The 72,089-nt window shown below is 34.6% G+C and overlaps 2 pseudogenes across 1 annotated transcript; both read right to left on the bottom strand.

The window, feature by feature from the left end:
• Positions 1–6,850: 6,850 nt before the first annotated feature.
• On the bottom strand, positions 6,851–12,682 carry LOC143560128 (two pore calcium channel protein 1B-like; annotated as a pseudogene). The gene is made up of 23 exons (XR_013140060.1): positions 12,602–12,682; positions 12,405–12,548; positions 12,216–12,322; positions 12,022–12,117; positions 11,651–11,781; positions 11,463–11,523; positions 11,219–11,385; positions 10,903–11,011; positions 10,615–10,692; positions 10,472–10,533; positions 10,336–10,408; positions 10,152–10,217; positions 9,934–10,071; positions 9,773–9,830; positions 9,587–9,694; positions 8,708–8,771; positions 8,468–8,636; positions 8,310–8,374; positions 8,144–8,234; positions 7,978–8,064; positions 7,339–7,395; positions 7,218–7,249; positions 6,851–7,125 (listed from the first exon to the last, which is right to left on the bottom strand). The product of XR_013140060.1 is annotated as a two pore calcium channel protein 1B-like (transcript).
• A 6,910-nt stretch (positions 12,683–19,592) lies between these two features.
• Positions 19,593–20,713, bottom strand: LOC143560517 (protein RETICULATA-RELATED 3, chloroplastic pseudogene; annotated as a pseudogene).
• Positions 20,714–72,089: the final 51,376 nt, after the last annotated feature.

Here is a 72,089-nt window from a genome sequence, read left to right on the forward strand (position 1 = left end):
CTTCTTGGAAACCTACCTTCGGCTATAAATACTCCAACACCTTGGAATGGTAAGGACATTATCTGATATCTCATTATCTTATCTTCTCTAGCAATCTCTTAATATACATTTATGTTAAGAGCAATCTTGTCTGATTCTCACGCCGGAGGGTGGTCACAAGGAGGAACCCCCCCCCCCTTCTCAGTGACGAGCTTACGGTGTCTTTTTTGAAGGTCACCTGAAGAACAACTTTCTTTGCTGGACCTCATCCTCGTGGGAAACATCTATCTAACCCCCAGATTATCCGTAATCTGCCCGGGGTCGATTAGTGTTTCTTCAGTGAGTGACAACTGACAAGCAATCAATCCATTCCAATAATGGATGGACTACTCCTACCCTTCACTCTCTTTTTTAAGAAACTTGTTTATGGAATCAAACATCTCCTCGTTCTAATTTGCTGGGAAATTGTTTCTAAATGTTCGTTTGTTTTTTTGCTTAATTGTAAACGAGCAAATGTATGTTTGGCTTAAATATTTTTAATTTGTTTTATATATAATTATATATGAACAAATATATAGGTAACACATAGAATATAAGTATACAATTTTTTAAACATTTTTAAATTTTTTATATTCTGTCAATTTTATAGTGTCATTAGTTCGATTCAAGTTTTCATAATATTAAAAGTTTGTTTACATGCGTGTTATATCTTACTTTAAACTTCTTTCATCAAAAATATTAAAATCTATTACACATTTGTTTAAAAACTACTAATTTGTTTACAAAATATATTATTTATAGCCTTCAAACTTGTTTCTTATTGAATTTTTAGAGTGAAAAATAAATAAATAAATAAATAATGCTCGAAAGTTTTAGTTTAGAGTATAAATTTAATCCATTGTTTAAAACTTTTAATATTGTTGGTAAATGGGTCAAATAAGTAGTTTTTGAGTTTACTAGAATTTGTGTTAATGTAAGTTAGGGTTGAAGTATTTGACACAAATAATAATTATATGGGTCGGGTTCGGGCTAATTTGCCTACCCGACATGATTGATACCCTAGGAAGAACTATGATCCACCGTTAAATTTGTGTCTAGTCTAGCGGGTATATGAGTCGACTCACCGGTATATCTGAAGCCACAACCATAAGTGTAAGGTGAGTTTATCATTGCATTAGCTGTCTTTGATTTTCGAATTTCAGTCAAACCACTTCTACGGATGTATGCACAGTTTGTCTTCTTCAATTTAATATTCGTCAATTTAACAACCTATATTGGCAGGCACATAATTTCATTTAGTTGAATCAATTGTTGGCCTATTTGCATATAATGTGCACAATGTTTGGTGATCTATTTAAATTTAGGTTTGCTAATCGATTATAGCGTATGTATATTGCAATTTGGTAAGACACTGTTGGGTTTCAGTGGTGATAGGTCAAAAATATTTATTAAAATCCGGTTCAATAAATATGACAAATACAATTATTCCAATTAATTAATATATACTCAGTGGAATAAAAATGAGTAATCAACACTTTAACGAATCTGACAGGATCCGGTTACAAAACCATATGAGCACGGTAAATAATAAACTTTATGCCAAATAGAAAAGGGCCCCTTACTATGTCAAATAAGTATTATCATACGCTCCCCTTACTATTTAGACTTTATGTTAAATAGAAAATAGCCTCATTGATATTTTTACATATTCATTACTTGCTTATTTAATATGTGTGTTCATGGAATTGTATGGTTTTGCCTCATATTATATTATATAAAAACTTGTGGGAAATTCATCAACTATTTTTAGTTGACCTTTATTTTATATATATGCTACAGATATGAATGTGTGAAGAAATTATCAAGATCGAAGACACTAGATTGTCTTAGGTTATTTCAAATAAATTGATGTAATAGTTAGTTTGCTTTATTATGATATATTATTTCTATTTGAACTTGTGTACTTGGAAATTTAATATGGTAATGATAATATTGTCACCTTAATAGTATCACATGTGTTTTGAGCAATCTATACGTTATGCCCCGACGTAAATTTCATCGTCAGTCGGGGTGTGACACAATGGAAGAATCTTAGGTAGCGTTTGGTATGCAGGAATGACAGTAGGAATGGAATGATTCATTACGTGGGAATGAAAAGAGTGGTGTTTGGTTGCTCAATGGCATGAAATCATCCATTACACATGGAAACTCGTTCCATCAAAACCATTCCTTCCCACCCCCCCTTCTTTTTTTTCACTCCATTATTCCTTCGACCTACTTTCTCAACAACACTACCACCTAACAACCACCACCACCACTACCATTGGCATCGCCACCAACTCCACCGACACCACCACCATCGCCACCGCCGCCACCATTTTCGTCGTCGGAGCTACCACCGTCGCCATTGTAGGGGTTTTTTTTGGCTTAAAGTATTTTGAAATATGAGTGTTTTTATTATTTCTATTTCATTTCTACAATTTTTTTTTTGATCCAAACAATAAAAAATAATAATTCATTTCATTCCTATAGGTTAACCAAACAAGACAAAAGAATGGTAATGATCCATTTCATTCCCTTGTCTATTCCATTCTTTCTCCTATTCCATCCCCCCCTTCATTCCATTACCTCCAACCAAAAATACCCTTAGGGTCTGTTTGGCATGGGGCAATGGAATGAATAAGGGAATGGAATGAACATAGTAATGAAATGGACAAAGGAATTAAATGGATCATTACATTCCATTGTTATGTTAGGTTATCATGTAGATAATTATTATTAGTAAATATTATTATTTTTAGTAATAATAATAATATTTACTAATAATAATAAACGGATAATAATAATAATAATTATTATTATTATTATTTACTAATTAATAATAATAATAATTAATATGAATATTCATAATAACTAGTTTTTAAAATTCGTGCGTTACAACGAGATTATTTAATCAAATAAAAATAATCATAAAAACGTTGGATCACGCATGCGCGTTGTTAAATGTTAACTCACCAAATTTAAATATAATAATAATTATAAAATAAAATAATAATTATATTATAATATGCAAATAAATAATGATATTAATAATGGTAATATACCAAAACAATAATAATATTCGCAATATAACAATACTTATAATATAATAATAACATTATTATTTTTTATTATTGTTATTTTTATTGTTGTTGTTATTATCAATGTTTTAAAAACCGGTATTTTACACGTACCGGATTTGGTTCAAAAATTGTACAACCGGTTGAACCGGAATGTGCCGGGAGTTTCAACCGCGTTAAATAATTTACCTTGTAATTCCATATAAATACACTTTCAACTCACAAAAAAAACCCAAAAGTACATTAATAAACATCACACTTGAACCAAATATCACCCGTGAACAATGGTCGAGTCAGATAGAAAGTTTGTATATTTTGTATATGAAATTAGTCGATTACAAAATATGTAAATAAACCAACATGGATTTGCACGATACAAAATTGGTTGATTAACTAATCGTCGTTCATCGTGTTTACTCGTTTCAAGTTTATCCGCTATGTAAAAGCCCTTTTTAAAAATATGGGCCGCAAAAAATATCAAAAATCTTTTGGATTTAAAACCGGTTTGCCGGTTTAAACCGGTATTTTTTTAAAAACCGGCGGTACGATACTTTAGCAAACCGTCCAAAAATACCGTGCTCTAAATACCGGTGACCTTACGAAAATCCGGTATAACCGGTTCAACCGGCCGGTACGTACCGGTTTTTAAAACACTGATTATTATTATTAGGTCATTTTCATTCCTTGAAGAAATGAAAAAAAAACACCCCGTCTTAAAGGAATGAAAATCCTATAATTGGAAGGAGTTTCATTCCTTAAGGAATAACCCATTCCATTACCACATGACAACCAAACATGTTTTAATTCATTTCATTCCACCCTCCATTCTTTCATACCAAACACTACCTTACACTGCATTCTCAGGTTTAAAATACAAGGAAAAGAATTATAAGATTGGATAAAGGAAGAAAGGAAAAGAAATTATATATTTAAAATACATTCTCGAGCTAAAATAAAATAAAAGAAAAGAAAGTGTTCATTACATTTTTGAGTTAGATAGGAAGGAAAAGATAGGAAAAAAATTTGTAACTTTACAATCATGTCCTCATTATTGAGTTAGATAGGTAGGAAAAGATAGGGTAAATTAGTAATATTGTACATGACCATAAACTTTCCTTCCGAATCAAGCCATATTTACCTAGAAAGTTTTGGAGGAAAAAAACCCTAATTTTTCTTTCTATTCTCTTTCTTTTCTTTTAATGAAAAAACTCAAGAATGAAAAAAGAAAAATTTTCCTATCTTTTCTTTTCCAAACCCTTAAATAAAAAACTCAAGAATGCAGTGTTAGGTCCTGTTCGTTTCAAGGATTTGGAAGGAATTCTAGGGGATGATATTTTAAATCCCATGAATTGATATGTTTGTTTTATTAAATGAAAGAATGGGAATGGAAACTAAATCCCATCAAATCCCATATTTCATGGGATTTTAAAATCCCACCTATTTTATAAGGATTGTTATTGAAAATAAAGGATTGTTTTACTAACTCTAATCTAGGGGTGGCAAATGGGTTGGGTTGGGTCGAAATGGGTCATGGGTCAGAACGGGTTAGGGTCGGAATGGGTCAACTAAAAAAGGGTTGTTTTGGTTCGGTCGGAACGGGTTAGGGTCAAAAGGTTCGGGTCAGAACGGGTCCTGGTCGGAATGGGTCAAGGTCGGAACGGGTCAAAACGGGTTTCGGATCTTTTTTTTAAGAACGAGGGCAAAGGAGGAAATGTTTTAGTTTTTTTTTACATTTTTCGTTTTTGATTTATATGTTGAGTCATGATTTTTTTATTTATTTTTTTGAATTTTTTTCGGTGGGGTTTTTATTGTAATAAAAAACCCTTCAAAAAAAATCCAAAAAAATAAATAAAAAAATCACAACTCAAAATATAATTCAAAAACGAAAAATGTAAAAAAACTAAAACGTTTCCTTCGTTGTCCTCGTTCTTCAAAAAAAAAACCCCGAGAATGAAGAAGATTCCAATTCCAATACATATTAACCAACCAAACACATGATAGGGATTCTCAAACATTCCATTCCAATTCCAAATCCTTTAAAAAATGTCCGTTAAACGGACGCGCCCCTAATCTTAACTCTTGAGGGAATGCTTAGACAAGTTAAGTTGTAGTAACTACTCAATTTGAGAGGAAGTGTTACAAAGGAAAGTCAATCATGGAGGGATTTAGGGATCAAAATTCTCATCATATCCCTTAGGCGAAAATAGAAGATTAATAGCCAGCGACAGCTTAAATCTTTTGAGTTATTTCCTTTATTTGGCATTGTAAATGTAAATCAGTATAAATGTAGCGATCAATACAACAATCTCTTGCCCAATATCTTATTACCAATTACTAAATTGATAGCCCAAGTTGTTTATCACATTTGCTTATGTTAAATGTTAATCAAAGTATCATAGTTGCCATTGGCATGATCATGTTTACCATTGATAATCTGAATATGAGCTTGCATGTATCTTTCCATAAACCAGCAAGCCCCCACTAATGACTTTGGCCCTTGACCCTAAGGACCTTGCCAGGGACCAGAGGCGGATTTAGAAACTTTCGCTACAGGGGGCATAAAATTGATTGCATTAAAAATGGGTTGGGTCAAAGAGAAAAAGGCCATCCAACCATTTTGAAGGCACAGAGCGAAATAAACTTTTGGGACACATGATGATAAATTTGGTCTTTTTACACACCATCTTTAAAAGTTAAAACACATTTTATATTTTATATAATATAACATTATAACATATAATAATTAAGTTGTAATTTGGACTCATCTCTTATGACCTTCAGTGACGGAACTGAAGACTTTTAATCGGAATACCACATTATACCTTTTTGTTTATATATGTTTCGTGAACTTACTGAAAATAGTTGATAATAATAGAAGGGCCATAAATTATATTTTCAAAAAAAACTTTTTACATATAATGTTTTTACATATTATAATATTATTTCTTTTTTTGACAAAATAAATAATATAATTGTTACGTAAAACATAACAGTAGAGAGTTCTATTAATATATAAAAAAATTAATAGAATGACAAAAATAAACTATTAAGTCACAATGATGAAGACATTAAATTAAAAGAAAAAACAATATTAGGCTTTTTAATTAAATAATACGTGGTTATAATTCATATATGGCTGGCCTCAAAACAAACAAAAGGCATTTAAGTCTGCATCTTTCTCATTCTCTTTCTTATCTTCACATTCTTCAACAACATTCTTCAACGGTGGGCACCGACCCACCCTAGTTATAAGCTGGATTCGCCCCTGCCTGGGACACTTTCCCCCTTAAGCATTGCCAAGGGGGTGCTTTCCCTATGTCCATTAGTAATTTAAATCATAATAGTTTTCAACAGGCATAGCATGCACTCTATTTATTCATATTTCGCTTAGAAAGCCGAACTAAATTACTAATGACACCAAAACCATTAACAACATCAACAAGGTAATGTGTATTCCCTTCATGAACTCAAAATCACTAAGAGCATGTATTTAGGGTAGAATCTAGCCGATTATACTGTTTTGCAAAGCAAAAAATTGCAAACACAGCTTTATCTTTTACCCTAAACCCTATGTTTTACCGGTATTGTGATCCATAATCATGCATCTTAGGTGTGTATCATGTGTGAGGAGCCTAAAAATATATATGAAAAAAAGTATAGACATAACCATTATATATTTCTAAAGCAGTTTATCTTTTTCGAGCAGTGATTTGGTATAAAAATATTGAGATCGAGATTGTCATATCAACATATCCAAATATGTCATTTGAAGGCTAGAATCTTAACTAAATGTGATGAATGAAAAATCTTTTGTTCTTCTCCATAGTACGGAATCATAACTGCATTGCTACCTGTCTGTGGTCTCGACGTGTATGCGAAACGAGAGAAACAAAATTCTTTCTTTTCTCAATAGTAGAGACAGATGTAAGACTTGCATCTTCATGGAGAAGAAGGTGGAGAATGATGCAACTGTGAACTCAGAATGCGGTGAAGCAGCATATCAACCCTCAGATTGTGAGTCTTTGAGCTAACATGTCACAAAAATTATCCAAAATGTAAGCAGTTGCACGATTAAAAGGTAGCCCAAGTCGGACTATGAAGTTAGTTTGTGATACTAACCCCGTGTTAAGCTGTCCCCATACTTCCATTTGCTGGATTTTCATACACAAAAAACACAATAAATACACATGAAAAAATGTGATGGAAATTTTAACAAAGGATTTGAATGAAGGCTGCTAACCGTCCCTTCTTCAATTTCTAACTCCGCAAAAAATGCCTCCAATACAAATGCTACAATCTGCAAAAAGAATATAAAATATTTTTTGACATTCACAAACACACACGTGCGAGAACATAATTAACAAAATAAATAACTCAATTTCTCAATTTTGAAATACAAGAACATGGTTGAAATGCAATGTTTATTCATCTCTTCTGACATTCTAATATATATAAAAGTATGAGCAAATTAGTTTAATGGTTTTTTATGTACATGATAGAGACATTTTTGTGCAAGAGGTAAAAGTTTCTAAAATATGAACCATTGAAAGGAAAAATTAAACAATTTGGGTTTGTTCTTGTTCTCTTAGGTAAGTTAGCCTAAGTGAACGTGTAATTCATTCTTTAACATATTGATCAAATCTCCATGCAACAATTTAGTTTTTTTGTAATGAACCTCTCCTTCCCACAGACCCTCGAGTAGTTTCATCCAATGAAAACACATCAGGGGCAAAAGGGCGCGCCTCATGTAGTTCTTACTCAAAATTGGTCAAAACCAGGGTCTGTAGGAGGTTTATATGTAATAAAAAACAAAGGGATGAAGATATTTTGAAAAGTTTAAACATATATTTGACACTCAAATTGAATCAAGGGGACACACCAAGTTGAGGAAAAGCAAAACTGTTATTAGATAGAAGCTGATGAAGTAAGCATAGGTCCAAGAAGTTCCAGTCAGTGTTGCATAATCCTGAAATAGTTTTGACTCGAAAAAATGAAGCACTACTAAGTGAATATGTGAAACGTGCAAATATATAGGTCATACATACATGCATCCAGATATGCCAGCTTCCCATCACAAGCAAATTAAAGAGTGTCACCATACCATTAGGGTAGTCATTAAAGTTAAATAACAAGTAACTGATTATTGTTAAGTCAAGTGATAATAAGATTTTAGATCAAAGTCGTTGGTAAATAATGTAGATTGTAGGATACTTGCTCTCAGCAAGATCTGTAGCTGGTAAATCTGGATTCCCAGCATTAACTATCCCACAAAAAATCTAGCACCCAAAAGGTAAGTTGATACATATTAAGATTAAGAATACATGCAAGTTAAAGTATTCAAGTGTGATACATAAAAGAACATGAAGTACCTGTATACCCAATGTACAGTAAATGCACATGACACAAAACACGTTACCCAAGTATGGCATTAAACTTGGTATGAGTGTCAAAAATGTAGCAACAAAGGCTCGGTAACTTTGAGCAAGCATCAACAGCCTGATCAATCTTAACATTCTTGCAATAAGAAGATAACGAATACTGGAAAGAACATCTTATATGTGTATCAGATTCTTATAATCTCATAAACTGAAAATTTATTACATCCTTACCACTGCCCTTTTGAAATAAAAGTTAGCTCCTGTGGAGATATGAATGTTGCTGTTTCTCCTATAACTGATGACATCCATGAAAAGTAACAAAATATAAGTAACCGCCCATGTCTCACACTTAAAGCAACATGTGGTTCTCACAACTCTTTACTTAAAAGTTGGTTATGTATTGAATGATCCTATATGTTAAAAATGACACAATACCAACTTGAAGGACTCAGAAGGTTAGTACGGATAGTACAAGGGTGGTTTGGTAAATCTTATGGGGTGACTTGGAGGAGATTTGATATAATAATAATTCGTTTATTATTATAATTAAGTTAGTCTTATCTGATAAGCTAGTTTTATCTTGATAGTTCTGTTTGATTTGGATTCAAATTATGTATTTGATGTGAGTAGGACTAGGACCAGGGTGTTATATAAACCTTTGGTTATTTGTTTGTTTTATTAAGTTTTTCTTGTTTGTTGTTTTTTAAATAAAAGAGTCGTAGAGAGTTTTACAAATCTCGTGTTCGTGTGTTTGATTTACTTGCTTAAAGTTTAACACTATATACATACATGCATACACACACAGAGAATGGATCATTTCACAACTCCCCAATTTTGTCAGAATTGAAGAACTCATGGACATAATCAAATGTTTTGATCAATAGTTCAATACCATATTTTTCCAAGATAAATCTTAAAGATATTGAAATCTAGTCAATTTATATAATAAATAGTACAAGGGTTAAAGCGATTGTTGTAGTTCTAAACATATTATTGGTTTTGAAATGAACGCTCATATATATAAACTGAAATATGAGAGACTTTTTTTTGTTTGAATGGAGCGTATATAGGAATAATCACTTATGTTGCTATTGGGATTGTGAAATTTACCTATGACCCATGTGATGATAAAATCAAATTGGTTTTGTCCATCCTTCCAAAAGTTTTCAAATCCATATGTATACACTTTCAAAGCCATTTCAACAGCATAGATCCACCCTGCATGCAAAAGAAGCCACAATAAAATAGTAGCTGACAAAAGGTATGCTAAAAAAACAGTTGTAAAGAGTTCCTTACCGAAAACGAACTCCACTTTCTGCCAGAACTTCTGACCAGTGTTGTTTTGTATATCAAGCTGCCAACGAAAGAGATCAATCATTCAAGTTGTTAACTAACTATGGTGGAGTTAGCATATAAGACTGTTAGGCCCATCTATTTCTCAATGATCTATGGCATGCCGTTGTTTCAATAATAACGGTAATTAGATTCAAGAGGAGAACAACAACTACATATTCAAACTTTGTGCTTTTTACAAAGTTTTTCAGTGTTCTAGATCTTGAAGAATTGTAGAACCTGAACTTCTTTAACCAAGGTTCCTGAAAAATGAAGGCACAACATGAAAGTTTGCTTCTTCTTTTTGTTTACAAAAAAATGCTAGTCATAATTACCAACTTACCGCATCCTCCTGTTGAAATTTTAAGGCAATTGCATAGTAAATATCACTAAATTCATCTGCATCAATCTACATGTAAAAGATTAGAAAAGACTGACACACTAACCAACGATTATCAGTTAAGAAATAAACAAAATAAAAGAACATCTATTGTATATCTAACAAGAGGTAATATACCAAATAATACCTTGTAATCGCCACTATGATCCATTGCATCAAATATAAACTCAAAATTTTCTATTGATATTTTTGGCAGTCTCCTGAATAGAATGTGCTTTTTAGTACCCTAAAAAGGACGATAAAAGAATAACAAGGTTCATTACCTGTAATTATTAAGTGCTTCAAACAACCTGAAACATTGTTCCTTGTTTAGAGAGCCGGAACCCTGTTGTTTTGGAAAGAAATTCCATAAATAAAAATAAAATTCAATTGGAGAGGATTTACAACACAAAAGACTCATACTCACATCTTCATCAATGAGGATAAAGGCTCTCCCCAATATTATTTTCCTCATTTTGTCCTTTGCATCAACTTGTTTAACGAGCTGCGTTAAGAGGTTATCCAAGCTTGTAACATAAAAGTTTTAGGTCCTTTTGCAACACAAAAAAAAATAATAATAATGGAATTTCACTACAGGGCCTTTGGCATTGCAACAGCAAGGTGTGTATCTAACCAGTTTGAGTCAAAACCTGATGTTGACCATGCTTGACCAAACCCAAACCGGTTTCAACCTGAACTGATTTAGTTTCAGAACCCAATTTGTTAGTGATACATAAAGGGTTCAAGAAAGAACCAGGTTTGTCACAAAGTAAACACCCAGAAGCACATATAGTATGAAAAACAGTGCAGACCATCTTGATGATCTGGAAACCAGCGGAAAACACATTACTAAACTACCATAAACACATTACGAGTTAAACCACAAAAGTTTTGTTTATTACTTGTGTATGTACTATAATGACCAAGATATTGCACACAAGTACCCTCTAGACTAAGATAAATACAGCCGGCTCATGGTAATTTATTTAAGTACAAAGTTGCATATATATAACTAATATTAAGTGACTCACTTATAGGCAGGAATCCAAACATCTGGATTGTTGGATGTGGTAAAAAGAACAAACATTTGATACAATGTAGCAGGGTAAGAAAGGAAGAATGTAGTTCCTTGTTGAGTGTCTTCAAATATGACATAAGCTAACCAACTGGAGAACACAAGAAACAGAAGCCCTAAAGCCTGGTTTTAACTAAAAGTCAGCATCTCAAGGCAAGTAAAGAGGCAGAACAATAAGCGTAATGCAATATTTCACATACCAGTACATTGAGATATGTGAAAATCATTCCACCCAATACAGCAAGATTGTCTCGTAAGCCCCTGAGTCAATAAAACGAAATATAAAGTTACATTAAATCTAGTCAATGCCTTTTAAATTAATATGACTTGCATGGTTGATGTAAAGGAATAAACATAGGAAATGCATTAGTATTTTATAATGTCATACCTGATATTCAATATAAAGAACACTACCCTGATATAAGGTGCAATCCTACGTGGAAGAGAATAGATGGCCACCGGAGCGAGAGAGAAAATATCTACTACTAAAGCAGCAGCAAGAATTAGTAGCGATATGACCTGAATATATACATATGTACGCATAACAAAGGACATCAGTGTTGGTTTGGTTTATAACAGAGTATTGATAGTAACATTCTTTTTGTTATATTGTCCAACAATGGCTGACTGGGATTGTGAAATATGAAATAACCAAACAAATATTCAAAAGACCATCTAGTCCTAAAACACATTCAGTTGGAAATGGTTGATAACGAATTTTCTATATAATTTGATGAGCAATATTTTGCAACTGTGTACCTTGAGCTTATTAACATGGTTTGTATAGTAGAGATATCCGCCTTCATACAAAATAGGAAATAGTGTATGCACCACAAGAATTATGAGGGTTACACCCTGCACAAGAAAAGTACTTTTATAATCAGATTACCTGCATATACAGTTTTATCATTTTTAGGTTCAATGTGAACATGAAAAATATAAAGGATACAAACCTCAAAGGCCAGAGATTCCATAAGAGTCAAGTATGGAAGCTCCCCAAGATAATAGTAGTCCCTTTTACTGCAAGAACCTCAGAAACACTGCTGCACCATAATGGTTTCTGTTGCGGAATTTTATGTAACAAGAATTATGAGCAATCAAGATAACCATCATGAAAGCAGTCAATGACTTATAACACTAACCTCAAAGAAACTCAAAGTTATCAGTGCAAAATAATTAAGGGTCCATATTATGTCAAAGCGAATGAATATAAAGTAGATCTTTATAGCTCTTTCGATGTCTGGTAACTCAGTGATTCTCTCCGGTACACCACTTCCATCTCCAGCCTAGAAATAGGATATTGCAACTATTATCTTACCAAATTTTAGATTTAACAAACCTGTTGCAAGTTCTGGTTAAATGATTCTCTACCATATTTGAACTTATTAAACTTGGTGGTAGATAATGCAGGGTTCTGCATTACTATACTACCCTCACTGTTTTTAGTTGGGATTGGCCAGTAACTAACTATTAACCCGAGTATGTTATATCACAACTAGTAATACACAGATTTAGGATTGTAAACGAACTGAACGTTCAGCGAACCGTTCGTGAACCATTCGGTGGGAAGTTTCTTTACGTTCGTTCATTTGTGCTCGTGAACATTCGGTAATGTGCTCATTTCGTTTACGTTCATTTGCTTATGTTTGTTAGTTAAAGGTTTGTTTTATATCCTTATGACCTTATAATATTTTATTTTTAATAACCAGCCTAACATTTAAATTTTATAATTTTATTGTTTATGTTCAGTTGGTTTCGTTAATGATTTGTTTTATAAAGTCTTGCTTTAATTAACAGCAAATCTAACTTGTATTCGTTGACGTTATCAAAATAAAACCGCCGATCGGGGGATGATTATAGTTATGATTATTATTATCTCAAGTGCTTAACTTTATATTTAATTAAGGTGGTTATGTCGAATGTTTTGGATTAAGAATTTTTAAATAGTACATGTTCGTTTGTGTTCATGAACAAGTTCAATTCCTTAACGAACGAACACGACCAAGATTTTCCGTTCAGTTAGCATTCATGAACTGTTCGTGAACAAGTTTAATGCTAAACGAACGAACATGAGCAAGGCTCCGTTCGGTCCGGTTCGGTTTGTTACAGCCCTAAAGAGACTAGAATACATACAACATGGGCCATCAAGCCAAAGAAGAGAAAACCTGATAACATATTATATATTAGGCTTGGACTTATATATGTTTAGCCTACAGACCCAAGTTAGATGTCTTTCAACCATCTACATCAGGGACCCAACCTGTATCAAAGAACTAATTTCTCTTTACTATACCTACATAACCCAGATCAACTCAAATTTTCATGCCCATTAGCAACCCAACACAAACCAGCTTTTATTAAATAAATGTAGTTTATAATTGTTTTCTATTTTATAAAAAAAATATTGCAAATATTTTTTTCTTATTTAAAATAGACATTTTTTATTATTTAAAAATAAGGGTTTTTTGTTCTATAATTCTTTTATTTTTTTAGAGATTGTTTGCATTAACTTTTTTAAGAGTAAAGTGCCATTTTCGTTCTTATAGTTTGGTCATTTTAGCGAGTTTCATCTAAAAACTTTAATTTTTGCATATAGACCATTAGGGTTTCGCAACTTTCATCATTTTCGTCGAAATCACTAACTCCATCCATTTTTTAACGTTAAATGAGATGTTATTACTAAACTACCCTTAATAATAAAATATAAAACATTAAACAACAGAAACAACTAATTACTAATCTTTAACCCCCTTTTATTTTTCACTATGGAAACACCGATGACCACATCACCAGCTCCGGCCAGCTCCACCTTCACATAACATAATCACCAGATCTAAAAAACTCCAGACTCCCCACACCAAACAGCCGCCAGACGGCCCGTCACAACCGCTTCACTGTTCACGGCTCAATCGCCGGCCAAAAGAACCATCAAAATTTGACTTAGATTCGGTGAAACACCGCACAAACATGGCGGAGAAGGTTTTGAGGTTCGGATGGCGAATCGAAATCTAGATCTGTTACCTGTCTAGCGGCGGCTGTGGTCGAGGGGGAAAGAGAGATGAAGGTGATTGATTTTTCAGGTTGTGGTGGTTCAGCTTGCCGGAAAAAAACGGCGGTAGTGGCTCAGACACACTTTTGTTTGGGTCTACAAGTCTTCGATTCGATCAAGGGGTAGGGGTAAAGATGGCGGCAAATGTATGCTCATGGTATGGGTGGTGGTTGCCGGTGTCGCAAGCAGGAGAAGACGGAAGGCGGTAATGTTACCGGAGAAGACCGGAGTTGGTGGTGCTAATGCCTTCATGGGCTGATTCTTGAACTTCCACGGCTAAATTATTATGTTAACTTTTTTCTGATTAATAAATTTTGGATGTATGTTTATATGTAATATAATCAACAAATAGGTAAATGAAATAATAAAATTAAAAAATAGGCAAAAGACAAAAATGCCCATGACTTGACGATAGAAACAAACGGAGTTAGTGGTTTGGACAAAATTGGCGAAAATCATGAAACCTCGGTGGTCCAAATGCAAAAAATAAAGTTTTTGGATGAAACTTACAAAAATAACCAAACCTCAAGGACTAAAATGATACTTTACTCTTTTTTTAAAGAAATTTCATATGATATATGTTAATAAAAAGGTAATGTAATAAGCTGCACAAATTTTATTGAGAATAAAATGTATAATGTTATGTGGTAATTAATATTTTAACATAGAAATAATGTTAGAATTAAGTAATATGTCAAATAAATTTATTAAAGGAATTAAAAGTTCAAGGAAGGAAGTATAATGAGAAGGGAAGGGGGGGGGGGTTATATTTAGCCTAACCCTAAATTATTTATAACTATTAACTAAAAACAATCTTACGAACCCTAAAAGAAATCTGCTATAATAAAATCCATATTGAAATGTAAAAAAAAAGAAAAAGAAAAAATAATAATAAACAAAATTATGTTCTTTGGATTATCTAAAATCTAAAAAAAAGGATAAATATTAAAAGTTATTAGAAAGAAAAAAAAACACATTGTATATGAAATAAATTGTTAGAAAAGTAAAAGGGAAGTAAAATAAAATCAACAACCAATCAAATGATGTTGCCATGCGTTAGAAATAAAAATGAAAGCGAAGGGTTGTGTGATGGGTTGGTGCACAGAGGGACCAAACAGTGACCACCATAGATTCCATCTACGAATTAGATGGATGATGCATAAGAAATTGAATATTCTTGTCCTCAAATGTATTTATGTTAAAGAAAGAAAGAAAGAAAGAAGCCTGAAAATTGAAAATATGTTTAATAGCTAGCTAGCAAGCAAGTGATGGATGAATTGGTCGTAAAACGAAAGTTACAAGATCAACGAGAGCTGCAGCCTTGCGATAATTGCCACTCAACCTCCTGCTGCTACTACTTTCTCCTCCTCCTCCTCCTCCCTCTAGCTAAGGCTTAAACTCATGAGCCATCATCAGCAGCAGCTGTTCTGTTCACTTAGATCGATCTCTAACCTACTCAGTTGACTACGTGCTTATATATAGACTTAGATGCCAAGTTGCCAACTACTAACCAATAAATAAAAACAAAGTGAATTGATTTGATTTGATTTGACGAGGGCTAACAAACAAACTCCACCAACTACTCTCTCTAGTCTGTCCATCAATTTTTAGTTAATCCATAAGAAAGAAAGAAAATTGTTAATGATCATCTCTGAATTGACTTCTTGGGTGGTGCCCTGCAGGTTGAAAGGGTGCAACAGACATTCCCAACTAAACTAAACGAAAACTTTTATAGGGGTTACAGTTCTATCACCTATGTTATACGATTCATATTGTTGGGCCATCAACAATACCCGAGCGCACAAAACCGAAGGCAGCTGAGATGAAGATGTTGAGGCGGATGTGTGGGCACACAAGTTAGACGGATAAGAATTGATGTTTTTCAAAAAGATTAGGGGTAGCTAGTATATCAGATGAGATTAAGAACGGTCTGAGATGGTTTGTAGGAGACATACATCGGCATGCGGTTAGAGTTGTAGAAACCCTCAATGTGGAGAGGATGGGGGTACACGTAAACCCAAGCTACTTGGGATGATTTTTACTTACCTTTATCTTTTCTGCTTAGTTTTTCCTTACTTTTTTATGGCCTTTTGAATGTTCTTTCTAGTGGCCTTCGTATCTTTTTTACATTGTTTTCAGGTCAATAAGAAGGGGTTTATTTGAAACTGGTCAAATAGAGATATGTTTGGCTGTATCACACTTTCTCCGGACCCTACCTATATATATGGATCGGATTTGTTGGATATGTTTGTTATGGTCATATCATCCCTGTACGTTTTTTGGTCGAGAAAACTTTCTTGAACAATGGGTATTTGATTGATTTTTGTCTAATATTCCTTTAATTTGTTAAAAATGGAATAAATTACACAAAAAAAGTAGTTCTTATTTCATTAAATATATAAATATTTTGATTGACATAAATACCTACATATTTTTAATTCCTATAATTTAGCTAATTCATCTAACTAATATATTAAAACAACACAATTTTGTCCACGTGTTATTCACCTATGTTGTCCACGTAGGCTTCCATGTCATCAACTTCCATAAATCTAATTTTCACATATTTACAATTAAATTTTAATCAATGATATTGACTTTTATTTTTTTGTAACTTATTAATATAATTATGATATTAATTATTCTAATTATTGCTAGAATTAAAAAAAAATGTTTTAAATTTACTGGGTTTAAATTGTTCATCGTTTCTTCTTTAAAAGGCACATGTTCGTTCAAAAATCATAATGCTCCCCATCGTTTGTAACCAGGTTCTTCGCCTCATCTATAACCGGTTCTTCATGATTTGTCGTTTTCATAATCCAAACAACATCAAATATGTTCATCGTTTGCAATTATCAGGTATGACTTATATTTTAGTGTTTAGTCGATTTTTGTGAAGAACAACATCAAATTGATTCACTGTTATTGGATTTAGGGTTTAACTGCATGATCTTTTTTATACTAACGGTTAATAGATTTGTAATCCAAACAACATCAAATATGTTCATCGTTTGCAATTATCAGGTATGATTTATATTTTAGTGTTTAGTCAATTTTTGTGAAAAACAACATCAAATTGATTCACTGTTAATAGATTCACTGTTATTAGATTTACTAGGTTTAAATTGTTCATCGTTTCTTCTTTAAAAGACACATGTTTCGTTCAAAAATCATAACACTCCCCATCGTTTGTAACCAGGTTCTTCGGCTCATCTACAACCGGTTCTTCATGATTTGTCGGTTTCATAATCCAAACAACATCAAATATGTTCATCGTTTGCAATTATTAGATATGATTTATGTTTTAGTGTTTAGTCGATTTTTGTGAAGAACAACATCAAATTGATTCATTGTTATTAGATTTAGGGTTTAACTGCATGATTTTTTTTATACTAACGGTTAATAGATTTGATATTTAATCTATTCCTATTAATCGATTTATGTTTTTTGTTCTCATGTTATAAGTTATAAAGATGTTTTAACTTTTTATTTATCTTTGTTAGTATTTGTATGGTTTTGTATTTTATTTGAATTAAAGTAACAATTTAATGTCTCATAATTTATGTAAAGGTATCCTCTTTTATATAAATGTGACATTTGCAGTAGATTTATAATATACAATATATATTATGTTTTAAATATATTCTACCCGTGTAACACAGGCACTATCCTAGTTATATGATTAGAGGATTAATTGATATGTTTTGATTCTACTTATATAAATATGTTTTCACTAAGGATAGATGAATTGTTTGAGTGAAAAATTTTGGCTAAGAATGAATATTCATGCGTCATATGTTCTCAGTTATTTTTTTTTATTAGAAAGTAGATTATCTTTGTTTATGTTTTTGTTTTCATGCACGTATTTTCTTTTCTAGCAATTAGGCAGCGGAGACCATGAGATAGTGATTAGTGGATCAGTTCGTTTGTCTTTTCTTTTCTATATGTATTCCTTATGCAACATTGATGAGGATGAGTGAGTTTATGTTGAAAACGAATTATGTTGATTTCTCACAATGCGTTTTTTACTTAAATTGATAGGTCTTTGCTAGCTCGATTTTAACATCTCAACTGGTGTTATTAGACACAATTTCTTAATCAAGGTAGTGAATCTGTATCTTTGGTTGGTTATTGTAGCCTTACGGTTTATTTTCGGTGGTGTTTTTGTATCCGAAAATGAACCGTTTATCTATCATAATTTAAAGTTTTGTTTGAATTTCAATTACCCTACTTGATTTATACTATGATATACAACATATCTAACACAAAAAAAGTTATCATGAACTTGAGACACGTCTCACCCGCAGCTTAAGCCGTTACTCTATACAACTTTTGTATTGATCGTGCCTTATCTAAATAAACAAAGGCGAAGAGATCTGAAGTAGGCACAATTTTTAAAACCAAGAGACATGTAACATTTTATTATAATTATTTTTACATTATAATATATTATAATTGTTTGATTATTTTTTTAAATGTCATTGTCGTATTTATTTTGCAAGAGATATTGTGATTTGTGATTCGAAACTATGGTCTTTTAGTTATTTACACCTTTTACAAATAAAGGTAATTAAGCTTTATGCTCCGAAAAAAAAAAAAAAAAAAAAACTTTTGGCTAATAGAAAATTTGAAATTATAATAATTTTCTATGTAATATACACATTTTGAAAACCTTTTATTTAGTGCCATTTCGTAGCTTGTGGCAGACCAAAACCTCTCCACTCTTCAAAGAGACAGAATTATGCACCATCAGAAATTCAGAATATTTAAAGTTCCGGGATATCGTCTTAAGCAAGGGCATTCATTAAAATTATGGAAAAAAAAAGAAGAAAAAGAGCTTACACATTCAAACCGGGCAGAACCAGGCCGTCCCCACCCAACACCACAGGTAGGGTGGTTCGGCTAAAAACATTTTGTCGAAACCAGCCAAACTAGACCATAAGCATCTCTAATTTTAAGTAGAAGATTGGCTTGGACCTTGGCCACTAGGCAATCATGCTTACAATTTTCATGTCGGTGCGGGACCTCTCTTAAGTCTCCTTTGCCGCTCATCAACCATTATAAATTGCTCAAAAACTTGTACACAAAATGACATTTAAATCCATAAGGGAATGAAACATCCAGCAGATATCATAATGCAAAGAGAGCAAGCCCACAATCATTCATACTACTGAACTCTAAACTGAGTCTACTGATCATTTAAAAACCACCAAAAACGCCAAAGCTAAAATAAGTCAAAAACCATTCAACTCCGTCAACCCTAGCTTTATTTTATTTTATAGATAGATAATTAAAAAAAAAAGACATGTTGCATACCACTTAAACACGCTTCACTTAAGTCGACTGCGACCATCTTAATCAAGATGATTATCTACCTTCTCTGCCTTCTTTTCTTCACCCGAGCTCTGAGATCCGGTTATCCTTGCCAACATCACAAACGACATCCCACCAAGAACATTATTAGCCATCCTCAATCCAATCACAGAGGTTTTGAACAAGACAGGTGGCAGCCCCTTAGCTAACAAAAACTCAATCCCGTTCAATGCTTGATACCTTAAATTACTGCTCACACCCATATGAAGAGCCCAAGTCATCGCATTTAAAAGTGTCGGTGGGGGTTTGTTAGGTGGCTCAAAGTTAGGATCCATCTTCTTCCTCATCTTGACCAACCCGTTTGAAATAGCGGTCCCCACTAACCCGGCTGCTAAACCCACTGCTGCAAAAACAGTTCCTTTGTACACAAGTGTTCCCAAACGGTTCACAAGGGTAAAAGGACCGGGCTCAAACATATGGCCCGCTGGGCATTTGGCAAAGATTGAAGGAAGGGCTGCTGATGAAGATGCCATTGTGGGTGCTAATAGATACATAAGAAGGAAATTGACGATGGACCCGACAACGAGCGTCGAAAACACGAAATCAAGCTCGTTTAGCCCGAAGTTCGGGCGGGATGCCATATCACCAAGGACAGCCGAACTCACGCCCACCACTTCTTCCATCAAGACCTTGAATGGGAACTGGGGATCAGCAGCAACCCGCGATCTCCACCCACTAAGAAGAAGCCCAACCAGCCCTAAATTATCAGCACCAGACCCCCCACTAGCACCGCTACCACCGCCGCCGCCGCCGCCGCCATGACTGATGCCAGAACCACCAACACTACCGCCTCCACCACAGAGAAGCGGGTGAAACCCATCTACTAAATTAGGTTTAACATCCTTTGGTATCACAGACGAAAACATAATGTTGAGTGATGGTTCACAGGGCTGCTTTTTATCCGAAAAGTTGGGTAAATGGAGACTAGACATGTGCCGAGCATGAACCGGATGAGCACGATGGCAGTTTCCGGCAATATGAGGCAAATGGATCTGAGCAAAAGAAGCCATATTCTTCTCTAACAACAGGTTTCAAGCCCTAAGATGAGAAAATAAATATAAATGAATAAAAAAGCAGTAATAAGTAGCAAGTCAATTCAATTGAACAAACTACAGTTGCAAAGCCCTAAAATAAACCCTAAGATCAGATTAATTAAAATTGACGACACGGTTGAATTGATGAATGAGTGCATTTTAATTAGCATTATAAGTAAAGAAAACAAGGATTGGAATGCATAAAAGGTGAATTTGAAAATGAAAAAGTGGATGTACCTGTACAATGATTGGAGTTGAAGATCGCCGGAGTGAGAGCAAGAAAACGTAAATAAAAAGACAGCAGAGGAATTAAACGTCTGAGTGCTGTAGGATCAGACGATATTTGGGCTGGCCGACACCTGCCTCTGGCCTACCCAGATTCAAATTATTCCATTTTAAATATCCTAAAATATTCTCATTTCTGGCCTATTTTATACCACATGTCATATAATAATTACATTAAACTTCTCTCAGCTTAATAATTAAATATTACATTTTATACATTTATTTTTATCTTTTCTCTCTCATTCACTTACAACCACTTTCAGAAAATATTAAAATATTATACGATGTGAACAGTGAAACCTCAAATTTAACTTTCTCATGTAATATTTTCTCTCTTTTCTATTCACAATCACTTATAACTATACCATATAATTTATAAAACTCCCTCACAAAGAATAGGCTGAGAATGCTCTAATATAATAAATAAAATTACAACAATACGAGGAACATGTTCGTTCATGTCTTTTCAATTAACTAAACAAACTTCTTGTATGCTGGTTTGCTAAGGGGGTGTTTGGCCTAGCTTATTTAATAAGGCTTATATCTTTTTTAGCTTTTTTTTACAAAATAAGCTTAACTTGGTGTTTGGTTTAGCTTTTTAAGCTTATGCTTATAAGCTTATATAAGCTAATTTGAAGAAGCTCATTCGAAGATGGTTTTTTAGCGTATTTGATGAATCTTATTTGTGTAAGGGTGTAAGTTACTCGTTTGCCCCAAATGGTGGTGGATTAATACTTATTGAAGCAACTTATTACTCTAACATATTAAAGAATGGTAGATTTAACAACTTATTATCAACTTGTAAAATATAAGCTAATCCAAACACTTAAAAATAACTTATTAAATAATAGATATTAAGCTACTTTAAAATATAAGCATAAGCTAAAAAATAAAAGCTAGGCAAAACACCCCCTAGATATTCGGCTCATTTTCAAACAAGTGGGTCAAATGGGTTGGGAAAACGAGTTGGGCAGATTGGGTGACATGTTAAAATGGGTTGGGTTAGTTCTCGTTATTTTAAGATATTTGAATTTTTTTTCCAGCTTGTGAATGCATGTAGGGCTGTAAACGAACACGAACAAGGCCTTGTTCATGTTCGTTCGTTATGTAAATAATGTGTTCACGAACACTTACCAAACGAGATTTATGTTCGTGTTCGTTTATTAAGGAAATTAATGTGTTCACGAACACAAACGAACACAAATAGAATCGGCAGAGCCTAAAGATTGAGACCTATGTATTCATCAATGTGAATAATGAAAGCCTGTAAACTTATCGAATGAACACGAACACGGGCATGCTCGTGTTCGTTCATTTAACTTTAAAAGAACACGAACACTTAATCGAACAAGTATTTATGTTCATGTTCGTTTATTTAAAAATGGACATTTGTGTTCGTTTGTTTAAAATCTAAACTATTATAACTGATTAAAGATAAACGAACATGTATGAACAAACGTAAATCAAGACAAATACAAACGAACTTAAATGAACACAAATTAACAAATATAAAACCTTTAAGCAGATGACCTATCCAGAGAATATTTAATTATTTTCTATTAATATTAATACATAAGTGAACATAAATAAACAGATATAAATGAACATAAACGAACGTTCATGAACATAAATGAACGAACGGAACATGTGTTCATGTTCGTTCATTTAATTAAACGAACACAAATTTTTTGTTCATGTTCGTTCGTTTATTAAATAAACGAACTTCCCGCCGAACGGTTCACGATAATTTACCGAACGTTCGGTTCGTTTACATGCCTAAATGCATGTGCACAATAAACTTGATGATGTAGTGGTATAATGCAACATTTTTCAAATCAACTAAAGATACGAAAATCAATAGTAGATAATATGAAACTTGGTTATTATGGTTATTATTTTGTGATTCTTTATTGACTATTACTTTTTTACTTGATTGTTTATCTCTCATTTGTGGTTTAATGATAGGAGCCTTGGATTATCATGTGAAGACCCAAGTTCAAATTTTATTTGTGTCATTTTGGTTGGATATTGGCAAATAAAAAATTTGAGCTAGACCTTGTGTAAAGGTTGTCAGTTCGAACCGAAACCCACTCGGGTTTTTGACCCACCATGTGTTACGCCAGAGAATTCTGGTTTTATGGTGACACAACAACTGCCTAGTGGCAGTTGGCGGTATGGTTTCCCGGGGGACGCTCAAGCCAAACTTTGAAGCTAACATGAGCCCGGTTAAAACAACATAGTTTGGTCAGAGTGGGATATCGGGACTCTCCAAATTAAAAGAGTTCGATAGCCTAAATACAAAAAAATCGCCGTTTAAGAAAACGCATTTTGTTAGATCACTTAAATTTAAAGTTTATTACCATTTATAAGAAAACTCGTATCAATGAATATTTTGTTATAAATGTATCATAATGATGTTGACTTTCCGTCCGTAACTCCATATTCTTCATTATATTTGTATCAAACTTGTATTTGAGACGGTGTCTTAAGACGGTATCGTTAAGCATTAAAATACGTGTTCGCCTTATGTTAAACTCACAAAATATTGTTTGAAACATAAAACATTATTGGAGAAAAAAATAACTAAATCAAAACAGAAAAAAAAAATTATTCAGGTGACTGTGAATGAATATAGAGTTATTTTGTATTTCTACTAATACTCTATCTCGTTAATTTAGGATAAATATATTGATTATGTATCTGTTTATCTAAATATCTTTCTACCTACTTTTTTTAACTTAATTTGAGACACTTGTTCACTGATATGGAAAATAAATTTTACTATGTGTGATAGAAAGCCTAAATTACAGCATAAAAACTAAGGAGTTAAATACAAAAATTGGTCTATAATATGTTCTTTTTGTATGGTAAACTATAAAGAAACAAAAAAGAAGAAAGAAAAGTGATATACGTTAACCAAGTTCAACAATTGGGTCCCACCTTTGATAATGTATCAGTAAGTTCAAGTACAAATTAAATAGCTCTACGTATAAACATATAAGCACGGAATAGTTGCCAATTGTGTATATATAAATAGGTTAGAACCCGTATAATACAAGAGTCGATTAATATAGCAAAGAATATACAAATTAATTTTAATAATATAAAAAATTACATACAATATGCAAAATACTTCGAAACATTTGTTTCATGTTAACATAAGTAGTATCCACATCATTATCTTAAAGAAACGAAACGACATCTTGAAATATTATTCGGTGAGATAATAATGTCTGCCGTGAGACCGGATTGTCTGTTAAGTAATCGCAAATCATAATTAAAAAGTAACAAAAGTTTTATATGTCATTATGTGAATTAAATTAAAATCACCTTTGAAACGCCTTTCTCGAAACCAATCTATAAATATAATTAAAAAAGAAACTCAATACCGAGTAACCAAGGCAAAAAAGAAGAAATTAGAATAAATGTATTCGGTGACTCGGTGAGTGAATTACGGGTGATAATATGTATTTTGGAGATGATTAATACCTAAATAAACTGAAGAGTGAATTACAGGAGTTAATTGTGTTGACGCTTAAGAAATGGAAACTAAATACATACGATTAAAGTGGTAAAATTAATAAAGAATTTCAATAAGAAAATTGATTTTTAAGTTATTAAGGAAGGTTACGAAATTTTAGTAACTGAGTTATGAAAATTTAAATTTCACACAGGATGATATTACCATGATTTTCACTATCTTTATTAAAGTACTGATTTAACTTTCATGAGATAAAAATTTGAAAGTTGAGAGCTATTTACAAAAATTCAGTTGTTCGAAAAGAAATATAGAAACCAATAATTAAATTTAGTATACAGATTTTCAACAATCTTCCGTGAATTGAAAATTTATAAAAGAAAACAATATAAAATCAATATGTGCTCTTTTTACCATCGAGAAATAAAAGCAAAAAATTAATTTTCTAAATAATTTATAGTTAACAGAAGTGTATAATTAAAATGGAACCTAAAAAATAAATATTCTACATTTTAAAACCTAGATACTATTACGACTATAAAAAGTAAAAATAAAAATATTCAAATATAAATAAATAAATATGCAGTTGCATAACAGCCAAAGCCCGGTTTCAAAAAATATCTTAAAAATAAAAAAGTATATATTTATATATAAATAAATATAATAAACCATAATAGTTAGAAAGTAACAAAAAGTATAAAACTTATAATTAGTAGAAAAAAGAAATAATCATATGGTTTAAAAGTTTGTTAAAATATAAAAAAGCTTTCAAAGTTGTATTAACTAACGGCTGGTGGATGACGTTAGTGAACTGAACTAAAACTGATAGTTAATTGAAACTATTGTATCATAAAAACCTAAAATAAACTATTGGAACAAAATTGATAATTTTAAGAAACCACAGGAACCAAAACCGAAGTTCTCTCTTGAAAGTATATTATTTTCATTAAATATAATTACATAAAAATGTTATGTTTGCTATTAATAAAATGTAATGGTGAGAAATGATGGTCGTATATAAATCTTATATATTATTTTTTAATTATATAGTTTTATTGAGTTTATTATTAGAACTTTGGTACTTCAGAAATGCTTTTGCATTTCAGATAATTGATCGTTAAAGATGCTAAATTGGAGACTTGTACGAGCATGAAATGATATCTCAGGAAGATCGGAGAATGATATGGAGTCTTGGGAAATGTAGAAGGATTCGGTAAGAGTTTGGATGAGAAACCATATGCCGATGCTAAAAAATAACAAGATGGGTGGACAATAAAGCGTCAAAGAGTGCACGAGCATATTCTGGGCTAGAAAATAAGTTACGGGACCCATAATATACGAATTTTGGGTTTCTTGACGAGAGGAATCCGAAAATGAGGTTTTCTTTGGTCGTGTATCGCGAACAAATGGGTATATGTCCATCGTGATACGTGATGGACATAAAAAAGTGAAAAAACAGGTTTTGACCTATATGTTCTATTTTATGAACCCTAATAAGCAATCTTCACTTCCAACCATTTGGGGGACAAACAGGGGAGATTCCGGGAGACCCAGATCACCTCCAATCACCTCGGGGTTCGTAGTTCATAATCAAGAATCAATAGCTGAAGACTAATCGAAGATCATGAGCGACTGATTCTTCTCGAGTCATTCGCGGGATGTAGAGTACTATAACTTTTCAGTAGTTTCTCATATATTAGAATGATTGTAGTTATTGATTTATAATCTATAGACATTGATGTTTGGTATTGTTGAGCATTCAGTCGGTTTAGGTTTATTTCAATCAGAATGATTAGTTTGTTAATTGCTGTGATACGTGTCTCATAAGGCATGCTTAGTTTAGGTCAATGAAGTATACATCTGTCCATGATTGTGTCACATTGGAAAGGAACCTTTGATTATCAGTGCCGTGTGTTTACATTTGTTGATGCTAATCATACATCTGTCCATGATTGTGTTATATTGGTAAGGAACCTTTGGTTACATATGTTGATGCCTAAGAATAGATTAATCGGGTAACCAGATTTGTTTATCAATAACTAATGTGTTAAATAACATGAGATTAATATTTAGTTGCATGCTTGAACAATAGGTGTGACTCTGTTCTCGTTAATTGTTAAACTCGTTTAAGTGCTCTTTGTTTCCAAACAAAACCTGCTAGTGTGATTAGCACTCGACAAAACTTCATAATTGTTTCTTTATATTAGAAGTCAATATTGTCTCAATCTTTTCCTTCTCTATTTCCGATATTTTAGTTATTAGTTGATTGTGTTTGATTGCATTTCCTTTTTTGCTTTCCCTTGTATATATGGGATTGCATCTCATTACATTCAGACAATCAATAATCAATAAACACATTATTACTCTTGGTATCAATTTTATCATGGTATCAGAGCGGTTCTTTACCACTCTTTAAACAAATCAACCCTAACCCTAAATATCAAAGCAGCCGACACCACCCATGGCTGGCGATGCAAACGCCAACTTGGATTCTGCACCCGGATCAGTGAGACCTGATGTAAACTCACCTCTCTATGTTCATCCCTCCGATTATCCGAAACAGCTTCACGTAAACGAAACCCTTAATGACCATAACTACAACGACCGGTCACAGGAGATGTTGAACTTCCTGTTCGCCAGAAACAAAGTCTTGTTTGTTGATGGTAATCTCAAGAAACCAGAAAACGACTCCCCAGATCACATGCACTGGAGGCGTGCCGATGCTATGGTAAAGTGGTAGCTCACCACCACCATGGAAAAAGAGATACGAAACAGTGTGAAATATGCTGGAACTACTTATGAGATCTGGTCAGATCTCCTAGAACGATTCGGTAAAGATAATTCTCCGAGAGCTTACGAATTGAAACTCGCCTTAACCAGCACGCAGCAAGCGGGATCAACCGTTTCAATATACTTCACAATGCTCCGTTGTAACACCCCGGCTTAAGCGGAAATGCCCGAGTGTGACGTACAGATTGTTCAAACACAAGTGACACTATTTTGTGACCATAATAACATTTGTTTTTTGGTAAAGATAATGCTCCGAGAGCTTACGAATTGAAGCTCGCCTTAACCAGCACGCAGCAAGCGGGATCAACCGTTTCAACATACTTCACAATGCTCCGTTGTAACACCCCGGATTAAGCGGAAATGCCCGAGTGTGACGTACAGATTGTTCAAACACACGTGGCACTATTTTGTGACCATAATAACATTTGTTTCATTAATAAGCCAAGTAACACAAGTTCAAATAAGAATACAAATTGAAATCATATCATAATAAAAACAAATGTCTTGTTTATAAAATAACCTAGGTATTCTAAGCGTCTTCTAGTCTTTCATCCTCTAATCACGGTACTTGTAACATGTATAAAATACGGTAAGCTATAAATAGCCGGTGACTTTCCACAGTTTTAAATACATACATAAAAACCGTACATCTCATTAATAAGTGATAAACGAGCAAGTAAGTCCTTTCCAGTTGGTACAACCAACGTACTTGGATAATCGCGCAAGTAAGGTCCTTTCCAATTGGTAACAACCAACGTACTTGGATAATGAGGCCCTTTTACACTCGATACAAATGGACCGGAGTGCAAATGGGGGCTTATGATCATACTTAATGAGGCTTCCCAACGTGCAAGTAGTATTCGTGCAAGTAATACAAATAACACACAAGTCCATATACGAATTGTAGTTTTATATTAGAAGAAATCAATACTTGAATTTTTATATGGATACATATGCTACCCCAAAATAATAAAATATTAAAAATGGGTGGTGAAAAACTCACCTTAATGATTGAGGCGAAAAGGGAAAAAGTACTTGAAAGCGTTTGAGAATAACCACAACCGAACACGTCATGTAAGTCGAAGCAAGCGATCGCGCTAACTAAATTGAGTAAAAACAAGACTTAATCGATAATCGTACGGGGTGTTTTTATTGTATAACTTGTAATGAATATTCTATATTATTTTCTATTCTTTGATTATAATATTATTTATTTATGTTTTAACGGAGATCGGTTATTAATATGTTTTAAGTGTTATAACGGCGAGGATATGAAGTTTGCCCGTTCGAATACTTGAATTAGTGCTTATAAGTTGAAAATATAATTATTGCTTTAACGATATGATTTTTAGCGGAATAAAGTTTACGTTTAAGATTAGAAACGAGTTTTAGTTACGGTTTACGAAAACGGAAAATTTGGTTTTTAAGTGAGGAAAGGTAAGATATATTTTATAATTAATTTACATAATTTTTAATTAATTTAAAAAGGTTTTTATAAATTTATTTTGATTTTTAATTGACTAAAAAGATTAATTAATTATTAATAAATGATATTATATATAAAAAATATGTGACTGACCCGGGTCCTTATGTTACCAGTTTCGTGTGTTAACCAATTGATCTAGGCTTTAAATTCGTTATGAACATGGTTTTAATTATATATACATTATTAGTTTTCAATGGTTTTATTTAATAATAATAATAATAATAATAATAATAATAATAAAATACACAGTTTTTAAAAAAGAAGTATGCTTGACCCTGGTTTCGAACCCGGGTCTGATGATTACGAGACATGGAGTTTACCAGCTGAACCAGTTGTGATATTCAGTTTAATCATGAAATAAATTACATATAAACACATCCAACCAGTCATCTTCTTCATTGAAACCCTAAGGTTTCAATTGGAAGAACTGGTTCATGTATGAAGCAATAACCATAGGGGTTTTAATCAGTGCCTGAAAACTAATATTTTATATAATTTAATTACCCGTTAACGTGTTGTTTTGACGGAGAAAGGAGCCTCGCCGGAGCCGATGCTTGACAGAGGATTACGGCCAAAATAGAGTATTTTAGAAAGAAAGAAGGTTGTGAGCGATGTTAGCTTAGACTTAGGTTCGTATTTATACTAACAATTAGAGTGTATCGATGTTAATCACTTTAATTTGATTACCGGATTTTCCGGCGTTCATTACGGGGTGATTTATGGACGTTAAACACAATTAAATAGTTTGTTAGGATATAATATCGATCATATAACGCGGTAAACAAATTTTATGGGCCAAAGGTTGATGTTTGGAGGCTGTCTTGGGAACTCCGGCGCTGCCGCCGGCGACGTGGCTGGAAAAACGGGGATGGGTGGCGGGGTAGGGTTAGGTTTATTAAAATAATATAATTTAAATTATATTTACAGTTTTAGCCCCTCAAGTTTCAATAACCTTTTAAGTTTAGCATTATATTTAAATTTTTCCTTATTAACCTTGGACTTTTAAAATTGAATTATATGATTTTCGGCTTTGGATAATTTACGCGTTTAAATCGAATTATCAATAAGCCTCGAGATTCCATAAATCAATTGAACATAGAAATAAATGAACGAACGTTGAACATAAATGTCGGGAACGCTTCTATTAATGATAAACAAATAATACAATACATCGAAACGAATCAACGGGTCGGGTTTACAAATACAAATACGGATCAAAAATTGATGAATGTTACAACATTCCCTACTTTTGAGAATTTTGTTCCGAAATTACGCAACAGACTCCGTATCAAACAAATGAGGATACTTAGTTCGCATTTGGTCTTCCCGCTCCCAAGTGAATTCAGCGCCTCGTTTAGATTCCCAACGAACCTTTACCAAAGGTATACAACTACGTTTGGTCTCTTTGTCCATGCGGTTCATGATTTCCACTGGCTTCTTAACAAAGTGCATAGATTCATCGATGCGCACTTCGTCAAGTGGTATATGGAGGTTTCCCTCGGCTAAGCATTTCTTAAGATTTGACACATGAAACGTCGGATAAACATTCGCGAGTTCATGCGGAAGTTCAAGAGTATAGGCCACGCTACCAACATGATCGAGAATTTTGAAAGGTCCAACATATCGAGGAGATAGTTTTCCCTTCTTACCGAAACGAACAACACCCTTCCAAGGAGATACCTTGAGAACGACACGATCACCAACATTAAACTCGAGAGGTCGTTGAAGATTATCCGCGTAGCTCTTTTGGCGACTACGAACGGCTAAGAGGTTTTGTCGAATTTGTGCGATTCGATCAGTGGTATCTTGGACAAGTTCAGGACCGGTGATTTGGGTTTCACCAATCTCGTTCCAACAAATCAGAGAACGACACTTACGACCATAGAGTGCTTCGAATGGAGCCATACCGATGCTCGTATGAAAACTATTATTGTAGGAGAACTCAATCAAATGCAGATGAGAATCCCATTTTCCACCAAAATCCAAAACACAAGACCTAAGCATATCCTCAAGCGTTTGAATCGTTCACTTGGATTGCCCATCGGTTTGAGGGTGATAGACGGTGCTAAGGTCCAAACGAGTTCCCAATGCAACTTGCAAAGATGACCAAAAGCGAGAAGTAAAACGACTATCACGGTCGGAAATAATACGCAAGGGTACACCATGACGGCACACGATACGTTGAACATAGATTTTAGCGAGTTGATCAACCGAGAACTTTTCGTTGATCAGAATGAAGTGTGAGGACTTAGTCAAATGGTCAACAATAACCCAAATTCCGTCGTGGCGGTTTCGAATGGTTGGGAGTTTAAACACGAAATCCATGGTCACATATTCCCATTTCCAAATCGGGATGTGCGGTTGCACGAGTAAACCAGATGGTTGCTGATGCTCGACCTTAACTTTAGCGCTAGTAAGGCACTTTGCGACGTACAATGCAATGTCTTTCTTCATACCGGGCCACCAAAATGTGGACCGTAAGTCGATATACATTTTATCCGCACCGGGATGAATGGAATATCGCTACTTATGAGCTTCGTCCATGATGAAAGTATGAAGAGCGTCACGATTGGTAACCCACAAACGATTAAGGTAATACAACAAACCATCGCGCTTAGTTTTGAGTTGAAGCTCAGTGCCACAAGACATTTCATCGTGCATATTACCCTCGGTGACCGAGACATGTTAGGCTTCAAAGATTCGGAGTTGGAGATTGGTTTGGACGGTCACACTATGAAGTAAGATAGATTTCACATGAGTCTTTCGGCTAAGCGCATCGGCTACAACATTCGCTTTACCGGGGTGGTAGCGAATTTCGCAATCCTAATCACTAAGTAATTCGGCCCATTGACGTTGTTGCATGTTCAAATCCTTTTGGTCAAAGATGTGTTGAAGACTCTTGTGGTCGGTGAATACCACACATTTTGTGTCATAAAGGTAATGTCTCCAAATTTTCAACGCAAAAATCAACAGCACCGAGCTCGAGATCATGCGTCGTGTAATTCCTTTCATGAAATTTGAGTTGCCGTGAATCGTAGGCGATGACTTTACCTCGTTGCATAAGGACACAAACCAAGGCCTTGATTAGAAGCATCACAATAGACAACAAAGTCCTCATTCCCCTCGGGGAGAGTAAGGTTCGGCGCATCGCAAAGCATACGCTTGAGAGTTTGGAATGCTTCATCTTGCTTTGGTCCCCACACGTAAGGCTTATCCTTGTGAGTCAAGGTGGTTAGGGGCAAAACGATCTTGGAAAAATTGAGAATGAAGCGAAGATAATAACCTGCAAGACCAAGGCACGAACGAACTTCGGTGGGAGAGGCTGGAGTCTTCCAATTCTCGATGGATTCAATTTTGGCGGGGTCAACGTGAATACCCTTTTCGTTTACTATGTGCCCCAAGAACGGAATTTCGTTCAACCAGAATTCACATTTCAAGAACTTTGCGTAAAGTTGTTCCTTCCTCAAGAGATCAAGGATGGAATGAAGTTGCTTTGTATGCTCGGTTTTCGACTTAGAATATATGAGAATATCATCAATGAAGACAATCACAAATTTATCTAAGTATGGTTTGTATACGCGGTTCATGAGGTCCATGAATATCGCGGGTGCATTGGTTAACCCAAAGCGCATAACCCTAAACTCTTAATGTCCATATCGAGTTCGAAAGGTGGTATTGGGTACATCATCTTCATGCACGTGTAGTTGATGATAACCCGAACGAAGATCAATCTTGGAGAAGAAAGAAGCTCCTTGAAGTTTATCAAAGAGATCGTCGATGCGAGGCAAGGGGTAACGATTCTTAACCGTAAGCTTGTTGAGCTCGTGGTAGTCGATACACATCTGAAAGGAACCGTCTTTCTTTTTGACAAACAAAACAGGTGCGCCCCAAGGAGATGAAATAGGGCAAATGAACCCTTTTTCCGAAAGTTCTTGGACTTGGGTAGACATTTCTTGCATCTCGGAGGGTGCAAGACGGTAGGGAGCCTTTGCAATCGGATTTGCACCAGACACGAGATCAATGAGTAATTCAACTTCTCGAACGGGAGGAAGACCAGAAACCTCATCGGGAAACACTTCGAGATACTCGCGAACAACCGGAATGTCTTCAATCTTTGGCTCCTTCTTTTCAACTACATGAGCCACTAATGCTACATACTTCTTTCGTAAGTACGTATGGGCTTGAGAGCATGTGTTGAGGTTAAGGCTCAAAGGAGAAGGCTTTTCACCAATAACACGAAGAGTTTGACCATCGGTAATCGGAATACGAATAATCTTCTCGAAGCAAATGATTTCGGCACGGTGAGAGGACAACCAATCCATGCCTACTATGATGTCGAAATTTCCTAATTGCATCTGGATGAGGTCGATTGAGAACGTGTGGCCATTAAGATTCATCTTGCAACTTCGAATAACGGAATTGATTGTCAAAGATTTACCATTCGCTACTTCAACAGTGTACGAGCTCTTAAGTTTAGACAGAGGTTTAACAAGCAACAATTCAAATTCTAAGGATACGAAACTCATATCGGCATCGGTATCAAATAAAATGGTTGCAAAGTGGTCGTCAACAAGAAACGTACCGTTCACCACATCGCCGTTTTGTTGCGTTTGGTGGGCATTCATCATGAAAGCACGCCCACGGTTATCTTGAGGAGCTGCAACGGCTTGTGCGGCTTTTCCATCTTGAGGAACAGGTGCTTGAATAGCTAGCGGTGGTGGAGCTTGATTAGCCAACAATTAAGGAATTTGTGGCTGAATCGCTTGGTAGGCTTGATAAGCTTGGAGCTGGAATTGCAGAGCAGGAGCCAGCCGAAGTGTGTTCACGTTTGCGAGTCGTGGACACGCGTTGCGAAAGTGGCCAAGGTCGCCACAATTATAGCAAGCTCTCGTTTGGTTGATGGGTTGAATATATGGTGCGGGTCGGGGATTCGGTGGAGCAGCTCGCAGGGGAGCTGCTATGGTTGTTTCACGACAGGTGGGGCTAAGATGCCCGTAACGGTTGCAACGGGTGCATTGTTGGCAAGAGGCATAGGCGGGAGGGTGACGTTGGCAGGTGCTACAAAATGGGTGAGGTCCACTATAAGGTTTCTTGAGAGGTGGTGCGGGATTCGCTTGAGTTTGAGGTGCGGGTTGTTGGGTTAGCGCGTAGTTCTTGCGCTTCTTGTTGCGGTTGTGGGAGGAGTATGCGGGTTTGGATGATTCGGGTTTGGGTTCTTTGGGTTCAGCAGCTGGTTTATCAGCCGGTTTCTTGGATGATTTCAATGTCAAAGTCCCGGCTTTGACATGGTTGTCGGTTAGGGTTGCGGCTAGATTAATCGCATCACCAAGTTCCTTGGGAGAACTACTAAAGACACTATCTTGAATTTGTCTCGGTAGTCCCCGGATGTATTTATCGACGGCACACGAATCGGGAGTGACGAGATGCGGTACCAACACACTTAGCTCGTTGAAACGAGTGGTGTAAGCGGAGTGCTCACCACCCTCTTGCTTGAGGTTCCAAAACTCAGCCTCCAAATTCATAAGCTCATTTGGAGGACAAAACTGTCGGGTCATGAGATCCTTCAATTCGTTCCACGGCAAGGCCATGGCAGCTTCAACACCACGGGTCAACTTTTCCTTGACCCACCATGTAAGAGCGCCTTACTCGAACATACCTGTAGTGAATCGGGTTCGCTTATCATCAGGACACTCAATTTGGAAAAACACGCTCTCCACTTTTTCGTACCACTGAAGTAAGGCAGTGGCACCTTGAGTTCCATCGAAATAGGTAGGTTTGGCATCGGTAAAGTTTTTAAAGGTCACAACGGGAACTGAAGGAGGGGGGATGAGGAGGGTTAACGTTAGCCATGATGTTCTGGTGCATCTGGGTCATGATATTAGGGAGGACCGCTGTCAGGTGCTTAGTGATTTAGGAATTTATCTTGTGGCTAGAGGTTCCAGATGATCGACGCTTGAGGTTACGGGAAGCCATTCTGCGAACAAGGGTAACGAAAATCGTGAGATTCGGAATAGTGCATGATATATATAAAGAAAATAAATCTTTTGTAAAGTTTGTTGAAATATGAAAACTATAAATATAATATAAGTGTTGTGAGGGACTTAGAGTTTTCATAAACCACCATGGACTCTTATGTTCCAACACAAAATCGAAATTTCGAAAATAAATCAAACCAAAAGCTGGGTATTCGTGTATCACCACGAATTGACAGACTTTCGGTTAAAACACATTGTAAAACATAGAGGGTCGGAGTCTCACGTTGCATGAACCACCATGACTTGTGTGACATCCTAAGGGATGTAACCATATCCTTATCACAAAGAGGACATGATCACAGTTGAAAACATAAAGTGGTGACTCATATGGCGTTTGGGTGGTACATTTTGGCCTAATAAGTTTCATGCCATTCCCCAACTCTCCAGGTAAGCAACCGGGTCCAGCGTCTGATTAGACATATGCGCATTGCTTATCCTTAGGTTTCATGAACCTTGGTGTCAAGAGTTCGGGAAACAAGCACGTCCCCCTTCCAGTTACTACATACCTGCCATGACGAATCATCTTTATGCAGAAGAATTATCGGAACACCTAAATGAAACTTTTTTGTAAATCCTTAGAAAATTTTGATTTTTAGGCGTAAGCCGTGGACTTGTGTGTGCTTTTGTGTACATGAGGCGTAAACAAATTAAGCCATATAGCAATAATAGTAAGCGCGATCAAACAATCAAATAAAGGCCCACATAATTTACAAATCATGCAACCTAAACAATTTAAACAAATAAGTTATAGCTAAACTAGAACACTATGTCTAATGTCCTATCTTATAACCACGGCTCTGATACCAATCTGTAACACCCCGGCTTAAGCGGAAACGCCCGAGTGTGACGTATAGATTGTTCAAACACACGTGACACTATTTTGTGACCATAATAACATTTATTTCATTAATAAGCTAAGTAACACAAGTTCAAATAAGAATACAAATTGAAATCATATCATAATAAAAATAAATGTCTCGTTTATTAAATAACCTATGTATTCTAAGCGTCTTCTAGTCTTTCATCCTCTAATCACGGTACTTGTCACATATGTATAAAATACGGTCAGCTATAAATAGCCGGTGAGTTTCCTATACATAAAACCGTACAACTCATGGACAAGTGATAAACGAGCAAGTAAGTCCTTTCCGGTTGGTACAACCAACGTACTTGGATAATCGCGTAAGTAAGGTCCTTTCCAATTGGTAACAACCAACGTACTTGGATAATGAGGCCATTTTCCACTCGATACAAATGGACCGGAGTGCAAAGGGAGGCTTATGATCATACTTAATGAGGCTTCCCAACGTGCAAGTAGTATTTGTGCAAGTAATACAAATAACACACAAGTCCATATACGAATTGTAGTTTTGTATTAGAAGAAATCAATACTTGAATTTTTATATGGATACATATGCTACCCCAAAACAATAAAACATTAAAAAGGGGTAGTGAAAAACTTACCTTAATGATTGAGGCGAAAAGGGAAAAAGTACTTGAAGGCGTTTGAGAATAACCACAACCGAACACGTCACGTAAGCCGAAGCAAGCGATCCGCGCTGACTGAATTGAGTAAAAACGAGACTTAATCGATAATCGTATGGGGTGTTTTTTATTGTATAACTTGTAATGAATATTCTATATTATTTTCCATTCTTTGATTATAATATTCTTATTTATGTTTTAATGGAGATCGGTTATAAATATGTTTTAAGTGTTTTAACGGCGAGGATATGAAGTTTGCATGTTCGAATACTTGAATTAGTGCTTATAAGTTGAAAATATAATTATTGCTCTAACGATATGATTTTTAGCGGAATAAAGTTTACGTTTAAGATTACGAAACGATTTTTAGTTACGGTTTACGAAAACGGAAAATTTGGTTTTTAAGTGAGGAAAGGTAAGATATATTTTATAATTAATTTACATAATTTTTAATTAATTTAAAAAGGTTTTATAAATTTATTTTGATTTTTAATTGACTAAAAAGATTAATTAATTATTAATAAACTGATATTGTATATAAAAAAATGTGACTGACCCGGGTTTCGAACCCGGGTCCTTATGTTACCAGTTTCGTGTGTTAACCAGTTGATCTAGGCTTTAAATTCGTTATGAACATGGTTTTAATTATATATATACTTATTAGTTTTCAATGGTTTTATTTAATAATAATAATAATAATAATAATAATAATAATAATAATAATAATAATAATAATAATAATATTAATAATAAAATACACAGTTTTTAAAAAAGAAGTATGCTTGACCCTGGTTTCGAACCCGGGTCTGATGATTACGAGACATGGAGTTTACCTGCTAAACCAGTTGTGATATTCAGTTTAATCATGAAATAAATTACATATAAACACATCCAACCAGTCATCTTCTTCATTGAAACCCTAAGGTTTCAATTGGAAGAACTGGTTCATGTATGAAGCAATAACCATAGGGGTTTTAATCAGTGCCTGAAAACTACTATTTTATATAATTTAATTACCCATTAACGTGCTGTTTTAAAGGAGAAAGGAGCCTCGCTGGAGCCGATTCTTGACGGAGGATTACGACCAAAATAGAGTATTTTAGAGAGAAAGAAGGTTGTGAGCGTTGTTAGCTTAGACTTAGGTTCGTATTTATACTAACAATTGGAGCATATCGTTGTTAGTCACTTTAATTTGATTTCCGGATTTTCCGGCATTCATCACGGGGTGATTTACGGACGTTAAACGCAATTAAATAGTTTGTTTGGATATAATATCGATCATATAACTCGGTAAACAAATTTTACGGGTAAAAGGTTGATGTTTGGAGGCTGTCTTGGGAACTCCGGCGCCACCGCCGGAGACGTGGCCTGAAAAACAGGGGTGGGGGGGGGGTATGGTTAGGTTTATTAAAATAATATAATTTAAATTATATTTACAGTTTTAGCCCCTCAAGTTTCAATAACCTTTTAAGTTGATTATATTTAAATTTTTCCTTATTAACCTTGGACTTTTAAAATTGAATTATATGATTTTCGACTTTGGATAATTTACGCGTTTAAATCGAATTATCTATAAGCCTCGAGATTCCATAAATCAATTGAACATAGAAATAAATGAGCGAACGTTGAACATAAATGTCGGGAACGATTCTATTAATGATAAACAAATAATACATTACATCGAAACGACCCAACGGGTCGGGTTTACAAATACAAATACGGATCGAAAATTGACGAATGTTACTTCCGTGGCATTTGGGAAGAGATCAATTCAGCCGTATCCATTCCCATATGCGTTTGTAGTGGGTGCACCTGTGATATTGGAAAAAGGCTAACCGATGCAAAGCATAAAGATAGGGTTTTGAGTTCCTTATGGGACTAGATAATGAGTTTGGTGTGATTAAAACTCAGATCTTGGCAACTAAACCTACACCAAGCTTGAACAACGCATTTCATCTAGTTAAAGACGCTGAAAACTAAAGGTCTCTTTAGACAGAAAACCGAATGAAGCCAATTCCTTCAAGGCCTCCTTTCAATATCGTCGAGATGGTAGTGGCGATCGGGATGCGACAAAACGTGACAAGGTTGTAGTGAAGGATCCAAAACGAAGCGATGTCGTTGAACATTGCACTCATTGCGGTAGAGATGGCCATAACAAAGACGAATGTTTTAAGAAGATTGGGTACCTGGAGTGGTGGTCGGGTAATAAGGCAAAGCGAGAAGGTGGCAAGGCTGCCTATGTTAAAGCTAACTTAAGCCCTATTCTTGGTCTCACAAAAGAGCAATACGAGACACTCTTGAAGACTTTTGCGGGAGACAATAATCAAAAGGATGACCCGTCACGTATGGCCAGCTTTGCAGGTAACAAAGAAAGGGTAGGTGAGTGGGTGATGGTCTCGGGGGCCACTGAGCACATTACCTATGATCCAGACTTTCTTGATAATAACATTAAAAGTAACTTTGAGGCACCTGACGCTATTTCTAATGCACTAAGGTGCCAGTTAAAGGAAAGGGCAATGGTGCCTTAAGGGGGGGGGGGGTACCAAAATTAATGAAATCTTATATGTTCTTGAATTTACTTGCAATATCCTTTCTGTGGGAAAGTTAGCGAACGATTTACAATGTGTTGTCTCAATTTTCCCTGATTTTTGCATGATACAGAAGCTTCATATGAAGAGCTTGATTGGTGCTGGGCAATACCGGGAATGTCTATATCAGAGGGGGATGATGAGGAACAACATGGTGGCAATGGCGGTGACAAATAGCATATAGCATAACAGGTTGGGACATGCTTCTGATGAAAAACTCAACAACATTAGTTTCCTTAAAAGTGTTTCTTTCAATAAGTTGTGTGATTCCTGTTCCAAGGCTAAACACAAGAGACTTTCTTTTTCAAATAGTACTATTAAAACAATTGTGTGTTTTGATTTAATACATTGCGATATTTGGGGCATATATCGAACACCCTCTTTCACCGGTGCAAGGTATTTTTTTGACTATTGTTGATGATTATAGTAGAGATATTTGGGTTTTCTTGCTAAAGCACAAAAATGAAGCTAGTACGCACATAAAGGATTTTCACAAAATGATTAAAACACAATTTGGAAAAGTTGTTAAAAGAATTAGGTGTGATAGCGGTGTGGATTTCACATCAAATAAAATGATATTTTTTACAAGGGGAATGGGATAATTCTTGAAACTACTTGCCCCCACGCATCGCAAAAAAATGGTGTCGTTGAAAGAAAACATCAACATCTTCTAGAAACAGCTCGTGCCTTAAGGTTTGAGGCAAAGTTACCAAAATATTTTTGGGGGGAATGTGTTCTAACGGCTACATATATAATCAATTGCTTACCCTCTAAGGTCCTTGGAAATAAAATGCCATTTGAATTGCTTCACAACCAAAAACCCGACTACAACTTTATGAGGGTTTTTGGTTGTTTAGCATACTATAGAAACACCAACAGAAAAGGGGATAAGTTTGAAATGAGAGGGAGACCCGGTGTTTTCTTGGGCTACCCACCAGGAAAAAAAGGTTACAAGATTTATGATTTAGAGAGAAAAAGGGTAACTATCTCGAGAGATGTTGTCTTTCATGAGGAGAATTTTCCATTCGGTCAAATCATTCCTAATTGTTATAATGATGACATGTTCGAGCAAGATAATTCTTTTATTGAAGATGTCGTGGCCCAACCAAGTTCCAGGTCCACTGCCCAAACACTAGAAATGAGAAATGATGATTAGACACAAGTGAACCTCATCACCAACCCGATTCTCCACAGCCACAAATGAATGGGCCAACAAATGAAACTTGGCCGACAATCAATGAAGATTCTGGGGTGGACCTTCATGACCCAAATGAAAGTGAATACGGCATTGAATCTCAGGTCTACGATTCCACTATTGGGTTCGAGCGGGCCCAATGAAACAGAAGCCAACCTGCACGATTGAAGGACTTTCACGTTGATTTTCCCCCATCCATAGATTCGACCCAAGTCGCACCACGTCAAGGCTCTTCAACAGTACACCCTCTCTCTAATTATGTTTCTTATGATAATTTTTCCAACACTCATAAAATTTTCCTAGCAGGCATCACCACCAATGATGAGCCAAAGACTTTTAGTCAGGCAATGAAAAATGAAAAATGGAAAGATGCCATGGAGAGGGAAATACGATCTCTTGAAAAGAATGGCACATGGACTCTTGAAAGTTTACCGAAAGGAAAACGAGCTATAGATTCCAAGTGGGTCTACAAAAAAAAGTATAAACCAAATGGTGAGGTGGAACGATACAAGGCGCGGTTGGTAGCGAAAGGATTCACGCAACAAGAGGGAGTCGATTGTCAAGATACCTTTGCCCCAGTGGCTAAACTTGTCCCGGTTCGAACGCTTCTAGCTGTAGCCACAAAAGGGAATTGGATCATCCACCAACTCGACGTAAACAATGCCTTTCTTCATGGGGATTTGAGCGAAGAACTTTACATGAAAATTCCCCAAGGTTTTTCTAAGGAAGGAGAAACTAGAGTTTGCCGTTGGAAGAAATCCCTTTATGGTTTAAAGCAAGATTCTCGAAATTGGTATCAAAATTTCACTGCTTCCCTCCTTAGTCTTGGTTATAAACAGTCGAAGGCCGATTACTCTCTGTTTATATACAAACAGAAGGATGTGTTCGTGGCAGTGTTGATATACGTGGACGACGTTGTTATTGTTGGAAATAATCGTGACAAAATACAGGCTCTAAAGGATGAGATGAATAAAAGATTTAGTATTAAAGATTTGGGACCCCTTAAATATTTTCTTGGTATCGAGGCAACACGAACTTCCGAGGGGCTAGTTTTGAGCCAACACAAATACATGCTTGATATTCTCAAAGATTGTGGGTTAGAAGGATGTCGACCTAGTTCTTTTCTGATTAAACCACATTTGAAACTTGATAAATGTAACAACTCGGGTTTTCCAACGAACAAATTTATATCTTTTAACCCGACCCGTTTTAAATTCGGAAAATTTATCATTAAAAAGGTATCACATTTATCGAGGAATTTCTATATAAATTATATTTATTTAATATATAAATAACTTTGAAAAATGTACGTTTTTAGCCCAAAAGTAAACTTTAATCCTTCATTGTTTCCACCACTAATCTCCAGGGACTCAAATGCAATTTTAACATATTCTTTTGATAACCCATTTGCCCAAACCCGTACCCATGACCCGTATACCTAATCCATGACCCGTTTAGATTACTTGAGCCTCAATTAACCCCATAAACTTGGAATTGAATCAAGATTATGATTATACTCACCCTACTCAGCCTAATAGACGTGATTAATTAGGAAACGGGATCCAAATTAATACGTATTGATTCGTTTAATAACCGTCTTTAACCTAGAATAAAATATATAATCTAGGGTTGATTATAACTTAATTGCTTTCATCTGCACCTCCTAAAAAACCCGTCGAGCCAAACCCCTAAGATTAATTACATTAATTTTGGCTGTAACTCGCTGTTCGGCTCCCATTCACACCGCGGCGACGGGGGGCTGCTCTCTGAGGTTACGTCATCGTTTTAGGTAATTGAAACATGCGTCTTGTTCGTCTATCATCAATAAACAGAAGCCCTAAATCAATTTAAACAAACGTTACATGGATTAATCGATTGTTGATCTAGGGTTCTTGAATGTAAACTGGACTATTGTATATAAGTTACTGGTTCAAGGATTTACTAACAAAACCCCCCAGCCCAGTGGTTAGGGGTGTACATGTTAACGGTTTCTGGCTGGGGGTCGTGGGTTCGAACCCCACCCAGCCCGATTTTTTTGTTATTTTTTGTCTTTATTGTTGTAACTTGTTTTAAAGGTTTAGATATAATATAATTAATATTAAATATTAAATAAGCAATACCTTATTTCAACCGACTTCATAAAGTTAAACGTTTCCTGTCAATTTGTCTCGATACAAGTTTTCGTGTGTATATATATATATACATATATATGTATTATAAGTGTATATTTATATATTAAATCAACAATTATTTTATTAAAATCTGACACCAATTAATATCGAGGTTTCTCATAGTTGAACGTTTTCATAAATTTATTTTATTTATTATTATTATTATTATTATTATTATTATTATATATCTGAGTATATTTGTAAAGGTATAACAAACGTATTAAACGTGTTGTCTATACTGTTAGATTTTCGTTAAAAATTCAAAATATAAACTTTATGATAATTATATATTTAAAAATTTATTATTATAATAGATCTTAACTCATATTTATTTTAAAAACTAATTGTACGTAAACCCGATTTTTATAACAAACAATGGTTCTTATAATTAAATAATAACAATAATCCGTAGAGATCAATCGTTCAATCCATAATATACAAATCATAATTATAACTCAATTTATACCGAAATCCTAAATTCGTTATACGTATTATCTCGTTTATAATTCACTCATAACATTATTTAATTAGGATTCTGGTCGGTAATTCGTTCCCGTTTGGCTTGTTCGATTATGTGAGTTTGATCATTCCCCTTTTTATACACTGTTTTCAAATGTTTTGGGGACATATGCATACTTACTCATATTTTCTATTCTACATATATACTCAAAATCGCAAACATAATTATTGTGTGAATATCAGTTGGATGCTATTTGCTAATTGCTACATGTTTAATTGTTAACTTGATAACGTTTCGGAGAGGTCCAACATATCCCCTTTTATATAGGGTTCTCATTAGTATGATCATACGACCGTCTTAGTAACCGGAGCCCGATTCACTTGGCAAAGGTAAACCGACAATTTAGTCATTGTAATCAATGCCCGATTCGCTTGGCAACGATTCATTGGCACATGAATATACTTGATTTTGGTTTGTTAAGGTTTGATTGATTATTACCACATATATTGGTTTGCACATTTAGCATTTATCAATTATCTATATATATATATATACTATTAATTGTTGTTTCAAAATTGGTGATCATCTCACTCAACATGTGTTGTTGATCAAACTCCATTTTCTACGCATATGCAGGTTGATTGAAGATTGAAGTTTGGACACTTAGAAAGACCTTAGGGTTATATTGAAGACAAACTTAAATTTAATTGATTGTATTTATTTATTTGAATTGTATTGTTTATTTGAATATTGTGTATCATTTGAATTAAATAATTAATTAGATATTGTCACATTTTATATATGATAGTATCTTCGAGCCGTGAGCAATTGGATCACGCCCCGGCATTTTCGCCTTAGGTTGGGGTGTGACAATAAAGGAGAATCATAACCAGCAGTCGATAGCAGCCAATATCGAAAACTGGTGGGGCGTTTACCTTATTTGCAAGCCACTTGCCCGGACATTACCTATGCGATCAATGTCTTGAGTCAGTTCGTGTCTGACCCCAGACAAAACCACTGGGATGCTGCCCATCGTGTCCTTCATTATCTTAAAACTACACCGGGACAAGGAATCCTTCTTCCGATTGAGGGAGGTTATCAACTCGAAGCATACTCTGATGCAGATTGGCTTGGTTGTCTATTCACGAGACACTCTCGTATCGGGTATGTTCTCCTCTCAGGAGGAGCTCCGATTTCTTGGAAAACAAAGAAACAAATTGTCGTATCATGTTCTTCCAATGAAGCAGAATATCGCTCCATGGCTTCTACTGTTAGTGATGTTTTATGGATGCGTTGGCTTCTACAACAATTAGATGTTCTTGTTGTAGGACCTACCCCTTTATTTTGTGATAATCAGGCAGCTCGACACATAGCCAACAATCCGGTGTTTCACGAGAGAACTAAGCATGCGGAAATGGATTGTTATTTTGGTTGTAAACGGGTTGAAAACAAAGAAATTAGTCCATATCCGGTTGCATCCAAGATGTAAATTGCTGATGTTTTAACAAAAGGATTGGACGCACCTCAACTTAATTTTCTACTTGGCAAGTTGGGTGTTGTTAATTTACACACTCAAACTTGAGAGGAAGTATTAGAAGTCAATATTATCTCTATCTTTTCCTTCTCTATTTCCGATATTTTAGTTATTAATTGATTGTGTTTGATTGTATTTCCTTTTTTGCTTCCCCTTGTATATATGGGGATTACATCTCATTGTATTCAGACAATCAATAATCAATAAACACATTACTACTCTTGGTACCAATTTTATCACTTTATAATTGTTTTGTAAATAAACGAACAAATGTATGACATTGAGTACATGCTCCTCTAGATTCGATACCTGATTTATCCTGCCCATAGGCAAAATTAGGTCAAATGGCGCCATTGCCGGGGAGCTAGTGCACTTAGTGTAATTCGTTTGTTTGACTTTCTCTAAAAAAAGAATAAAAAAACTACTAAATTACAAAAAGATTTTTCTTTTTTTGTTTATTTATGTTCCATTTTACCTCGGGTATTTTAGTTGTTTTTGCAGATTATTGTAACAGGAAATCCAAAATCCCAAGAATGCTATTGTCACCATGAGAAATTATGGTGATTTTGTTGTTGTGAAGGCTCGCATCACCATCGAGATTGTCCAGTAGTTTCACAAAATTGGCAAAAGCGTCGTCATGGGCGGAGATATATGACGACATATTATGAAGATGAAGAGATTTTGTCATATTATTCACACTTTGAACAACATTTTACATCACCAAACTATGATGGAGAATATCTTTCAGACAATGACTACCACTATGAGCATGAGTAGGTTTACAACAATTTTTAACCCGAAGTGCCATATTTCTCAAGTTGCCAAGACAGAATTTCAAACCCAGAATGCCACATTCCTCAAGAGTCATTGGATTCTAAGTTTGATACCATCATGAACATGATATTGGAACATAAAAAATGGATAACTGTGAAAAAAAAAAAGCAAAACGAGCAAAGTGATAAATGACTTGAGGCCTTGGTCAAGCAGATTACTGAGGATGTAACCGAAATCAAATGAGACCAAGAAGAGTTGGCCAGTGGCACTAATTCTGATGGTGATGAATAGAATGAGGTTGAGCAAAAAAGTGAATGTGCGATTCATGTAAAAGACACAACTCCTTCAGAGGATGAAGAGCCCAAGGATGCGTATGTTTATCCTGAATCATATCACATAAGTATTATTCCAAACAATGAGTGTGAGGATGAGGGTTTAAGGATACATATTAAGAAGGTCAGGATGGAAGATATTGGACAAATAATAAAAAAGCGACCTCACAACAATTATTCAATTGGCATGCCAATCACTGTAAAACGATTATGGAGTCGATATATAACATACAGAACATATATTGGGAACTCGATGGACAAATGTTCACGTTGACCACTGTGAGGAGTCCAGGTATTGAGTTGTAGGCATTAATTTAGCACTAACTAGGAGGCAACCCGGTAATGTATATATTTTGTATCCATTCATTTTTATTTTGAATTTATTTTATTTTTGTATATTACTAATCATTTATTTCAAGCATGTCATCATAACAGAAATCAAGTGTGGGGACGCCACATGAGAAAAAAATGTGGAGTTTGAAGTGTTTGGTGAAGAAATAGCTATAAAACGAAGTTCTATTAATGAACAAAAAAATTGGTTCATTGACCCATTCGAGCTGGCAAGAGTGCTTTCGTGTTCTTTCTGCTATGGTTAGTCAATGCATGTGTATATTTTGTTTTATTTGGAACTTTGTGTGTGTAGTTCACTATAAATCCTCACGAGATCATACTTGTTTACCGGGCTACCGGTTGGTTTAAAGGGCTTGCTGCATACGCTAAATGAAACCGTGATTCCTACGAAAGTGAGTTAGGTCTTTTAACATATTTAAGTTGTTTAACAAAATTTATTATGAAACTAAATAATTCGGCTCAGTAATCAGTTTTATAAAATGAATTAAGAGTTGTTTTGCTAAATTCTTAAAAGACCTATGTCTTAACCATTGTGAGAAGCTTGCTTTTACTCGTCTTAAGATATTGCAGATTCATTATAGTATTTGGAGAAGACATGTTGTTCACGGGCCACCTTTAGCACCGCATAGTCATCTGTATAAGGTGATTTCGGTTTCATAATTTATTTTGTTATTTTAGTTTATTTGTTAAGAGTGTAATTGTAGAATAAATTGTAAGACCATCACAATAGAGCCTAGTTTTTAAATTTTTAAACAGTCAATTTCAACTCCGCCATCTAAATGTTCATTAATGTTTAAACTTTTAACATTGAGGACAATGTCGACCTCAAGTGTGGGGATTGAGGAAAAATTGAAAAATTTTATGGCCTCGATAGTAGCTCGAGGGTGTTTAGAAACCAAAGTTGTTAACTATTGATTACTGTTATTAATGTCAAGTTTGAGGTCTTTGGTCATGGTCAGTTCTTGAGCTTTTCGATAGTTTCCCTAACAATTTTTTTTCAAAAAAGAATAAGAGTCAAGAGAACGGGTATACATGTTTCATGCCGGCAATCCAAATTTCCTTCCATATTGTGAGATATATAATCCCTATACTTCATACACGTACTATATATCTTTATTATATTATTAAACATATAGGCGCCTTTTCACCCATCTCATCAGACGCTGATATATTCAATGCCCCATTAAAAGCCTCCGGCGTAATTGACCATCTCCGGCGAATTAAGTGTCCGTTACCAGCAATTACAACCATTCACAAGCCCATCTCCGGTCACAATTAATTGAATTGAATGGTTTCAGCCTTCGTCCGTTACCACCATCTGCCTTAGTACCAGCAATCGGTTTCAACCTTTCATTCTATGCACTTCTCTTCCTTCGTGTTGTCTGTGATGGCCAGAGCCTAACTGCTTCAGCAGTCCTCAGTCGTAAGATCTTATTTTACAATTTTATATTAGGGCTTTCAATTTCAAAAGTATTCTGATTACAGGATCAAAATTTGATAAGTTGCTCATGCTAATGATGAACCCAAATTCGTCCGGCAAAATCAACCGGGGTTGCTTAGCGGTTTAGGTGGCTACTACCAGAGGTATTTGAGTTAACTATGCTTTTTAAAGTTTGTTTTCCAATTGAATTCTCTATTCAGTTTGGGTTGTGGTGTTCGAATTAGGGTGAATTTTTTATCTCATTATTACGTTAATGTGCAATGTATGTTATAAATCAAAACCCTAAGTGTTTGTTTTTTGTTTATCAACTCATATTATGATGTATTTCATTCTAAATCGTATTGCTATGGACATTGTTTTCTGCAAAGCCATTTTTGGAATTGGCTTATAATCTTCTCTTTGTTTCTTATTTGTTTTCTTGTTTTCAACACTTAAATGTTTGGTTACTTGTTATTCTATTTAGTATTAATTTACACTTTGATTATCAGTTTGATGATTTTAAGTATTAATTGTACATTGACTGCATGGTGGTCCATTTGCTGCCTATTGCAAACTCCCTCCGAACGGGGTGGTAGTGGTCGTGGTATTAATTCAAATATGATTATGGAAGTTTTATTATCTCAGTAATATTTTAAACGTAATCATAATAAGCAATCAATCGAATTGAATGGTTATGGTGCAATCATAATACATAATCCTAATCAAGAGTTGTGGCAGATGAAGATGATCAATAGACAAAGATAACAAGTACAGTTCATTCACGAATCACAAAATTGATTCTATGATTAACAGTCAGTTTTGATATCTACCTTCAATTAAATTCTAATTGTTTTATTCGTCTCAGGTTAACATATCGCCACACATGTTAAACAAACCCTGCCTCTCTCTCAACCGGTACTTTTTGATTCGCCAAATGAATATGCGTGTTTGGATGGATTTGAATGTTAACAATTGTGAGTTTTAGATTTTTGATGGTTTAGTTTGTCAAAATTGAGTCTTGTGTATTATTAATATGCAGATTTGTTTTGATTTTGTCATGATGAAAATGACTGATTAGTTGTTGCATAGGTTGTTAATTAACCTATTAATGAGTGCAAATGAAGTAATAAACTGTTTGTAATTGTTCTTATCAATAGTTTTCCTTATGTGGAACATAGATAGAAGGATTCTCACCATAAATTGTTTTAGGTTGTCTGACTTTTTAAATTTTATTATTTAATTTTTCGTTATGGACGATGGAGATGCGATTGAGTAGCTAATCTTAAAGCAAATCGGCCAAGAGAAAGATATGCAATTCAGTAATTTTACTTGTTTTTTTGTGATTCAATCTGGTTATCTTCAGATCCTATATGCGATTCAGTAATTTTGATTATTTTAGGAGAAAACGTTGAATGGCCGAAAAAGGTTGGAGTCGGTGGAACCTCAACTCCGAAGAAGGATGAGCACAGGTTTCTCAGATGGCTTCATCTTGTTCGCTTCATAGGAAGAAGAGTACTACCAAGCAACGGTGAATGTTCCGCCTGTTTGCTTTGAACCAATTCACCAATCCACTTAATAAGAATTACGGTATGACTTGTGCGGTTCAAGCATTAGGTAAATCTCTAACTTTAACCTAACTAACACATTTTAAAATTAATACTTTTTTATTCTTAATAGTCAATTTGCAGTTCTTCAGTGTGAGGTCTCAAACCGAACCCGAAACCAAAATTTTCGTTTTTGAGTTTCAACCTCTGTACCTGGTGTCTGAAAGTGGAGAATCTGTTGGTGGTCAAACTATTAGACCTTCTTTAGCAGTTGGAATGAAGGCTAAATCTGTGGTTAAGGAAGAAAGTGGTGAGGGTGTGAAGAAACAAGGTCACGGTGAACAAGGCCTGTTAATTGCAAGAGCTAACACTTCAGTAACCAGGAACACGTTGGATAATACACCTATGGTTAAGGCAGCTAGAAGCAATGGAAGGTTCTAGAATTTGTTTATTGAAATGACAGTTTATATTTAATCTTTTTAGTTTTACGCATAAATGATGCATCTTTTTGCCAGTAAGTCGGGACGGCCTTTGAAAAAAGTCTCTGGCCGCAAGGGTGCTTCTGAGAGTACAGGTATGGTGTCATGGGATATAACGAAATATATATATATATTCTACAAGATTTAACAATTATATGATATTTTAGGGAAATCTGATGATGACCGTGAAGAACTGTTGGCAGCTGCAAATCATGCTCGTAATGCTAGCTGTAAGACAAGTACTTTAATATTTTTTTTTTGTTTTTGAGTTTCAAAAATTCGCTTGGTTTTGGTTCTCGTTAAGCATTCTTTTTGGGTTGTTTGGTTTGGAATTTTATTGGTTGAAAACAAAAACCGAACCGAACATGACCGTATTAACTATGGTTCAAAGGCAGCGAAAACCCGATTAACAATTCGGTTCTTTTTTAAACTGAATAATTAATTTGCAGAAACGAATGCGTTGCTAAATACTTTGCAAAAACATTACTAAATTTCTGTGAAGCCCGGCCCGAAGGGCAATAACAAATGCTTTGCAGCCATATAGTTAGATATCAGTTCTTTCTTTTCAAGATTTAGTATCTTTTTTAAAATTTAAAGATTTTGTCAAAACATTTTGTTTGATTTGGTATATGTGAAATGTCTAAAAGACCCTTTCAAGAATGTGATGTGAAGTCAGACGATCTTGTGCCAGATTCTCAAGACAGAAAACATCGACATGAGCACGCACAGATTCACGATATATGGCATACCCGATGTAGAAAATGTGACAAGGATTGATGTGGGAGGCCTTGCTTTACAAAAAGTGAGTGCTAACCGAAGCTACTTCATGTAAAAGATTTCTTTTAATTGTGTTAAAAATATTATTTGAAGAAATTTTTTAAAAAGTTAATGAATTTAATATTTGCAGGGTCATTGGAAACATGAATGCTAAATTTGATTTGTTCTCCCGGGATACCTTAACTTTGTTTGCTCACAACTTTTAGGCAGTGGCTTCAAGCTCTATAAGGGTGGACGGAGCGGACAAAAGATGGGACCTCGTACTTATCGGTATGCACAAAATGCAAGGCATGCACATAAATAATACATTTGACTTATTTTGGTTAATTGTGTTATTTCCAAGCTAAAAAATGATGTACTTTAGAGCCTTTTGTGTAATTGCTAATCGAATGAATTGTATACAACTAAAAAGTGTTAAGTGCTTAATTTTGAAAAAAAAGACTCGTATTGGTTTTGTACACTTTGGTTTGACCTGAAAGTCAACACAATCTGCAAGAAATGCCGGATAAAATTTTAGTAGTAAATGCCGGTACCGTAATAATCTAAACTGCTGCCAACATAATCCTCCCTATGTTCCCGCTGCAACGCGCTGGCTCTTCTACTAGTATATATATATATATATATATATATATAAGATTTAGATCATGTGAAAACCTTTTAAAAATTAAAAATTTGAGAACCATTTTGAACCACAAAAAAACCCTTTAAAATAAAAATAAAAAAATTCATAAAGGCAAAAAATGCAAAAATAAAAGAAGTAAGAAAACCAAAATATTTATCTATCATCCTGGTTTCATAAAAAAATTCTCGATTGAGCAAAATTATACATATATGCATAATATTTATTTTTCAATTTTAAACACGTATTTCTTTATACACATATGTACAATTAGATAAATAATAACGTACTATGCATACATGTGCAATCACTGTTTTTTATATGAAACTGGGATGATAGATAAACTTTTTTGATTTTTTTTACTTTTTCTATTTTTTTGCTATTATTTTTTAATAATTTTTTTAAATGGGGTTTTTTTAGTGGTTTAAAATGGTTCTTAAAGTTCTCTATTTCAAAAAGTTCTCTTAGAATCCTTAACACATACACACACACACACACACATATATGTGTGTGTGTAACATCCGGCCCTTCGTATCACCAATATTGTCCGCTTTGCCCACGAAGAGCTCACGAATTTGTTTTTGTTGATCAGGTTGGGACTTCACAGGAGGTCACCCATCCTGCTGCTACTCCCACTTGAGCAATCTTAATTGTGAAGCTCTCATGTAGTCCACTAGCGTTAAGCCTAAAACGTGTTGGTGATTTAAGAGGCGAGATATTTACTTATGAACCAAGGATCTCTCCTGTCCACGACCGATGTGGGTTACAAACACCCCCTTTTTGGACTCATCGTCCTTGATGAGGTTTGTCCCACCATCAAATCCAAGATGTGGGATTTTCCTTAGATGCACCTCACAAAACCCCCGGGGACTCGCCATCTTTTATGAGGTTTGCCCCACCATCCCGAATGACACAGAAGTTGCTCTTATACCAACTTGTTAGGCCCCAGACCCGGCATCCCTACTAAGGGTTGGATTTTTTTTCATAAACACAGTTATAGAATTAGAGTTAATTAAAATCTTTCACGAAATAATAAAAACTTCAACCATTCGTTATTACAAACATCTACTTCTCTTTCAGACAAAACATTAAAACTTGTCTTAAAATTTAAAACATAACAAAACTCTTTTTTCTTCTGATGACAGTTTTTATTCTTCAATGCCATGTGTGCTTCTCAATCCAGCTGCCTCATTCTATTTTGCTGCATGCATACTAAAAGTTAGGTACCATGATTGAGTTATAGTTCAACAAGTCACAGTATTCTTACACATATAATTATACACGTTTGTATCCAAGGATACCATTCTTACATACAACTTTACTTACTTCCTTGCTTCTGACTTAATCATACATTTACTCTACATTCTTACACAGATATTAGAAGGGTCTGCCGCCATAACTCTTGCATCGATATCATAGGGTCGGCCACTCTAACTCTTGCACATATATTATAGAGTCTGCCACTCTAACTCTTACACAGATATTAGAAGGGTCTGCCATCCTAACTCTTGCACAAATATTATAAGGGTCTGCCACCCTATCACTTACATTCTACTCTTTATATAACTCTTACCATCATGTACATATAAGCACATTAAACACATACAAAAAACTCTTACCATATACAACTATATTCAAATAGCGTATACAACTTATTTTCTTACAAGTATGCACACAACCCTCAAAACATATCAAGGAAAGGGGCTGGAAACTCACATGGATCCTGTTACGTTTAAAACTAATAGTAATCCCTTTCTTCAATTGAGCATAATGATGTGTTGCAAAACACATCTGGTTTTAATACTCGTTTCATTAATAAATCATGCTTAATTTCATTGTTTATATACCAAAAATGGCATGTATTTTCGGCTTATCATGTTTACATGTAGCCATGCATAAAAGGAGTGGAAAACTAAGATACATGATGGAGATTCAGATCGTACGGAGAATACCAAGAAAAACGGGAAAGCAAAAAAAAATGAAAAGAAGTTCCTAGCGCACTGCGGGGGATTAAGCCAAGTTCCCCGCCATGTGCGGAGAACCTAGAAGTTGGGAAAAATCCAGGCCCGACTATTTTGTCTCCAGCGCATTTCGGGGGAATAAGCCAAGTTCCCCACGATGCACTGGGAACCCTTATGTTGGCAAAATTTTTGATTTAAGCAATTTTTACAACCATAGAAGAAATACAAAACCTTTAGCCATCCCTCAGGGACCCCTGGGGCGATTTTGGAGCAGGAGAGTGTTCGGGATCAAGATATTAAAGGCCAGTGCACAAGATCGATCATTAAGCGAGTCTTGGTTAGTTTATTCGGTGTTTCTTATGTTTTCTTCTATTTCCAAAACGTGTATGTGCTCAAATATTAAATTTTGTTGCTGCTCTTGATGATTATCAGCTAGATTCCCATCCTACCTAGATTTTTGATGATTACTTTGTGATTTATGGATTTTTATCGGTTTATTGGATTTTATTGTTGGTTTAATGCTAAAGTAAAGAACTTGATTTCAATTGTTATGATGTGTATGCATATTTAGGGATGATTTATTTTCCTTTTTTGTTCCGCGTGTGTATTGTTGAATGTATTTCAGTTATAGATGCATGTTTAGGTTGCTTACTATGTGTTTGTGATTATTTTATGGTTTTGCTAGACATAGTAATCCATAGGAGCATTGATTGGTGATTGGTTAGAATTTCCTATTCTACCTATCTAGATAGCTGATAGGTGATAGATAGTCAAGGTTATCTTTGGGGTTAGGAGTTTAGGTTAAAACACTTTGACAGGAGGTTTCCCTGGATTTCCCTAGTTTCATTGTAATTCCATGTTTATCGATTGTTTTTAGGTTACCCCTTGCACTTTAGGGTGTATTGAGATAGCGAGACCGACATGTGATCTCTCTTTTAGAGTACTTTAATATTGTTGGAGAGACTGACAGGTAATCTAATCATCTGGTAAGTTTAAACGCTCCTTAGTTTCCTTTCAGGTCACACCCAGAGAATGATTAGGGATCCACTAGGTTGCTTAAGGATGTCGTATTCTAAGATCCCGGTTCCATCATAGTTCCTATAGCTGAGAGAGATTCAAGATTCACAAGTAGGATTCTAAACCTAGGTAGTGCTTCTCCCATCTTTGAGTCGATCTAGGTCATCGGTTGAAGTTTTGCAAGTGTTAGTGTCAATTCTATCTTAATTAGTTAATTGTTAAATTAGTAAAATCATTAAGTTCTTAGTCAAAGTCTAGTCTAGGTGTCGCAAGTGCCCTTTGGGTTCGATATCTCGGACTTCATTAGGCTTTACTACAGTTGATAGGTACACTTACCTGTCTAGTGGTCTAGTATTAGGAGAGTCTAGGTTTATAAATTTAAAGCTAGAGTGTCTAGGTTATATTAGTATTTTATAGGCCACTTTCAGCACATCAAGTTTTTGGCGCCGTTGCTAGGGATACTTGGGCGATAGCAACACTAGCTTCGATAGAACTTAATTGGTTAATTGGTCTTTTTATGTCTTGAGTTGTGGTATGTCTTGTGAGTCCGTGTCTTTGTGTGCTTTTGTATTTTGTCTTGTGAGTCTTTTATTTTGTTTCTTAATCATGTGCGAGATCTGTGGAGGACCCCATTTCACTGTACATTGTCTAAATTCATCGGGGTACTCGATGGACTATGATGTTAGGCCGTATTCGCAGCTGTTGCCATATGAAACATAAGAAGAATTACTTGAATGAATGAGAGTAGCGAGGGAAGAAAGAGATCGGGAAATTCAGGCAATAATAGATAATATCAAGGCGATCCCGAAACCGTGAATTATTTCTTTCTTTGATATAGAAGGAAATTTGATTGGAATTCAAATTGCCACAGGTGCGATAATACCTATAGTTTCAGACTCAGAGTTTTTAATGAACAACAAAGATCTTCAGTCATATTCAGAACCGAAGATGATAATGGATGAACAAGTCCCACCTTTGGTTCAGCTATAAGTTAATTCAACTTATTAGCATCCCACATTTTGATACTATGGATCAGAACCCATTGATGATGATTTCTGAGGTGATGAGGAGATAGAGGAAGTAGAGTTTCCTAATAACACCTTAGTTGAAATTAAAGAGGGTGATGAGGTGATGGATAACGACACCGAGGTGGAGCACATTCCTTCATGGGAGGTGGAATTTGGTGATGAGTTATTAGATTTGCCTCCTCCGTATTGTTAAGAGTAAGAGTTTGATCCACTTGGTGATTTAAAACGTCTTGAATATTTACTGTATAACGAGCCAAGTGTGGGGATCGGGAAGGGGCATTGTGAGGAGAGCCGTATGGATGTAAGTGACTCGGTAATTACGACATTACACCTCGAATCTGATAAACTGAAACATGAACCGTACTCAATCTCTGTTTGGAACGTGTCAAGGTTTGAAAAATGTGCTAGAAGAGAAAGGATACCGAGGCTCAGGGATCAAATTTTGCATAGGAATTCGTCATATCGCCTAACTTCACCGAATTATTATGTAGGGATGACCACCTCTTGGATTACATGCATATCATATAGTTTGGTCCCAGAAAATTCTAGAGTTGGTGGGGCAAATTAAATTTATATGTTTGGGCCCATAAGAGATTTGCAGTTGGTTTCCCCCCGACCAATTGTAAGAGGAGAGTGTTGAGAAGCATTGATGGGAAGAGGATAAAGGATAAGCCTCCTGATCGAGGTTTCAGGAGCAAGTCCAGCTGGAGACTCTTTTGTAAACTTAGCGCTTCTCGGGAGGCAACCTGGTAATATCTTTTCTTAGTGTTTATTTTCATTTTTATTTTTAGTTCTTTGTTTTGCCGGGCGTTTCCTCTCGTGCTTGTAGGCTGTAAGTTTCTTGTGAGATGGTTGCTGAGCTATGGTTTTTAACAAGTGTGGGGATGCGACATTCATGACAAAACCAGGTATGCCTTAATATTTAGTTTCGAATAAGCGATTAACCGCTTATTGCGTAATGAACAAACAAACAACCAAACGAGTCTGATTATGATCCAGATATCTTGGGAGCCATCTATAAGTGATATACGTAAATTATAAGCTAACATATTGATGTTATGGCCTTAGTACAATAGCAAACCAGCTAAACGAAATATACTCGTTTAACTACCCGCTATGATTTTAAACGCGAATTTTAGTTCCAAAACAAGCATTGTATCATCTGTTAAGCTGAAAATGACTTACGAAACATTCATTTGAGATGTTTTAAGCGATCCATGAAAATACTTTGGATTTTTACAACCAAATAGTATGCTTTTCTAAATTTACAAGAAATTGACCTAAAAACACTCGTTTTCGCACTGTTTGTCTTACCCGATATATTTTTCTTGCCAAAAACTGAACCCGAAATAAACTAGGACTCGGGATTTCACGTTCGAGCATACAAAACGAGATTAACGGGCCAAGATGGGGCCCAAGGGGGGCCCAAAAGAGGCTGGTTGCCATTTAGGACCCCCCCCCCTCTTATATAATTTTTTTTAGACTTATCTCACAAGTTTTTCACAAAATATTTGGATCCTTGCAGCTAATAGTTTAGTTCTTCAAAAATTTCCAGCCAAACCCTAAGGTAAAACATCAAAATTTTGATGTTTTAAAGGTTGATTAACATGATTTTTACATGAAAAACATAGTTTGATTACCAAAAATTACTTCTAACCATGAAAAAACCCTAAAAATGACCCATAAACAAATTTTGATCATACACATGGTTAGAAATCAAAATTAATAAGGTTTTTTGGCCATAAACTCGGATTAGAGGGTTTAAATCTCATTTCTACGGTTCAAAAGTTCGGTTTAAAAATCTAACTTAAACCCTATGTTTAATGGCTGGATTTTTGATGATACATGGTTGTATGATATAGGACCTGTAGTTACATTAAATAGAAGGCAAAGAACCCGGACAAGTGAGAAAAAGGGTCGAAACAGTCGAAAATCAGAAAGGTATTACCAAAACACTCGTTTAAGGGCTTTTTAGGATTATATTGTGACGTACTTGTTGTTAACTTCTGAAACTTTGCAAGGACATCAGGGACCATATGAATGAGTCCCTATCCAAATTTGGTAATTTTTCGAAAATCTGAGAATATTTGGCGAATTTATTACCGTTTAGTGACGTTCATTTGGAAAAAAAATACTTAAACTGGTTGAAAAATTATGAAATTTTGTGGAGAACTCAGATATATTGAACTATGTGATCACATAAAAAATTTGAGGTAAGTTGGAGAAACCTAGCTATGGTTTTTGGATTTGCGTTTATTCGAGTTTTTATGGTCATTTTTTGGCTCAAAATGGTAATTTAGAAAAATTGTTAGGTTCTGGAAATATTACAGGGTATCTTGGAAGTTATTTGGATTATTTAGGGGCTGTTTTGGATTAGATTGTGACGTGCTTGTTGTTAGCTTCTGAAACTTTGCAGGGACATTAGGGATCATATGAATGAGTCCCTGTCCAAATTTGGTGATTTTTCAACAATCCTAGAATCTTTGGCAAATTTATTACCGTTTGGGGACGCTCATTTGGGAAAAATACTTAAACTATTTGAAAAATTATAAAATTTTCTGGAGAACTCAGATATCGAACTATGTGATCACATACAAAATTTGAGGTCAATTGGAGAACCCTAGCTATGGTTTATGTATTGCGTTTATTCGAGTTTTTATGGTCATTTTTGGCTCAAAATGGTAATTTAGATAAATTGTTAGGTTCTGGAAATATTATAGGGTATTTTGGAAGTTATCTGGATCATTTAGAAACTTTATCGGATTTTTTAAAAGTCGTTTGGTATAAACGGACGATTTACGGGTTATAAATAACATATTAAATGAATTTTATAAATTAATAAATCAGTAAATATTTCCATAATTTTTTTTATAAAAATCTACATATTTGAATTAGTAAGTTTATAAATTTTCTTAATTTACGATTAACAGGTAATTAGTTGTGTTAATTTGAAAATTAAACAAATTCAATTCTGATAAAAACCGACAAGTTTGCGATTAACGAACCTGTTAGAATGTCAGAACATCAAGAGGGATCAAATATCATATTTTTGAGTTAATTGAATAAAATCGAACTTTTTGTGAGGAATCCAGACAATTTGGAATGAATTGTGCATGTTTTTCTCCAAACCAGACTGAATAAATGGAAATGAGCCCTGTAACGAATCCAGAAATCTAAACTATGATCTTTCTTTATAAATTTAATCATTTTATCAACCGACACGTTTACCCGAGTTCATGTGATCATACCAGTTTTCTAAATGCGTAAACGATCAACTTGGCCCAGCAGGTGAAATGGTGAAACTGAGTCAAGTTCGATTTTCAACATTAGACATTAAAAAACGTCACAATTTAAGCCTATTGACATGTTCTGGGCATGACAGCCATACCCAGACTAGATATACAGCCCAGTGCAGTATGTGGATTATAATAATAATATTAATATATTAATATTATTATAATACTTATTATAGGGACTAAGTGATAGCACGTGAAACAAACTACGAGCTAATATCGCACTGAGTACATACTAAACCGTGAGCTTTATGACCCATCTTTTTAAACTCTTTTACAAACTTTTGGGTTGAAAAGCATGTATATATATATATATATATATATATATATATATATCTGTCTGGATACGTTTCCGTATAAAATGGTTTCTATTTCTTCCTCGTATGGCAAGTCCTCTTGATTTATAGTGACTGATAATTAATGACATGTAGAGGATGATAGTTATATACTCTTAACAAGGATGCGTGAAAAACGTTATGAACGTGAGAGAGTTGTGGCGGTAACGCTAGTTGGTATGACACTTATCCTATTCTTTTGAGAATTTCGAAGGGACCAATGAAGCATGGGCTCAACTTTCCTTTAGTTCCAAATCTATGGATACCACGCCAAGGTGATACTTTTAAAAATACATGGTCACCAATATTGAACTCGAGTGTTCGTCTATGTTGATCCGCATAACTCTTTTGTCTACTTTGAGCTTTTTTCAGATTTTCTCGTGCTATAATGACTTTCTCATTTGTAACATGGACTAACTCGGGTCCATCTATAATCTTTTCTCTGACTTCTTCCCAACATATAATCGCTCGAAATTTACGATCCTATAATAATTCGAATGGAGCCATATTGATACTTTCTTGCCAACTATTGTTGTAAGTGAACTCAAAAAGTCATAAATATTCATCCCAGTTTCCATACCATTATAGTGTACATGCTCGGATCATGTCTTCTAGGGTTTAAATCGTGCGTTCAGATTACCCTTCTGTTTGTGGATGGAAAGTTGTACTGAACTTTAGGTGCGTACCCCAAGAATTTTGGAAACCTTTCCCAAATAATGATGTGAAACGTGGGTCTCTATCTGAAACAATTGAAGATGGCGTACCATGGATTCAAATTATCTCTTGAAGAAAAACTTCGGATAACTGGCTAACCGAAAATATTTGCTGAATTGGTATAATGTGAACCGATTTAAACAATCTATCGACTACAACCCATATAACATCATTTTTCTTGAATGTCTTGGGCATGCCAATAACAAAATCCATTGTAATCTCATACCACTTCCAGACCGGGATATCTAATGGTTGCAATAATCTACTTGGTCATTTATGTTCAATCTTCACTTGCTGGCAGGTGAGAGATTTACTTACGTATTGAGCAACGTTTTATTTCATCTCATCCCACCAAAAGGTCTGTCATAAGTTCCGATACATTTTTGTAGATCCTTGGTGAATAGAAAATGGTGAGCTATGCACTTCGGCTAGCAAAGGCTCATGAAGGGTGGAGTAATCGGGTACATAAAGTCTTTTGCCACACCAAATTACTCCATGTTACAGAATTCAGATTGCTTACCTACCTCAAGGTTTTGTACAATTGCCCATAAACCTCCATCTTGCTTTTGTGCATCTTTAATATGTGATATAAGGTTGGATTCAATATGCATTCTATCAAGATATCTGTTGGATTTACCAACTTGAAGCCCAATGTCCATCTTATTAAGATCATGAATAATATAAGGTTGAATGTGAAGGCAAGATACAATACCAAAATTCTTTTGGCTCAAGGCATCAGCTACAACATTGGCTTTTCCAGGATGGTACTGAATATTCACATCATAATCCTTTAAAAGTTCTAACCACCTTATTTGCCTCATATTTAGCTCCTTTTGAGTGAATATATACTTGAGGCTTTTGTGGTCAATAAAGATGTTCCAAGTTTCGCCATACAGATAGTGTTGCCATGTTCTCAAAGCAAAGACGACTTGCAGCTTATTCTATGTCATGTATTGGGTAGTTAATTTCATACGGCTTCAATTGACGCAAGGCGTGAGCGATAACCTTCTCATGTTGTGTTAATACACAACCTAGGCCTTTCTTTGAAGCATCGATGTAGACTAGGTAACCTCCTAATCTAGAAGAAAGAGTGATTATCTGAGCCGATACAAGTCGTTTCTTTAATTCTTCAAAGATTTGTTCTTCATTCAGGAAGTACTTTACACTATTCCTCAAGAGTTTCGTGAGAGGCAGAGTAATGACCAAAAATCCTTCAACAAATCTTCGATAGTAGCCAGGAAGACCAAGAAACTTCGTATTTAGGTTACAGAAGTGGGTTTATGTCATTTTGTAATAGCTTCGATCTTTGCTGGGTCCACCATGATCCCTTCTGTGGATATAACATGACCTAGGAATGCCACATGGCTAAGCCAAAAGTCACATTTTGAAAATTTTGTATACAACTTCTTATCAAGCAAAGTTCCAAGTAGTTCATGTAAATGTGCTTCATGCTCTTCATGACTCTTAGAATATACTAGAATGTCATCAATAAAGACAATGATGAATTTGCCAAGAAATTTGTGGAATACACGGTTCATCAAATCCATGAAGACTGCAAAAGCGTTGGTTTATTCAAAAGGCATAACCAAGAATCATAATGAGCATAACGAGTACGAAAGGCGGTCTTGGGAACATCATCCTTCTTGACCTTCAGTTGATGATAGCCGGACCTTAGATCCATCTTTGAGAAGAATTGAGCACCTTGTAGCTGGTCAAAGAGATCATCTATGTAAGGCAAGGGATAATGATTTCAGACTGTGATCTTATTTAGTTCTCGATTATCTATGCAAAATTGCATAGTTCCGTCTTTCTTCTTTACAAACAACAACGGCTCACCCAAAAGTGAGACACTTTGTCAGATGAATCCTAGATTCAAAAACTCTTGCAGTTGAACTCTTCAGTTCTATGGGCTCCATATACAGTATGGCGCTTTAGAAATAGATTCGGGGCCAAGATTAAGATCAACGGTATATTCTACTTCACGATCTGGTGGAAGGCCTGGTAATTCTTTTGGGAATACATCTAGATACTCACAAACAACCCGATGGCTATATATGGTTGGTACCTCATCTGAAGTGGAGCTGACATATGCCAAAACCCTTCACAACCATTCGATGGAAATTTCTAGGCTTTGAACACGGAAATAATATTAAAAGATTTGTGGGGGTGGAATTCCCTGATATACAGAATCAGGATGCTGAAGATCACCGAATATCATACTTCGAGAATAACAATCTATAGTTACACGGTGTCAAGATAACCAATCTATCTCGAGAATAACATCAAATTCGAACGTATGCATCGGGTAAAGATTCGCGTTATACATAACAAATTCAACACGAATAGGATAATCTTTATATACGTGAGTGATTACGAATGAATTTTCCATTGGAGATGATCAGAGTATGATTTAATAGAGTGTGCCTAATCGTAACGTACTTAGTAAATGAGTTAGATACTACAGAATGGGTCGCTCATGTATCAAATAGCACATAGATATTATGTTCGCCAAGCTGAAGGGTGCCCGATACCATACTTGGGGCATTTGTAGCATCAGCAGTAGAAAGTGTGAAAACTCTACCTCCAGCTTTGGGTGGTGCAACATTTCCTCTTATTTTCTTTTGATGTCTTTATTAGGATAATTCTTGATTATGTGCCCAGTTTTGCCACATCTAAAGCATGCTCTTGTACCTAGATGACATTTGCCTTGATGTCTCCTACCACAAGTGTTGCATCGAGGATGTATGATCTGGTTCGGGTTTATATATTGATTCAGTGGTTGAGCTCTGATAGGTTCTGCATACAGGTGGATTTGGCTTTGAACAGGTTTTTTATTTTGTGGTCTAGGCTACCAAGGACGTGTCTGATTTCCAGAGTTTCTAGTTTCTTACACCTTGCAATCTTGAGGGTGTGTCGTAGTGGATAATTGGCCGGTAGACTGCTTATATTCTCCTTCCATATCTCTCTTCTTATTCTCCCCACTTAGATATTAGAGCTCTTTTCTTTTGAACTCAAAAGTTTTGATTGCATCAGCTACTTCGATAAGATCCTTGAGTTTCATGTACATGATTAACTTTTGAATTTGATCACTGATTGCCCATTTTCATTTTTCTGCTTGGGCTTCTGCTGATCTAGCGGCATCTCCCACAATATTAGCCAACCTTGAGAATCAAGTAATAAACTCTAAAGCATGTCCATCATTTCCCTGACGGATAATAGCGTATTTCGTGATAAGCTTCTTTGTTAGCAGTAGAAAAGTACTTGTAATAGAAAATGGTGAGAGAGATGGCCCATGAAAGATTAGCGGCATAAGTATCTCTTGCTTTAGCTTGTTTGTATCCTTCCCACCAAGTTTGTGCGTCATATTCAAGTTTGTAGGTTGCTAACCTAACCTTATACTGATCTATGTAGGAACAAGTTCGTGTCGTGAACAAGACATAGATCGATATCTATAATCAACGTGAAGGTGCGGAATCCCTAAGCCTGATCGAAAACAACAAGATTTCTCATTAACTTCTCTCTATTTCTCATATATCTCAAGGTTTACAACAAGATATGACAAATATCAGTACATATATGTTCTAGACTAAAGAGTTATGAAAACATATGTCAAAATCACTATTTATAGGGTGATAAGATCAATTCTGGTGCATATTTTTTCATCCGGCGTATATGTCCGGCGCATAAGTTATGCCCCAGCAAAACAGAAAATTGTTTTGGGCATAACTTCTTCGTTATAACTCCGTTTTACGTGCCGTTTTCGCCACGTGCTCGTATTCAAATTCTTTATCACTCCATATAATAAAATATTCATTTTCACTCAATCTAGAATGATCCAAATTTTAGCTCCTTTAAAGCTTCGCGAACCTTCATTTGACAAAGACAAAAACGATAGACGTATGCACTAACAGACTCCCCCTTGGATATTGCCGAGTCTTTCCATTCAAATTAAGTGCTTTAACATTTTTGCTCTAGGTATCTATTGTCACATCTCTTTCAAATTCTCAATTCCTTTCCTTAAGTGCAAAGAACATTTGACGTCAAGCTTCAAACAATTGTTTAAAAATTATCGTCTCTGTTTGTATAGTATTTGACACTTTTCAGAACTGAATCTTCAATAATTTTCCCCTTCAAATCTTGATCATCTAACAGACTCCAACTCAAGTTTCATGTCTTGATGGGACCCGTTACTCATGATAATTGTAAGTTGAAAATCTTAATTAACAATGTAAGCATACTCAAATACTTGTAAAGAATTTTCAATCGTTTGACAATTTACCACCACAAACATCAACAAAAAGTTTTTTTAATCAAGACCAAATTAGTGATCTTGAAAAACAATGACATATAAGTTTGTTTCCAATTGATTTTATAAAATTTTGTATTCCAACGTCAACAGTCGAAAATAAAACGGAAAAATAAAATCTTTTTGGTTTTAATGAAAAACAATAAAGATAGTAAACAAATGAACTTCAAAGCTATTTACAAACATGTAAACAATTACATATTTTTGTGAGTTTGAGCAGGGAATCATATTGACTAAATTGCCCTTCCATCACAGTTTTATTTTCAGCGTTTAGTATGACTGGTGTTAAGTCAGTCATTGGTATTGTTGTCCACCTAAACCTTCCAAACAAATGATTCAGGAATTTCTGTGATACTATTAATTTGGTTGAATTGAGCGCGAATCTTATGTGGACCCCACCTATCAGACATAATTTGTATATCTTTATATAGTGAGTTTTTCACATGTATACTTTTTCACTTTTTACTCAAAATCAATTACCTGTGACTCATGCAACAATAACAAAATAAAACATCTCAGAACGTTAAAACTTTCCCGTAAGATCAGTATTACTACACGCAGATAAGGTTCCATTTTAACAAAAATAAAAAGATAAAATAAGTTGAAATTGTATAAGGCTTTAACAATCAGATTAGATAATACCATATTATCGCGCGGAGAATTTTCAAAGCTTTATACGAAACACCAAGAAAATAATGCAGAATATCCTATTCTTAATATTCAGGTCGGATAATCTTATCGCGCAGGAGAAGATCCAAGATTTGAATAAAAATAAAGAAAAAATAAAATTGAATTTCTTTGCAAAAATAAAAAGAAAAATAAGTTGAATTTCTTTGCAAAATAAACACATGCACACACAGCAATCTTTAAACTTTCCATTTTTTTAAAGCAGATATTAACTAAGCTTCTAGATGTTAATCCACTAGATTCGGTTGTAAATAGGTTTATATCACTTAATTTTCCTTACATGTTTGTTTTAAAGGCCTACCAATGCACTAATATATTTAAGCACTCAGTCTTTTATGCCTGCTTTTTACTGGATTTGAGACCAGATGATCAATGTACTATTATCTTCCCTTTTTGCTTTGAAAACTCATTTTCCTTCTTTTTTTTATAACTGTTTTTAAATTTTCTCAAAATTTTTACTCCCTCTAAAATCAAAAACATTATCAAAAATAAACTTGACTGTTTGATGTGGTCTACAGCTAATTCTAGATCACTTTTAGTTAATCACAATAGCAGCCTCATTAACAAGAATAAACAATTAAGCAATCCAAAATGGACATGAAAAGCAAACCGTAATGAGCTCCATCTTTTCAGATTTCCTGTGTTTGCGCCGCCCTCCATTGATTTGGCAATGTTTAGCACAAACATGCTCCAATGATAGACATTATGACTTATGGGAGCCCCTGCACACACAGTTTAAGAAAACAGAGAAATCCAAGCCCGCTTGGTCTTGGACCTCATGACATTTTCAAAATTCTCAATAGTTTCAGAGGTTTCAGACGAATTTGTTACAATAGAATGCTTGCTGTCTGAACACTCATGATTAACATTTAAAACATTTGAATTTTCTGAAGTTTCGGATTTTACTGATATGACAATGTTATCCGAACTTTCAGAACAAGACTCTCTCTCTCAACAAAATCTTGTTGGGGTTTGACATTTGAGTCCTTTTTCTTGATGATCCAATGATATAACGTTGATTTGGATCTTTTCACATAAAATTTTAAATTCTCAAACCTTTTAACATCACATTCTTTCAAATCAACAACCTTAACAAATGATGAGTAGTGATGTTCATTAATTGTTGTTGGAGGGGGGGGGGGGGGGTTGACCCAATTGCAAGCTTTTATTGTTTGGGTGACCCAGATGATGGTGCCAATGCATGGATTTGGATTTTTGCAATGAGAAAGTTGTGGGAGGATGTGAGGAGCGGATTTCATATATCCCATTATTTGACATCCCTTTAAAGAGAGGGAGTTTGGAATTTCGCTACTTGATGACAAAAGAAAAATAAAAAAACTTGACTTTTAAGTTTATTGTCATGGCATAAGCGTGAGCTTGAAATAATGTTTTGAGAGAAAAAGGAACGCAAAGAAATTGATTTAAGGTTATAGGTGTTGTTTGTGTATGAATTATGAGAGAACCAATGTGTGTTATAGTAAGCGACGAACCATCATCGATTGCAAGCTCTTCAGTGCCATCGTACGGGGTATGAGGGGACAACGCATTTATGTTTTATGTGATATGATGTGAGGCACCGGTATCAAGCAACCAATTAGTTTGGGATGAATTGTTTTCAACATTCATTGTGTGAACCCGCGGTGATGTCTTTGAAACAACGGTGAAATTATGTGAAGAAGAATTGATCTTGGCGTTCATTGTGAGAAAAAAAGGGTGAAATGATTTTAGATTTTTAGAAAAAAAAAATCATGGCTCAATGATACCATATAGAGAAATCAATATTTGGTTGAAAAGTTACATATTCTCATTAGATTTTCAATATAAATACATAAAAGTGGTAAGCTAAGATAAAGGGATACATAATAATATTACAAGTAATGGATGACTAATTCAAAGTAACTTTGCTTGAATTGCTCCTTTTCCTTTATATTAAATTCATTCAATTACAAAAGTCAAGGTTTGAATATTATTGCTTGATTTGAGCCCATTCCTTAATAATAAAAACTCAAAGTTCAACCCCTTTTAGCTGTTCACGTGAATTTTATTTAAAACATAATTAATATAATGTGAATTTTATTTAAAACATAAATATAATAAAAGGTGATTTACCTGATAAGGAAATGCATATCCCACAGAAAGTTGTCAAAACCGAGTGAGAACTATTGGTAACCGTTCAAAAATATAATAAAAAAATCAGCATGGTATGAAATACAAGTTAATTCTGCATCTAGGCCAACCGAAAACGAACCTTAAGATAAAAGATAGAAGTAAAAAAGCTTCATCGGGTTGGATTAATAAACATTGCTCAAATTTAAATAAACATCTAAACCTTTTTCTCAAATTATCATTGCAAACAGGAAAAAACCAAGCAAAAATCAGTAAAAAAAATAGTAAATCTAAACTTGAAACCTTTCATATTCAATAAACAATCATAAAGCCAAAAATCAAATAAAAAGCAAAAAAATGAATAGGGGGGAAACTCTTATAAATATAGTTTGCAACATTAGGCAACATTTTATAAAATATCGATGCCAAGATATGGAAATATAGGATTAGCTTAATCTAAAATTGAAAATAAATAATACATGATCACAATAAACATGTGTCTAAAAACAAGATGTTAGAGCATTCATATTCAGTTCCCTATCATATATGCATATACTAGATTTTATTCCCGTATTACGGGGGTTGTTTTACATTATTCGTTTTTAATATTTATATGTGTATATTTGGATTTTAATTTTATTTATGGTAAGAAAGTTAATAATTAATATACTTAAGGTTTGATGATAAAATTGTTTCACAAATAAATGATATGTTATAATCCGGTTTAAAAGCCATCTGGGTTTGGTGATACTTATTACCCGTTTATTTTCTTTATTATAAAATTGTTTCTTAATTATAAATAATATCTTTTTTAAAAATAAAATAGGATACTAATTTTTAGTATATCCCTATTTTATAGGATTTTCATATCAAATATTTTATGAGATTAATTTTTAATATAATGAGATGTTATAACCCACCAAGAGCTATCTGGGTTTGGTGAGACCTTTACCCGTGAATTCGGGTCAAATGCGTGAGAAAACTTCATTTACAAATAAAGCAATCTGATGGCTTGAGAGAATAGTTATTTTACATTTTTTTGTTTTTTAATATTTATTTTTGTTTATTGTAAGAAAGTTAATAATATACTTAGGGTTTGATGATGAAAAAGTTTCATAAATAAATGATATGTTATAACCCGTTTAAAAGCTATTTGGATTTGGTGACTCATGACCCGCTTATATTTTTTACTATAATTGTTTATTAATTATAAATACTATCCTTTTCTCTTTAAATTGGATATTAAATTTTAGTATATCTCTATTTTATAGGATTTTCATATCAAATAATTGGTAAGACTAATTTTTAATTTAATAAGATGTTATAACCCGTTTAAGAGTTATCCGATTTTGGTAAGACCCATACCCATGATTTTGGGATAAATCAATGAGAGATCTCTATTTAAAAATCAAGGAAGCTGGTGGCTTCCATAAAAGGGTGGAGCGACAACCTTGCGACACGCAGGATTTTAGGGGTTTCGTTTATATATATTATAGATATCATATAATTGCACTAAAAATCGATATAATATCTCTCTTATTTTCAATTAAATAATATACTTTTATGCTTTTATCATTATCATTTCTCTTTCCTTCACTCACAATCACTTTCAGAAAATATTAAAATATTACACTGTGTGAACAATGAAACCTCATATTTAACTTTATACTTTTATGCTTTCATTATTATCATTTCTCTTTCCTTCACTCACAATCACTTTCAGAAAACATTAAAATATTACACGGTGTGAACAGTGAAACCTCAAATTTAACTTTCTCGTATAACATTTTCTCTCTCATATACTCACAACCACTTATAACCATACCATAAAATTTACAAATTTCTCTCACATATTTTTAGAGAATAGGTTGAGAATGTTCTTAGCTGTCCGATGTAGCAATGAAAGAAGTTGGCGATTGAGTGTAGATTTTGTTGTAAATCAAAATGTTTGTTACTGTGATACTTTAAATGTTGAAGATGATGCCAGCTTGAAAGTAATGATGCATTTAAGGCTGAACACGATGATCGATTTTGTTGATTGAGCATAATCAAACCTGTAAATCAAAATTTGGGTTAGTTTTATACTTGTAATCTTGAAGACAATTGCATATTAAGATAACTCATACCTATAATGTTTAAGAAGATAAATGATTGACGAATGGTCGACCTTGCTATTGAGAGCTTTCTAGGGTTACGAATAATATGATCGGAGTGATTGAAAAACTTGTGTATATTGATTTATAAAGGATCCAAATTAGAAGAATGGTCCCAGTCAAGTTAATTGACCCAGATACGGAAAACGAACCAACAACCTTTTTTTTCTTAAAAATCAAACCAATTGATTTGTGTAATGCCATATAGACAAATAAAAGAACGTGGAATGTCATGTGCCATTTTAGCACAATCTCGTGAATTGTAGGATGGTAAGATGTTAAAAATCTTATTCATTTATCAGACAAGGTAGAATTAAATGTTTAGCCCTATAAATAGTAGCTCTTGCATTTGTCATTTCACATCTTAGCAAGAATGAACCTTTTCTTATCTCTTCCTCTCAATGATCATTTATGTTCTTATGTTTATATACTTTGAACATTGCATGTTGTGGCAGCCTGTTGTGTTGCAATACATTGAAGAAACTTCGTATGGTTTTTATTGTTAGGAAAAAAAAGTGGATGATTTCAATAAACTTGATTAATTTTAGGTGAAATATACCAATCAACAAATCTTTTGCAAACTTATAATGCTTAGGCTACCCATTGGAGGACATTTTTCTCACATGCTGAGTATCAGCTTTTCACTCATCCTTTCCACATGCTCATTTTACCGCAATGCTATCATACTCATCATTCCACATGCAACCTTATTATTTCCACATCATCATTATTTTTAAATTAATTAAATACTTAAGTTATTAAATATTTAAATAATTATATAACGCTGCTTTTAACTGCTATTTCTTTTAAATAACTGAAGTAACTTTATAAATACGCAAATCTAAGACTCATTTCTCAATCTTCACTTGATTCTCAACATTCATTTTGAACTTCTAAAATATGTCAAACACACCTTCATAAAATTTGCTGGAAAACCCTCTGATACAAGAAAACTCTCTGCTGCCTGAAAACCCATCGGTTGATGACCCATGGGGTGATGATGGTTAGAACTATGCGTTTAACTGCGTATTCCTAGAAAAGGAGTACCCACCGGAAAAGGAGCACTCATCTATAAAAGAGGACCCACTAAAAGAGGAAGACGAATAACGACCAGAAGACGAGTATGTGACTCGTGATCCAGGATAAGTTTTAATAATAATATTTTTGTTATCTAATGATTGTATTAGATTATTACCCAACGAGTATATATTTAATGCCTATAAATATGCAACTTTCATCTTTAGTTTGTATTGGCTGGTCGACGAAACAACATTCATATTCATGTTGATGTTCACATTCTTGTTGAACAACCAAACACCCCACCCACCCCTTCAACATACAAAAACCAACCCCTCCTTCTAACGTTGGAGATCTGGGGGATGGCGATAATAACTTCGACTAGAATGAAACTTTCTACCAAGTCTTTCCCTATAACGTGTAACAACCAAATTCTTCTTCGATTATGCAACATCCAAACCCTCCTTTGATTATTGAACCAAACTCTCCCCAATATGCAGATATCAAACTATTGGGAAAACAATGGTTTAAACTTTAGTCAACATTAATGATTTTGATGATGACTAATTAAATTAATGTGACTTGAAGTGTTACTAGTTCTTCAATGATTTTATGTCACATGATGTTTCTAAACATTTGATTAATCATCTTTATATAAACTTAAGAAAGAAGAAAATAAGATTAATATAAACTTAAGAAAAGCTTATATAATTATATAATAAAATTTGTTTAAATAAAGTTACTTAGAAAATCAAATAACTCTTGAGAGAATCATTCCATTTAGAGAATGTTTTTCATTCAAATCTACCCATAAGAGCATGAAAATGGTTTAAGTCCAAGTGAAAGAAAAGAGCATATACTAATTTATAGTAATTTGGGCCGTTTAACCCATTTAAGAGCATTCTCAATCTATTCTCTAAAAATATGTGAGAGAAATTTGTAAATTATATGGTATGGTTATAAGTGGTTGTGAATAGAAGAGAGAAAATGTTATATGGGAAAGTTAAATTTAGAGTTTCACTGTTGCACCCTATAATATTTTAATTTTTTCTGAAGGTGGTTGTGAGTGAAGGAGGGATAAATAATAATGATAAAAGTATAAAAGTGTATTATTTAATTAAAAATGAGAGAGAAACTGTAAAAAATTTTAGAGAAATTATATGATATGTCTGGATATGGGAAATGTTAAAGTACAAAGGAAGACAAAAGTGAAAAGTGTAAAAAGGATTTGTGATCACACAAAAAACCCCTCAAAAAATAATAAAAAATTATAACTCAAAATATAAATAAAAAACGATTTTTTTTAAATCTCAAATGTTTCCTCCGCCATTCTCGTTCCAAAAAAAAACAAGGAAAAGACATAATGCTGAGATCAAAAACACAATAACGAAAATGAATAAAAGACACAATTATAACTAAAAAGATACAATATATCGCAAAATATAACACAATGTTGAGTAATATAACACAATATCAAGAAAAAAAGGCATAATGTCAACGAAAAAAGACACAATCAATGACGAAAATATAGCACGATATCAAGAAAAAAATGTATAATGTCAACGAAAAAAGACACAATAAATGACGAAAATAAACATAAAACACAATGATAAACAAAAAAACATAATGATCTTTTTCCCTCAACATTGTATTTTTTTTTTAACGAGAAAGACGGTGGAAATTTTTTTGTGTTTTTAATTTTTTTGTTTAACTTCTTATATTTTCGTATTCGGACCCTTGAAATGTTTGTCCCTCAAAATCAGTTTGACGATTTCAAGATGCCCTGTCTTATTCCGTAACACTTAGGTTGTGTGTTATGGGCGCTGTGGAGGGGGGAGAAGGGCGCCGTGGAGGTGCGAACACCGTCGGGGGGCACGGTGGGGTGTGGGGTGATGGGAAGGCGGGCGTGGAAGGTGGGGAAGATGGGGTGGGCCCCCCCCCCAACGGATTTATTACCGTTATAAGAAAAATCAATTTTAAATAATATAATATATATATATACACACACCATTCATCCAATCTCTACAAACAACCCATTCTCCTATTTAAACTTTTTAATACATTCTCCCTAAATATGTCTTCCGACGCATCTTTGACACTCGACTTTCAGCCCGATATCGACGATATTTCCAATTTGGATTCAGAGGATGAAGCGATATTTAGTGATATTCGAGAGGTTGCCCAACTCGTAGTCCAGCACTGCGAAAGCTCACAACCACTAAAAAGACAGCCTCATCTTCAACGGGATCGCGTAGGTGCTCATGACCGGTTGGTGGCAGATTATTTTTCGCCGGACGTAACTTTTGATTCGGAACGATTTCGGCGCCGTTTTCGGATGAGTCACAAACTATTTTTACGAATAGTTGGTGATTTAGAACGCGTTTATGCATTCTTCTAACAACGGCCGGACGCGATAGGTAAACAGGGATATTTAACTATGCAAAAATGCACGGCGTCAATTCGTCAACTAACGTACAGGACTACGAGCGACGCCATGGAAGAGTATTTACAAATGTCGGAGACAGTGGCTCGTGAGGCGCTTCACACATTCTGCGAATGTGAGTATTATTATTCTAATTATTTGTTTCAAAACCGTAACATTTTGAGTACGAATTTTATAAAATTTGTTAAACTTTGGTATTCCACAACTATATCATAAAAAATATTTGAGGAAGCCGACTTAAAGTGACGTACAAAAAATATATGAGGTGCATCAACAAAGACACGGTTTTCCCAGGATGCTTGGTAGCCTCGATTGCACGCACTGGGAATGGGAATCCTCTCCTGTTGCTTGGCAAGGTCAATATCATAGGGGTGATCATAATGGCCTAACAGTTATTCTTGAGGTGACTGCATCATTTGATGTTTGGATATGGCATGCGTTTTTTGGGATGCCCGGTGCAAACAATGATTTAGCTGTGATTAATGCGTCCCCTATTTTTGACCGCCTC

Source organism: Bidens hawaiensis, unplaced genomic scaffold, assembly GCF_021521415.1.
Source record: "Bidens hawaiensis isolate Kalapana, Puna unplaced genomic scaffold, B.hawaiensis_p1.1 tig00001143_1, whole genome shotgun sequence".
In the NCBI taxonomy this organism is placed as follows: Eukaryota; Viridiplantae; Streptophyta; class Magnoliopsida; order Asterales; family Asteraceae; genus Bidens; species Bidens hawaiensis.